This window comes from Melitaea cinxia, chromosome Z (genome assembly GCF_905220565.1).
Source record: "Melitaea cinxia chromosome Z, ilMelCinx1.1, whole genome shotgun sequence".
Classification (NCBI taxonomy): Eukaryota; Metazoa; Arthropoda; class Insecta; order Lepidoptera; family Nymphalidae; genus Melitaea; species Melitaea cinxia.
Window position 1 is genome coordinate 17,932,753 of NC_059424.1, and position 60,948 is coordinate 17,993,700.

General features: G+C 32.6%; 4 protein-coding genes across 4 annotated transcripts; 2 read left to right on the forward strand and 2 right to left on the reverse strand.

Moving 5' to 3' along the window:
* Nucleotides 1-13,739: 13,739 nt before the first annotated feature.
* Nucleotides 13,740-32,181, reverse strand: LOC123669058 (nucleobindin-2). The gene is made up of 10 exons (XM_045602720.1): nt 32,025-32,181; nt 30,839-30,955; nt 26,642-26,749; nt 23,812-23,919; nt 22,299-22,466; nt 20,463-20,585; nt 16,929-17,028; nt 15,764-15,997; nt 14,947-15,050; nt 13,740-14,675 (listed from the first exon to the last, which is right to left on the reverse strand). Exons 2-10 carry the CDS (start codon nt 30,947-30,949, stop codon nt 13,956-13,958), a joined length of 1,776 nt encoding a protein of 591 aa, XP_045458676.1. The 5' UTR covers nt 30,950-30,955; nt 32,025-32,181; the 3' UTR covers nt 13,740-13,955.
* A 4,394-nt stretch (nt 32,182-36,575) lies between these two features.
* LOC123669059 (transcription initiation factor TFIID subunit 7) lies at nt 36,576-38,082 on the forward strand. The gene is made up of 2 exons (XM_045602721.1): nt 36,576-37,398; nt 37,498-38,082. Exons 1-2 carry the CDS (start codon nt 36,766-36,768, stop codon nt 38,080-38,082), a joined length of 1,218 nt encoding a protein of 405 aa, XP_045458677.1. The 5' UTR covers nt 36,576-36,765.
* Nucleotides 38,083-41,717: 3,635 nt separating this feature from the next.
* LOC123668892 (craniofacial development protein 2-like) lies at nt 41,718-43,175 on the reverse strand. Its single transcript, XM_045602583.1, has one exon. The coding sequence runs from the start codon at nt 43,173-43,175 to the stop codon at nt 41,718-41,720; it is 1,458 nt and encodes a 485-aa protein (XP_045458539.1).
* A 3,418-nt stretch (nt 43,176-46,593) lies between these two features.
* LOC123668611 (N(G),N(G)-dimethylarginine dimethylaminohydrolase 1) lies at nt 46,594-55,149 on the forward strand. Its single transcript, XM_045602331.1, has 5 exons — nt 46,594-47,152; nt 51,948-52,050; nt 53,138-53,235; nt 53,548-53,775; nt 54,976-55,149. The coding sequence occupies exons 1-5, from the start codon at nt 46,889-46,891 to the stop codon at nt 55,081-55,083; spliced, it is 801 nt and encodes a 266-aa protein (XP_045458287.1). The 5' UTR covers nt 46,594-46,888; the 3' UTR covers nt 55,084-55,149.
* Nucleotides 55,150-60,948: the final 5,799 nt, after the last annotated feature.

Sequence of the window (60,948 nt, forward strand, 5' to 3'; positions counted from 1 at the left end):
GACTTCTAGTTTAACTCCCACACTACGATGATATCCACACAAAAGTTTCCATTCATCTGTAGTTTTTAACAACACCTATTTATTGATATTGGGCTAACGTTCAAAAACATGTTTTTTGAACGGGTTTCTTAAATTTTTACCGATTTTAAAAAAGGAGGAGTTTACTCAATTCGACCGTATATATATATATATATATTTTATGTATGTTTGGGGATAACTTCGTCATTTATAAACCGATTTTGATAATTCTTCTTTTGTTGAAAAGGTTATACTCCAAGTGTGGTACCACGATAAGGAAACCAGGATCTCATGATAGAATCCCAGAGAAATCGAGGGAAACCCTCGAAAATCGTAGCGACGACAAGTGCGTTTATTAATTTTTTCGTCTACTTCCGTTGTATTACTTATCGATGTAATTGAAGTCGGTTTTTTTTCGTTTGCCAGCAAACACATTTATTTATTTTATTTTTAGTATTTGTTGGTATCCAGGCAGTCTTATCGTTAATAGTGCTTTCTTACAAATAAACACTACCAACAGAGAAAATATTTATTAAATTTACCCGTTATTCAATTACCCGTTAACATAGTTTAATTTTTTGCACTATTCCGTAATTTAACAGTAAGTTTAGGTAAATTATTGTTTATTGTATACGACCTACTTTACAGGTTGTCTCTTTGTGGTTTTTAAATAAATAAATATAAGTTACGTATTATAAATATAAGTTATTATAGTTTTATTTAGCGCTCTCTATACATTATTAAATATATTAAAACTGAAATAATAATTATTTATTTAGTAATTTTAAATGTACACCAAAAAAGATTTACATAGGTAGCTATAAAAATATCAAATGCACAAGACGCCTTATCGCTATAACAGCGATCTAATCCAGGCAACCTTAAATAATAATACATTAGAAATAATTTTGTTTGCAGGAAAACGAAAAAAAAACGACTTCAATTATATCGACAAGTTATACAACGTAGGTAGACAAAAAAAAATAGACAAGTAAATACGCATTATCAATGATTACTCTAAAAGTTGTAATCAGATCTCGATGAAATTTAAATGTGACCACATGATAAACATCGGCTTTCGATTAAATTAAAAATCATCAAAATCTGTACACCCAGTAAAAAGTTATGCGGATTTTCGAGAGTTTCCCTCGATTTCTCTCGGATCCGATCATCAGATCCTGGTTTCCTTATAATGGTACCAAAATAGGGATATCTTCTTTCCTACAAAAAAAGAATTACCAAAATCGGTTAACGTCCTCCTTTTTTGAAGTCGGTTAAAAATAATAAATAAACCTGACTGTATAATCTATGTATAATCAACAATTTGTTATCGCGGAAACAATAATTCTAAGCATACAAAGGCTGAAATGACTCAAGCAGGTGATGCAAGCAAATTGCTATCGCCAGTTTTCTTCAATAGGGAGCCATTGTACTGCTACAATTGTAACCATGACGTCACATACTTATTCTGCCTATTACCTACATTTTGTATTATGATTCATTTTACCGATTTGTGACTATATAACTTAGGGAAATGTACCTATACCTATTTTTAAGAAAAAATTAGAAGCCAAAAATATATATTGCAAATTTTTCTTTCTGTCTGTCAACGTTTTTCTTACGTTAACGTGCATAAAATTGAAAGCTGTTTTTAATAATATTGTGATTCTGGAGGTCTAATTTAATGTTATCACTTTAAGTTTTAATTATATTTCTATTATAAAATTCATGATATGCACCAAGTTTTATTGATTTATTTAATTATACAATAAACGTAGTAGAAAAGGGGAAGTACAAAATTATTAAATATTTAACGCAATCATGTTTATAATATTCGATAAAACTTTCGTTATGAACTGACAGGGTTATGGGTTAGACCGAACTGATAACATTAATAATAACAGAGTAGTAAGATGTATGTACAAAAATTACAAATACATTATACCTATTGTGTGCTGTGTGGTTACGGCACTAAAGAATTTAGCCACCCCCTCTCTTCCCGTGGGTGTCGTAAGAGGCGACTAAGGGATAACAAGGTTCCACAACCACCTTGGAAATTAAGAAGCCGACCGATGGCGGGATAACCATCCAACTGCTGGCTTTGAAATACACAGGCCGAAGACGGGCAGCAGCGTCTTCGGTGCGACAAAGCCAGTACTGCGGTCACCAACCCGCCTGCCCAGCGTGGTGACTATGGGCAAAACACATGAGTTCACGTTATTTTTGGCGTCAACTTGTGGAGGCCTATGTCCAGCAGTGGACTGTATAGGCTGTAATGAATTATACCTATTGTTTAAACTTACAACTACATAGCTGGTATGTTACCTTATGTGCAAATAATTATGTTTGCTCATAAACGAAAAAAAAACGATTTCAATTACATCCACAAAAACTACACATTGGTAGATGAAAAAATAGTCGATTAAATAAACTTTATCAAATATTACGCAAAAACCAGTCATCAGATCTCGATCAAATTTAAATGGAACCACAAAACAAGTATCAACTTTCAATTAAAGCAAGAATCATTAAAATCAGTACACCCGGTAAACAGTTCTGAGGTATAATGCAACGTAGATTGGTGAAAAAGTAATGAAGTAAATACGCATTATTAGATATAACTGGAAAAATATTTGTCAGATCTCGATTAAATTTAACATCAGGTGAGCCGTACGCATTTGCCGACCTAGTTTTATATTAAAAAAATTATAACATACTCCAAGAGATCGATTTAGCTAAAAGGTAAGTATTTAGTTGAAACTTGAAATACCTTTTTACTTACTTTCTCAAATTTTGTTTTGTATAAAGACCACTATCAATAATCAGTCAGTAGAATGTAAGGATGCAAACACCTTAGATAACTAACTAAAAAGAATAATAGTTTAAATACTGTTTTACTGTTTGATACGTATTTTGACATTTCATTAAGCGAGTACCGTAGCCTGTAGACACCTCCAATACCAGAAGCATCGCAAACGCGTAGCCAACCCTATACCTGACCCTCCCAGCAGTTCTGGCCACCTTAGTCACACGGAACACAACACTCTTTGAAAGGAATGTTATTTAGCTGTGATTTTATATAAGCTTGAGATACCCAGATGGGCTGCTCCAGATTTTGAGCAGGATATTTCCTACTGTACTTACTTCAAGTATGACATTCGTAGCATATTTTTTTTATAATACTTATTTTTTATATTTTTAAATTTTTAATGAAAATATTTAAGCACAATAACTTTTTCATTAATACTCTTTGTCTTAAACTACAGTTCACTTGTATTTGTAATAGACTACAACTTCTAGTCTGGGGGTACACAGATCAGAGAAAGTTAGCACCAAGGGATTAATTATGTCGTAGTACTAAATTATTTATGTACAATATTAAATTTTACTTAAACCCATTATTTTATAAAACAACAATACTTTACAAATAAAAGTTTTGTACAGAAGACGCAAACATAGTATTTGTCAATTGTATATTAAACTTTCATAAACGCTTTCGGCATAAATAAGCTATACATATTATATATAAAGCAATATACCGACAACTTGCTTGTGCAGCAGTTCTAGCGCACCCGATACATGAGTATTAATCCTTGTGGGGACCCTGGGCTTATCCAGATATTTGTAAAGAGTGGGACAACGTCAAATAAATTTAAAAAATTAATTAAGTACCAACGTAATATAAAAAAATATATGTTGAAGTAAAACTTCTCTACGCACGCTTGACTTGAGGAGTAAGCTGGTGAATGCGTGATGAGCGTTACGAGAAGTGTGATCGGGCGAGGCGAACGGGGCAAGAGAGAGGTGCGAGCACACATTTTCTTTCTCTCTCTCTCTCTCTCTCTTAGGCAGTTACATTTAGTATACCTAAGACACAGTGCAGGCCTATGGTACATGAGTTTTACTTCAGTCCGTTTAGTTCGTGGCAGTTTAGTATCTTTATTTATTTATTTTATATTATATTATATGTTTTTAATTCAACAGGAATTCCTGGCTAGGGAATTTTTCATTTATCAAATGTCTAATGTCCGAGTATAATGCAAAGGTTAAACCACATTGACTAGGCCGCGGTTAGAAGCAGGTATTTATATAACAATCGATATCGAACTATTCGATATATCTGCATATATATATTAACATAGTGCTATGATCGACCTCGGACTACATTACGTCAATAGTAATGCCATCTGTGTTAAAAGCCAAGTGTGCCGATATTATTGACAAATGAAAACAACCTACCTTCAACTTTACGAGTACTTCAACTCTTTATGCATATACATATTACAAACATATATGAGTACTAGATACTTTTATGTTATAGTTTGACGTGACAACGTCTAATAAATCGATGAACGCCGGCTGCATGCACAAAAAAGGAGGCGTCCGAGGAGATGTTTTTTTTAATGACGTTGTCACGTTAAACTATCGTCCGTACTTTACAGACTGGTTGTCTGTTCGTTTTTTAAAAGCTTAAACTTACTTTTTAAAGTACGCGTACTTAGGATGACACACTAGCGAAAAAGGTCGTCGAATCACAAGTTTGCAAACTTACTCGCACGTCTATCACCCCCTTTAAGTTTATTGGGGTAGAATCTTACAAAATAATTTTGAACCATGTATGATCGATTGAGCTCAAATTTTATGCACTCGTTTAGTTGGATGACAGTGCATGGCAAACTTTGTAACATCATTCTAAATACAACATGACGGATCCAAAATGGCGGAATAGTTATTTTTAATGCATTTCTACAATATGGGTATCAAATGAAAGGGCAATCAAGGATCAATGAAGGATCAATGCTAAGAATAATTCAAAAAAAGTGACGTCAGTCTAAATCCAATATGGCGGACTAACTATTTTATGCCTAACAATTTTAGTTCAGCCATAATACAGTTTTTTATTTAAATAATTAAGTTCGAATATGTGTACAATTGAATAGTGGAAATATTGGTATTATAATATTAATCCATCTTAATTGTTTGATAATTTAGGCTGATTATGTACGTGTAAATTTTACTTTAAATGATTCAGATCAGACTTTTCCGTATAGACATCGGTAAAGACGATGTTCACCTCAAAAAAACCAAGAGTGTGCAATTTCCAGCACAATATAGTCACGGCACTGCAGAACAAAGAATGCTACCAATTATATTATGTTGTACTTTCACAGCACACAAAATGCAGGGTAGTACTATACCGTGGTATTCTTAGGCTCAAAGCTCTTGCTGGTCAAATCATTCATGGCCTTAACTAGAGTAAATCAGTAAAATTATTAGAAGGTCTTCTTATTGAAGAACTAGATTGTTTTAAAGTTACCGGCAACAATAATTCGTTGAATGAGATGAACAGACTGAGAAAAGTATCCAGCTGAGATGTACTGAGAAAAGTATAACTAAAAAAGTCAAAAATAAATTCAAAGTGAAAACCTTTTTAAAAAACAAGCTTTAATTTGAATGCCATAAAACGAAAAAAAAAAATAGTTTAAAACTTACCATCTACTTATAACGTCATTACATAATTTATCTATAATCTATAAAATTAAAAATAAAAATTGGAGTATCCGTTTGGAATATTTAATAACCGCTTTTTACTAAATGCATATGCGTCTGTATACACAGTACATATACCAAAATAACATTTTTTACAATTTTGGTCTGTCTGTCTGTCTGTTTGTTCCAGCTAATCTCTAAAACAGCTGGTCCGATTTTAACGAGACTTGCACTGGCAGATAGCTGATGTAGTAAGGAGTAACTTGGGCTACTTTTATTTTAGAAATTTATAACTCTGCGAACTGAACAATAACTTTTTTGTTAAATTCCACACAGTTGAAGTCGCGGGCACAGCTAGTATAATATAAAAGCTTGTCGTGAGACTTGTCTAGATAAACAATGATGTTTAGTGTATGGTGGTATTGGCAGATCATCATTTGTTATTACCTTTTACTGCCGGGTAAAACCATCGATTCGGATTTCTACTGTCAACAGTTGATGAAACAGAAAGAAATTGAGAATAAGCAGCCAGAATTGATCAACGGAAAATTTTCTGTATGCGACTCCTGCACAATGCGCAAAGCGAACCTACTTTACTGCCCAACGAATGCTTAACAACCATGCCAATACCTACATGTCTACAAATATTTGTAATCGATACTTATAAAAAAATACATAACAGTGCCAATTTTCAGATTGAAGAATGATATATTCTACGGAAGGCCACTTATAATCGAAGTAATCTCAAAACTGTATTTTTTTCTAATTAGGACCAAAGTGACGGGGATAGTTTGTATTAAGCATAATAAAAATTCATAATTGAAAGTAACTGTACACTCCAGAATTATGTAAAAATATATGCAAATTGTAAATATAATAACATATTATTTTTGTATGTACATGTTTCTTTGTTTGATTGATTACGTCTGGGCACTATCCAACGTCTCGGCAAGTAAATAGATATTATTTATCAAATGATATGTTTATGGTATTAGTCAATAGTTTTAAGCTCGTAAATTTTAATAAGACCGTTTGACCTCATGATTAGTACGATGTTTATTCGACTACTATCTTGTGTTGTATCTATTACAAGGTAGCGTCTACTTATTTCTTTATTTTAAATAGGTATATTTAGGTATACCTATTATAAATTTTCAAACTATAAATACCAGATCGTCAAGTTTAGTATTACCTACCTTGATAGATTTGAGGTAAAATCAAGTATATTATTTATTACTCTATAAGACTACTTTTTGTTGTCGGGTTTTTTGTTTATTCAGTTTAAAACAAAGGCAATTAAAATTGAATGTATATATTCTTATCTATGTAGAACATAATAATAATGAATGTGGAATATTCTTTCTTGATAACTTATTGATTTATTTATTCTAAGAACTTAATAAGGAAAATGCTGGGTCGAATAGAGTAATGTTTAATCTATAAACTTCAACTGATCTGAAAAGGTTTTGGAATGTCTTAAGAAATAGATCTTGTAATTAGCGTAAAATATAAACAAGATAGTTGAACCAGCAACTTTTTGGCCCAAATTCATATCTTGTATATCATACAATTTTTAATTATTATTTATAGATACAAATCATTCTTATACCTTTTGCACTAAGCCCGTAACACCCCACTGTTGGGCATAGACCTCTTACTCCATATACGTTTTCAGCCTGTAATATCCCACTATTGGGCATAGGCCTCTTTCCCCATGTAGGAGAAGGATTAGAGCTTAATCCACCACGCTGCTCCAATACGGGTTGGCGGATATATTCCCAACTGTGAGTAACGATCGCTATCAGGTTTACATGATAACAACCGGGACCGACAGCTTAACGTACTCTCCGAGGCACGGTGGGGAGACCCACAAGGACTGCACAAACACCCAGACCACGGCAAACACCTGTATGGCCAATACAAATGTTTGTCATGTGCGGGGATCGAACCCGCAACCACTAGCGCAACAGGTATAATCCATAGCGCAACAGGTATAATCCATACTCCATATAGGAGAAGGATTTGAGCTTAATCAACCACATTGCTCCACTGCGGGTTGGTGTATATATTCCGTATTATGAGCAACAATCACTATTAGCTATCTACACAACAACATAACAGACATGCAAAGCGTAAAGAAATATTTGTACAGTTACAAATATCCATCCCGAGCTGAAATTGAACCCGCAAACCGTCGGTGTTTTGGGCAACTACTCGCACCATTACACCAGAGCGGTTGTTACCTTATATCTTTTAGTTGTGTTTATTTTACACATTAAAAAACTGAATAATAAAAATAATTTATTTCGGCTGACTTGACTCCATGAACAATTGATAGTAGCATAACAAACAATAATTATAAAATGTATATCTGTGTTAGTAATTAGTCCAATTAGTTATTATTTGGCCAAAGTCATGCTGGGATTGGGACAAGAGTGAAGACTGAGCCTCTTAGTTATTAGTCGAGTAAAATAGGTATTAGTGTAATTTGTAAATGAGACTAAGAAACAATATATGTAGGTATTAGAATCACGTTGAGTTAAGTGCCCTGTTCACGGTCAAATTCATTGTCCAAATTTCGTCAAAGGTTTTCGTCGAATTTTTTGAAAGTGTAAAAACTTGTTTGACTTGTTTGTCAAATAATGTAAATGTTTGTCGTGTTTGATGGAAATTTTGATTGACGGTGTTTTCGACAAACCTGTTTGATAGTGTGCAACTGTGTTCGTCAAATAAGAAGATCTCAGTTATCGCCTTGAAAACATGGAGAACACAACTGCAATAGCTGTGTGTTCCTTTATAATTATAATAATAGAAACGGAATGCTCAGGTTTTTAAAAGATGATATGCTTTCCATCTACATCTCCAATGCAGTTATCAAAGTTCGATGTATTTCTAAATTGGCGTGTCAATATTTTCCAACTTGAAAAATATTGACATGTATGACAATGTTTTGGATATCAGAAACATAAAAACACTTATTATTAATATATAATATTTAAATTTATTACATACTAGCTGTGCTTGCGACTTCGTCCGCATGGAATTTAGCAAAAAAGTTATTTTTCAGTTCACAGAGTTAAAAAATAAATAAATTTCTAAGATAAAAGGAGCCTAAGTTTCTCCTTACTACATCAGCTATCTGCCAGCGAAAGTCCCGTCAAAATCGGTCCAGCCGTTTCAGAGATTAGCCGGAACAACAGACAGACAGACAAACGGACAAAAGTGTATAAATCCATATGTATTTAGTAAAAAGCGGTTTTTATTTTTAATATTACAAAAAAACACGCCAATTTTATTTATTTGTATAGATTTGTTGTTTTGGTTTCTAGCATCTGTTTATTTGATCTATTGGTTTGATCGTATACGCCTTTGTTTGATGAAAACATGAACTTTGACAATTAAAATATTGACAAACAAATTTGACCGTGTACAGGGTCCTTTATAACAGACTGCCAACAAATATTAAAGTACCCGTATTTAGGTTCATTTAATTGGTTTTGACGCGTGTTATATGTTATAACATCTTGTTGATGAGGGTCTAATGTTGATCCAAGTTTTTCTTTGTTTATTCCAATATCTTACCAGGAATAAGACCTTTAGAGAGACTCAGATTTTTCGTTCTAATGGTTTTATAGTTTTTAGTACATAAATCATTTAATATGACTTTGTTTAGCTTAAATAAAAACTTTTTTAACCGACTTCAAAATAAGGAGGTTCTCAATTCTATATTTTCTTATGTGTGTTAACACACATGACTTTTTACTAGATGGACTGATTTCGATAATTCTTTTCTTAATCGAAATTTTGTGATTGCCACGTGGTTTCATTTAAATACCTCAATTTTACTATTCATATTGCGCATCACAGCAACTCTATGCATATAATCTATTTATCTATATAGGTATATTAATACGTGAAGCAAAAACTTTATACCCCTTTTTATGGAATTGCTCGAACGGAGAAGTATGAAATTTCGCACACTTATAGTTTATATAGAGAAGGAGTGCAGGATGCTAATATATATTTTTAATTATACATAAAATATACATTAAAATAATAATAAAAAAAACATTACACTAAAATGTATTTGACACACCCACGCATATATATACTCTTTTGTTTATTATTAAAGTCTGACGTCAAATTGAGAATAGATTATAGATTAATATTGTTTGTCTATACTGAATGTCAAACATAACCATAATAAATTCATTAAATAAAACCTTAATAATGTTCACTTTTCATCATCATCATCATCATCATATCAGCTCACGGACGTCCACTGCTGAGCATAAGCCTCCCCTAATGCTTTCCACGACGATCGGTCCTGCGCAGCACGCATCCAGCGGCTTCCCGCAACCCTGACCAAATCGTCAGTCCACCTCGTGGGGGGCCTGCCAACGCTGCGGCGTCCGGTACATGGTCGCCACTCGAGAACCTTTCGGCCCCATCGGCCATCGGTCTTCCGAGCTATTTGCCCTGCCCATTGCCACTTCAGCTGTGCGACCCTTCGAGAAATGACGGTTACCCTGGTTTTCCTACGGATCTCCTCATTTCTTACTCTATCACGCAGGGAAATACCTAGCATTGCCCTCTCCATCGCCCGCTGAGCGACTTTGAGCCTTCTTATTAGGCCCATATTTAACGACCACGTTTCGGATCCATATGTCATCACTGGCAACACACATTGGTTGAAGACTTTCGTCTTCAGACACTGCGGGATATTGGATGCAAAGATTTTCTGTAGTTTCCCGAACGCTGCCCATCCGAGTTGGATTCGGCGAGAGATCTCGTTCTCGAAGTTGGACTTACCTAACTAAATTGACTGTCCTAGGTATATGTAATGGTCAACAACTTCGAGAACAGTGTTCCCAATACGAACTGGAGCGGGTGCGACATGGACATTCGACATAATTTTCGTCTTATCCATGTTCAGTTGTTTGTCTTGTTCACTTTTAATTTAAATTAATTATGGCCGAATTTCGATTACTAGGCCACCTCTAGTTATAGCTTAATGTGCAGTATTCAGTAGCTTTATGTCAAGAGTTCTTTTATTTTAAAATTATTATTCACCTACAATTCTTTTTTTTTTTAATTAGACCGTTTGTAAAACGTATATGGATGTCCGGCAACCATATCATTGACGACTGCGCATTCAAGCTTCATCTTGCAAATACTACTTGTTATATCATTCGATCGAGCGTTCATTGATGACGTCATATCCATTGCAGTCGCTCGCCGTTATGTAGGTAGTCAAAATGTCACAAGAGTGACAGTTAGGCCTTTATATAACAGAGGTATCAACAACTTTTATTTGTGTTTCTACCGCGATATTAAATGATATATCTAATTCTAAGGTCAACGTTCAGAGAACAGAATAAAAGACAGCCTGAAGAGACGAAGTTCAAAGTGTCAAAAACTATAAATTTGTTGGTAGAATTACTAAATAAAACTAAGATGCAATCACATTGATATAATTAAAATCTATAATGGCTATAGTATAGACAAAATGGAGAATAATTTAATAATGTTTTTTACAATGGAAACAATGCAATAGACCATAAATTGGCAACATTTCAAACAGCACAGCACGCAGGAAAAGAATATTGTCTATTTTCATAAATCACTAAACACATAAAACTTCGTATATCTATATTTCAAACGATGGGGGTTTTATTAGTGGTTTATTACATTTGGCGGATTTTGTGGCAGTCCTTGATTTTATTGAATTGGTGGAAATTAACCTTGTATTTGTTGCTGTTGCGGTGGCTGCGGTGGTTGTCGTTGTTTTTGTTGTTGCTGCGTTGGTGTCCACTGTTTTTATTGTTTTTCCGGTTGCTGTTGCTGTTGATAGTGTTGTTCTTGTTACTGGTGTGTATGCTGATGTCGTTGTTGTCGTTACTCCACCTGATTTGGTTGACCTTGATTTAAATTGAAATTTTGTTGTTAAGTTTGTATTGGTTGAACCTGGGGTGGTGCTTGATACTGAGATCATCCTTGGGGTACTTAACCTTGGTATTGTCCTGGAGCTTGTCCGTGATATTGTCTTTCAAGAGTGAAGACTGAGCCTCTTAGTTATTAGTCAAATAAAACAGGTATTAGATTAATTTGTAAATTAAACAAAGAAAAAATATATGTAGGTATTAGAATCACGTTGAGATATAACAGACTGCCAGCAAATATTAAAGTACCCGCATTTATGTTCAATTAATTAGTTTTAACGCGTGCTACATGTTATTACATCTTGTTGAAGAGGGTCTAATGTTGCTTCAACTTTTTCTTTTATTTATTCCAATATCTTAACCAGGCACCTTTAGAAAGTCAGATTTTTCGTTCTGATGGTTTTATATATGTACACTAATTATTTAGTATGACTTTTTTTACTTAAATAAATACTTTTTTTCAACCGACTTCAAAATAAGGAGGTTCTCACTTCTATATTTTCTTATGTGTTAACACACATGGTTTTTTACTGGATGGGCCGATTTCGATAATTCTTTTCTTAATCGAAATTTTGTGATTGCCACGTGGTTTTATTTAAATACTTACTTCAATTTTACTATTCATATTGCGCATCACAGCAACTCTATGCATATAATCTATCTATCTTAATATATAAAATTCTCGTGTCGCGGTGTTTGTAGTTAAACTCCTACGAAACGGCTTGATCGATTCTTATGAAATTTTGTGTGCATATTGGGCAGATTTGAGTATCGAACAACATCTATTTTTCATCCCCTTAAATGTTAAGTGTAGTCAACCCCTAAATTTTTTTTAATTTTTAGATAATAATTAATTTTTTATTTTATTATGATTTGGCGTTGAAAAATACATACAACCCTTAATTTTCACCCTTCTACCACCAACCCCTATTTTTAAATAGCGTTTAACGTTGATATATACATACATATATATATATATATATATATATATATATATATATATATATATGTGTGTGTGTATATATATATGTGTGTATATATATATATGTATATATATTAATATGTGAAGCAAAAACTTTATACCCCTTTTTACGGAAATTACACGAACGGAGAAGTATGAAATTTCACACACTTATAGTTTATACAGAGAAGGAGTGTAGAATGCTAATATATATATTTTTTATTATACATAAAATATACATTAATTTAAAAAAAAAACATTACACTAAAATGTATTTGACACACCCACGCATATATATACTCTTTTGTTTATTGTTAAAGTCTGACGTCAAATTGAGAATAGATTATAGATTAATATTGTTTGTCTATACTGAATGTCAAACATAACTATAATAAATTCATTTAATAAAACCACAATAATGTTCACTTTTAATTTAAATTAATCATGGCCGAATTTCGATTACTAGGCGACCTCTAGTTAAAGTTTAATGTGCAGTATTCAGTAGCTTTATTTCAAGAGTTCTTTTATTTTAAAATTATTGTTCACCTACAATTCTTATTAATTTTTTTTAATTAGACCGTTTGTAAAACGTGTATGGATGTCAGGCAACCATATTATTGACGACTGCGCATTCAAGCCTCATCTTGCAAATACTACTTTTTATATTATTCGATGGAATGAACTCTTCATTGATGGCGTCATATCTATCGCAGACGCCGTCATGTAGGTCATCATTGGCCTTAATCCGTCTATTGCAGACGATTTAGACAGTGTCAGAAAGACACTGTGTTGCCTAGGACACTCTTTAGGAAAACGCCGAGTTGCATAAGCTCTGCGCCACCCTCTCGACCTCACTGGCTAGGCCCACAGGAACGACGAGTGGACGTGTGGAGCCAGTTCGGTTGCAGGAGTCTTTCACATTTTAGAGCTATGCCACGAATACTTGACGGAGACCTCATTCCGGATTTCAAATGACCTTGTTGGATGTTTGCCTTCTCCAGAACCCTGATCATTTTGAGCCAGGTTTATCCCTCGGTCGCCCTTTACGACCCGCACGGGATGAAAGGGGGTGATGCTATTCTACTCGGCCGACACCACACGGCAATCATGTAGGTGGTCAATGTCAAAATGTCAAGAGTGTCAGATACGCCTTTATATAACAGAGGTATCAACAACATTTATTAGATTTTCTACTGCGATATTAAAAAATATACCTAATTCTATGGTCAACGTTCAGTGAACAGAATAAAAGACAACCTGAAGAGACGAAGTTCAAAGTGTTAAAAACAATGAGTTTGTTGGTAGAGTTACTAAATAAAACTATAAGATGCAATCACATTGATATAATTAAAATCTATAATCCCAATAGTATAGACAAAATGGAGAACAGTTTAATAATGTTTATTACAGTGGAAACAATGCAATAGACTAAATTGGCACCATTTCAAACAGCACAACACATAGGAAAATAATATTGTCTATTTTCTTAAATAACTAAACATATAAAACATCGTATATCTATATTTCAAGCGATGGGAGTTTTATTAATGGTTTATTACATTTGGAGGATTTTGTGGCTGTCCTTGATTTTGTTGAATTGGTGGCAATTGACCTTGTTGTTGTTGCTGCTGCGGTGGCTGCAGTGGTTGCTGTTGTTGTTGCTGCTGCTGCGGTGGTTGCTGTTGTTGTTGTTGCTGCTGCGGTGGTTGCTGTTGCTGTTGTTGTTGTTGTTGCTGCTGCTGTCGTTGTTGCACCTGATTTGGTTGACCTTGATTTAAATTGGCATTTTGTTGTTGAGTTTGTATTGGTTGAACTTGAGGTGATGCCTGGTACTGAGGTTGTCCTTGGGGTACTTGACCTTGGTATTGTCCTTGAGGGTGTCCTTGGGGAACCTGGCCTTGGTACTGTCCCTGAGGTACTTCCTTTCCCTGGAGTTGTCCTTGTCCTTGATATTGTTGTGGAGGTTGCCCTTGGGGTATTTGACCTTGGAACTGTGATTGAGGTGCCTGTCCTTGATACTGAGGTTGACCTTGAGGTACCTGACCTTGGTATTGTCCTGGAGCTTGTCCTTGATATTGTCCTTGTTGTTGCCCTGGATACTGTTGGTATTGAGGTTGACTAGGAGCATGCTGAGGTTGTCCTTGCGGGTAGTACTGTCCTTGGCCATGGTGCTGTTGATAAATCTCTTGCTGTTGTCTAAATTCTTTAATCGCTTGATGTATCTGATGCTCAGCGCCAGGTATTGGGCGACCATGTACGTCAACCTGTAATATTGTAATAGAATAAATCGAACTTTTGTTTAAATTTAATGTACTTACTTTGAATTTTCGAAAAATACTTTACCAAATAAATTAAATAAACTTAAATTTCTGTATATGTATAAAAAATAAACCAATGATCCAAATTAACCATGATTTTAAAAAAAAGTACAAATGCAAGTAATCATACACATTAAGAAACTTTTCATTATTAAAACATCTACAAGCACACACAATCACGAGTTAAGATTAGTTTTGATTTGATATGTTTGCTTACCAAACCGCGTTGTTGGAGATAGTGGAGTGTTTCAAGTCTCCTACGTTCGTACGCTTGATATTCATCTTGGGTGTAGATTTGGTTTTCTTCAATTGGTTGCCAACCTAAGAAGAAATATAAAGGTATAAAAAATAAAACACTACGAAAAAGACAGGAGAACTAAATAAAGTATTTTTGAGAGACACAAAGTATGATTTATACAAAATTGCATCAAATTTAAAAACTTAAATGGTATTATTAATTTTAAAAAAAAGTATAATTATAAGTAAGTTCTATTACTAAGGAGAGTAAATTACGATACCAGGGTTGTCATTGTTCTTGTATTTTGATTTTCTTTATTAAATAAATGAACAGTTAAAAATACACCTTTTTAAAAGTACAAAATATATATCATGATTGCGAATACAAACTCTGGACTATGAAGTAGGTACTCGGTAAATAAACTTAATAAACTGTGTAAATAGCGGAATGTTATATGTTATTGAAAGTGTCTTTAAAAATAAGTTTTAAAGTTAGTTCAGTGCAAAATTTTACTGTCTTTTGTGTTAAAATAAAGACCAAATTCAAACAAAACACAAATAAGTGTGTACAAAAAAAAAAATATTTAAGTAATTAGACTATTAGCAACAATTTTAACTCTCCGTTACATATCGAGGGCGCTAGAGAGTGCTACATTTACCATAAAAACATGGAAGAAATAAACTAATTTTAATTTTTTTTTTTCTTGTATTTCCAAACTTATTATATAGTTTTATCCCGATAAGACCATCTCTATATTTACGCTAATAAGTCCACCAGAAATATATTGTATACAAACCTTCATCTTGATTGAACTCAGCCCTTTGCGTTTCCATCATAAACTCATTATAATCGATCAGACCGTCATGGTTGCGGTCATTTTCTTTGAAGAAGTGTTCCCTCATACGTTCCATTTCTTCAGCACGCTCATGTAAATCCTTATTGGGACCACCTGGACCATACATTTTGTCTAATTCCTTGATAAATAGTGCTTTTACTTCATCTGCATCCCATACTCCATTGCCGTCGACATCTAATTCAGATTAAAATTTATTATATAATTTGTTAACTTTTTTATTATTATTTAGTGATCTATGACAAATGGTAGTTGGAAAAACAATGATCAAAAATGCAATATCAATGAACAATAATATTAATTCTACTAATACGATAATGTTATGCCTATAGATCAATTGAGATAAACACAATATGAAGAAAATGCTAGCATTAACATAATATATAACAGCAAAAACAAGCACATAAGGTAAGTAATTTGAAACAACTACGAGTAGTCGAAATGCATGCAAGATGTAATTGAAAATACGAAAATATATTTCAGCAACAAATATCTAATTTAACGACATACATACGCTGTTAAAAAGATAACGATTCGGTTATGTAAAAAAAATCTAACAACATTTTGAATTAAGTAAAAGACTAAAAGATTCTCTAGAAACACCGAATTCAATAAATTACGAAAAGTAGCACACTGACACCTAAAATTACATCGCCTCAGCCTGTAATATCCCACAGCTGGGCATAGGCCTCTTTCCCCATGTAGGAGAAGGATAACAGCTTAATCCACCACGCTGCTCCAACGCGGGTTGGTGGATAAAAAAAAATTACATCGATTCTGTTTAAATTAAAATTGTGCTCGTATCACGTGATAAGCAAAGCTAAATAAACAAAAGAAATGACCAACAACAATAATCAAGCCACGAATAAAACAACTATAACTAAACAACAAGGACAACACAATAACGAAATATACAAAAAAAAAAAAACATCAAACGAACAACCTACACATACATACGCTTACCATGCAGCGCGAAAAAGACTTTCGGGTTGAAATCGTTTGGGTCCATTTTGTCGGCGATATTCCATACCTCTAAAAGTTGTTTCTTTGAAGCAGGATGATGGAGCTGTCACAAACAACACAATAGTTAATATTGCCACGGACTCACCATGCATCATGAAGAAGGCTTTCGCGTTAAATTGTTGGTCCATGTGGTCCTGTTTCTCCCATACTTCCTCTAATTGTTGCTTAGAGCCCGGGTGATGGAGCTGTTACACATATTTCACAAACATTTACTACAATTATACAATCTTACCATTTCACAATAACTTATTGCGTACGAAAAAAAAGCATATCATACGTATACATACAAACAAGATCATCAATTAAGACAAGATTAAATTCATTGATCACAAAAGTCTTATAATTCAAAGATAACGACGACTGACAGATAAAGCTGTATTGCTTTGTAAGCTGAGTAAAAAACTTAAACAATAGGTTTTGTATAATTAGTATTACTTTCCAAGACATCGAGAATCTTGATACAGGCCAAAACATTCAAGTTACATTAATAAGGATATTCATTGATGTTAATATATTAATTCGCTCTAAAAATACTTTTATCACATTTCAAACTATAAAAACATTGATAAGCTTGAAACAGAAAAAAAAAAGTTGCCAAGTAAAATATACGATGCGATGTTGTTTTTATATTTAAAACCTTGTTTATATTTCGATAACATAAACACTAACAAAGTTCTTCGAATTTTATGTTTATTTGTTATATGTTATCTATGACCTATGTCCTTGTCATAACATATGACGTAATATTTTCAATGAAAATAGCCAGTAACTGACCAGATAAAACCGCTAATTTTAAGGGAACACTTACATCTCTAGAGGAACTAACATTCAATTACAAGGTAAAAGTCTAGACTCCAGGCTATTGCTAGTTCTCAAAAAATATATTAATTTTTATTTAAAAAAAAAATGAAGTTGTAGTTAATTATTTCTTTATACTTGTAGTGGATATATTTAAAAAAAGGTATTGACTATAATAATTATTTTTTAAATGGAAATCAAAACATTCAAACAATCAAATTTTAAAATTGCACTAAACTCAACAAAGGGTAATACTAACTAACGTACATAAAACATTCATATAAACAAATTTGAAATGCATATAGCAACTGCATATACTGGATATATGTAATAAGTTACATATATCGACCATTCTGATAGTATGACTCTAGCTTTATATCTGTCCAAGCTGCCCGTCTATGGAATTCTTCATTCATGAACATAAGGCGTGCACATTAGGGTCATTTAACAGTTCTTTGAAAGATCATTATTAAGTCGGAGTTTACAAATACGGTTACTGTAAATATATAATATTGCTACAGATTCCATGATTTTATATTTCTCTTGCACTATGTAGTATATATTCATAATGTCTATTAGATTTTTATTTGTATGTATTGGTATATATATATATATATATATATATATATATATATATATATATATATATATATATATATATATATATATATATGTGTGTTTAGTTATGTATGATATATTTAATTTATTGATATATTCGCTATGAATTCGTCTTCATTTGTGAAATCTTGCTTTGAGTATTTAGAATTATGTTAATGTGTACACTCGTATTATAAGATAAATTGTTATTTTTTTAGTGTATTTGTTGTAGTGTTATTAATTTATGCTTGTTTATTGTACGTCTTGGTTGTATACTGTAAGTGCAATAAATGTAAACTGTAATAAATAAATAAATAAGATTATATTTGGACTAGGAAAATATGATCATATTTCCGTATATCGCAGGAATACTCATATCCTTAACCTTTACTCTATTTTATTGAACCCTGTTATACCATCCTATCTGAAGGAACGATTCAAATTCCTTGGTGATTCCCATGAACGCTGTCTTCGTTCCGACAATAGTTTACTTCTTGAAATTCCTTCTCACTCCTCTTAGTTTAAATACTTTAAAAAGACTGCTAGGAAGCATTTTCTTGAAACTCGACAATAAACAATTAATTTATAAGTATTTATGTATTTATTTGTATGTGTGCATGTGTTTCATTATTTGAATATTTATCATAAATTTATTGTAACTTGTACACCAATGCTCACGCTAGACCATTTGCTTTGTCCTAAGGTTGCCTCGAAGAAATCGCTCTTTAGCGACAAGACCGCTTTCTGTACATATTTTTCATATTTTTTTAACCGACTTCCAAAAAAGGAGGAGGTTCTCAATTCGACTGTATTTTTGTTTTTTTTTTTATGTATGTTACATCAGAACTTTTGACTCGGTGGAGCGATTTCGACAAATTTTCTTTTAATCGAAAGGTGGTGTGTGCCAATTGGTCCCATTTAAATTTATTTGAGATCTAACAACTACTTTTCGAGCTATATCTAATAATGCGTTTTTACTTGACGCTTTTTTCGTCGACCTACGTTATATTATACCGCATAACTTTCTACTGGATATACGGATTTTGATAATTCTTTTTTTGTTGGAAAGGAGATATCCCAAGTTTAGTACCATGATAAGGAGACCAGGATCTGATGATGGGATCCTAGAGAAATCGAGGGAACTTCTTGAAAATCCGCAATAACTTTTTATTAGGTTTACAGATTTTAATGATTTTTAATTTAATCGAAAGCCGAAGTTTATCATGTGGTCACATTTAAATTTCATCGAGATCGGATAACTACTTTTTGAGTAATCTTTGATAATGCGTTGTTTGATAACGTGTTGTTGTTGCGTGTTTTGATAATGTTGTTGTTGCTTGACTATTTTTTCGTCGATCTACGTTGTATTACTTGTCGATGTAATTGAAGTCGGTTTTTTTTTCGTTTGCGAGCAAACACAATTATTGTTTCTAATTATACAATAAAGTATTTTTATTTGTGTCGTATTGTATTAAATAGTACGTACATTTTTATAAAAACGAAATTTATTGGCGTCAAAATTTAATAAAAGTTAATAAAAAAATAGGAAAAATAGGATAAAAATAGGATTTCTCCTTTTCGCACTGCAGTATTGTCGTTAGCGCTCATTGTCTACAAACAAACTTGTAAGATAAAAAATTTAATAGTACCATGTCCGCTTATTATACAATAAAGTTATATATATGACGATCTGCTATGATTTATCTATTACGAGCTACATTTTAAAACAACATTGAATTAAATAAAAAGTACTTGTATATCATTCCCACTAAGTAACTTTCAAATTTATGTTATTATTTTGCATCAATTGGTCAGGATGTGATGTATTATAAGCCAACTTACTGCATCACTTGAATTTTACCGTGTATTACTCAACCTCGAGAGAATTATGGAATATAATATAGCCTAGGTATATATTAATGTGGATTTCCAACTATTTGCACATTGAGTTCCATTGGAAAGAGCTGATTAATTTTTGTGTGAGACTAACAAACAAAATAAATTTTATCCCTCCACCATCCTTCCAAAAATTTCTCTTCCTAAGCTCAGATGGAAATATGAATAATTTTCTTTGAAAAACTGCCCTACTAATGCAAAATGAAATTAAATTTAGCTGCACAATTTTTCTTTAGTTTAGTCAAGAAAAACTTCAGTAAATCACATACAAAAAAGCGCATTTTAAAAATTTAGCTATTTTTTAATATAATAAAACATAATATATTACCGGCTGGTGATGTTTCTTGGCCTCTTCTTCTTTTTTCATAGCCTCCATATACTCTTTCTTATGAGCCTCGTCCATGGCTTCGAGTTTTTGATGCTTTTCGAACTCCTTTTGCATTTCATATTCCTAAAAGAAATTTATTATTATTTTGTTTGGAGTGGTTTCTGGCATAATATTGATAGTTGTTCATGGACTTTTGTTATGTAATTATGATAACTATATACATAGTCTTACCATAAATATTGTTACAAAGAAAAATACCATTTTTTCTATTGCACGTAACATTTATTAATATTACAGTGTGTTAATTTACTACATTAATATTTCATATAAAACCATTAAAAATATATAAAGCTTATTCGAAGTAGTCTCCATTGGCCGCAATACAGTCCGTTAAACGTTGAGGCCAGTTATCAATAGAAGCACGCACCTTTTCCATGGGAAAATTCTTTACTAGCAATCGTTTGGATTGTTTTAGGGTATCCAAATTATCATGGCATTTAGACCAAGCCATACGCTCTAAAATTGACCATAAATCATAATCCAGCGTATTAAGATCGAGACTAGTTGATATCCAGTCTTCTGAGTCTCTTCAGCTCCGGTTAAGTCCGGAACGTTGGTTTCTAACCAAGATTGGGTGGATTGAGCTTTATGACCTGGCACCGAGTCTTGCTGACAGGACCATTCTTAGTTATTAAACAAAGCGTTGTTAAGGGGCTTTACTACCTTCTAAAGAATGTTATCTTGATACATTTGTGCCGCTGTTTTGATACCTTTTTAACAAAAATATGGCTGTCACTTCTTCATAGTTAACACCCCCACCAAACCATGAAGTCGGATAATTTCCACGTAGTACTCTATTGACTAATTGGGAAACTTTCTTAGAGTTTCTTAACTTTCTTAAAATATTGCTCAATTGTAAAAATTATCTCATCCGCAAACAAAATTTTTCTGCGACCTCCCTTTGCGTACCGTTTATGTAGTTGTTTTGATTTTACCACCATATTCTTTTTTAAATTATCAGTTAAGAAATGACTACTGCATCTCTTATAGGCTGCAAGTCCTAAGTCGTCTTTTAAAATACGCGACATGATTCTAGGTGCTATCTTCATGTCCCGAGACAAAATCTTTTGCTTTCGGATAGGATTTCTGCGAATTCTTTCCCAGAAAGAATTGGTCGCCATGTTTTGGTCGCCTTTTTAGTACGACAACTACGTGGACGGCCAGATCTTTTTCTGTCAAAAACAGAGGTTACGTTTTACCTATCTATAGCCCGGTACACAAACATTTGAATAATACCAAGCGTAAGGAGTTTTTAAAATTGTATTTGGCTCCATACCTAATGCTAGTGTAATGCAATCACAGTGATTCATTTGTCTTTGTCACCCATTTTAATATCACAAAATATTTTACAATGTATTGGCGCGAAAATGAGAAAAGACTGAACAATCATATAAAAATGACAGATTCCAAATTCAAATGTAATATTTTGTTTATTTTTAACTGTAACAGTATTTATGGCCAGACTATGTATAATAATTATTACAATATTGATGCTTGAACAAAATGACAATCTTGATCATAACCACGACAATTTACACAAAAAAAAAAAACATAATTATGATTATGTAAAAAATATATGAAATAATAATACTTATGTTTCAATACTTTTTACTTATTATTATACTGCTTATAAAGCCTAAAAAATTAATCACAGTTTTACTTTTGTTTCTACTAGACTAGAGGTCGATTTTAGTGTGTAAATACTCTACATAATTAATAAATAATAATTAATATAATTTGAACAAGTCATTGTAAGATTTAAGATTATATTATTACCTTAAATTCTTCTTTCCTTTTCTTATCAGCGGCTTCTAAATCAGCTGTGGTTTTCTGTATAAGTTTCTTTAAGTCCTCAATTTCGAATGTGTGAGGGTTCGAATGGTCCAAATGTTCATTTGAAGGTACTTTGCCATGAACGTCGAGATCGTTCGTTAGCTCATATTGCTGTTAAAAAATGAGGCAACACTTGAAAACTTTTAATTACATTATTTTGAAATTTGTATACGGAAATACACTAAATGAAATTTTAATATTTAATTATATAGTAATAGACCAACATAACACGACCGAAAAAAAAAGAACTTTTAGAACATTTATTGAGTATAAAAAACCTACATTGGCAAGACATAATTGAATTTAAAACACAAATAAAGTTTCTAAAAAATAGTTTTTATAGTTATTTTTTTTTTTTTATATATAGACCGAAAAATTACTTAATAAAACAATTATTTTCATAATATTAACGAGCAAGTTACGAATGTTTAAGTCAATTTCATTTTTATAGAAAATAAAATTGATTTGGCCTATTGAATGAATTATTAATCCGCATCAAATATTTTATGCGTCACAAATACGATACATCCTTATCAAATGATACTGATTGCTTTTCAATCAACAATTTAAAAATTCCACTACTAATTTTATGCATATTAAAGCATGCTCTTAGTTACTTTGTACATTCATAAAATATAAATTTAAACTAAGTAACGAAACTATATGATGCTATAAGATTCGTATAAATAAGTTCATCTAATTGAATATTATCATAAAAGTCGTTCACGATGACTCTTCTATGTCGTCTTGCTACTATGCTATCGCGCACAGCTAAAGGCAGTAAACGACATATACTGCTATTTTACGACATATACTATATTAAAATACTAATATTAAAAAGCTAAAGAGATTGTTTGTCTGTTTACTTGAACGCGGTAATCTCAGGAACTACTGGTCCAATTTGAAAAATTTCTTTCAGAGTTGGATAGCCCTTTTATCGAGGAAGGCTATAGGCTATATATCATCACGCTAAGATCAATAGAAGCGGAGCACCAATGAAGAAAGTCTCAAAATCGAGTGAGTAGTAGTCCCTTTTGGGAGCTTCCGCTGCTTACGCTGCGTAAACAGTTAAAGTTTCGCAAAAATCATGTATGACAGAATTGTTCCCTTTTAAAGATTGTTAAAAAAAATCCGTGACAGCATGTCTATCTATTAGGTGGGCTCAATGTAACCTTTTTTATGTTAACCAAATTTGTTCTTAAATTAAAGTTAAGTCCACGCGAACGAAGTCGCAGGCAGAAGGTAGTTGTAAAATATATCATTAAATCTATTTTAGAAAAACTTTCGAAATTTGAACTAAATTTTTATGATTTTACTGCCTTTACCTTACAGTATCGGTAGGAATGATGCAAACCTTTTTTTAATTCTTGACAATTATCAAACCGGTTTCATTTCAAAACTTTGTAATTTTATTTTTTCTTTTTAACTTTAGTACTTATGTAGTAAATACTTTTACCTTTGTCGCAAGATGCCGAAGCCTCTCAAGCTCTTGACGTTTAATCTCATCAAGTTTGCTTCTGACATTATGGTTGACGAAGTCTAGTTGCTCCGCTATTCTACCGGACTGGAATATAATTTAAAAAATTAAAAAAAAAAAAAACTATATTACGACAGACAGAAATTTTTCAACCTGTTACATGTATAGTGGCAACACTATTAATAATTAAACTCACACGGTAGTTACCTCGATTGTTATTTTGTGATCGCCTTTATTTTGTGATCGCCTTTATTTTGACGGCAGTGGAAAATCCATAGTCACAGAATATCAAAAATCTCAAAATCAATAAACAGTTATAACTCAAAATGCAGGATAGAACTGAGAAACAAAGCCATGCTATCGCATGGAAAATCTTGATGCCCGATTGTACGTATGCAATTTTCTTGTTTGTGAATTTGGCGCTACAGTTCTCGTGCAAATAATAATTTTCATCAACAACGTGTTATTAATATAAACTCTATTTAAATGCGATATCGCGATCGATATTACTTTAACCTAAATATTCAACTTACTTGCCCTAACGCTTTATTAAAATTAATATAATTAATAATTAAATAATTCTTATTTATGAAATTACCGTCGTGTGTACACTAGTGTCGTGTCAATGACCGTGTCTTCACCTGAGTTGTACTTTTTTTTCTTCTTCAAATTTTATCAATATTTAAGTTACGTAGTAATGCGCTGTACTTAATACTGCTTAATTTTTTTTCCACTTTTTATAATTTCGGCTATGGTATGCGTTATAGTATGGTATGGTATGGTATGGTATGCTAAACGGATGGACGCCAGATTAATAACATGTATGTTTTGCTTGACTCCTAAAGAGACGATATAACTCCCGTGATATGAAAAAATATTGGGAATGAGATCGCAAAAAACAGTACCGTTTGTTGTACCGTTGAGTTACATTTTACAGCGCAACGACTCTAGCGTACTACATTTTGGAATCATATACCAAAAAAATATAAGATTAATTTATATACAAAGTGTCTTCATTTACTCCATTTGCGTATTAAATACATTTTAAATATTACTGTAATCATTCTTAATGAGTAAAATCCAGTAGAGTGTCGGACCCGACACACATACACACACATGTTTAACCCTTCTTCGAAGTGTATGAATGTAAGGCAAATAGTATGAATGTGATTTAAATGTGAAACATACATACATGTAAAACTATATAAATCATTTTGTTTGGTACAAAGATAAGATACGGCAAATCGATTCAGCGATAAAAACAGTGGTAGACACAACAGGTAACAAGTATTTGTTTTAACTATGAAAATTGTTGACTTGATATTTTTATATTTATCTAACGGTTCAGAATGTTTATTTTAAATGTTATACTGCTTTAAAAACTCATACAATTGCCTAGTATTATTATAATAGAATGCGATAGGGGTTAACATCAACTATAAGATGTCAGGCAGTTTAACTCGCATTCACTTTAAAATTTTACGTATCTAATTAAATAATATCTAACTAAATAATATCTTATTAAATAATATCTAATTAAATAATTAGTACTATTTTACAGCAACTAAATTTTTTTTTATTTCATTTGGATAACTTTATCGCGAGATTAAAATTGAGGGACAATAAAATATTATCTTCAGCTTTTCTACTATGCATTCATTGCGATTACACCCGTGTTTCCTATAATCATCTATTTATTTAACTACGAAACGTAAAGCTATGTCATATTATAACCTCGTTATTTCGGGATATTTCCTTACCGTGAAAATGTAAGTGAAAATCTATTAAGTAAATAGTTTATCATTACCGCAAACGATTTTTTCCTTTTAATAATCATAATGAACAAAAAATTAAAAATAAATGTTTAATCAAGATACATTTTTTCATCATTATAATTTTCGGTTAATTGTAGTAACATTTATTCATGTAGAAAGTACCTCGCTAAGTTCGCTAACGCGTACATTCAATCTTTTTTTTTTGTTCATATTTTCCTCTCTAACGAAGCGTTTTAAGCTTTTTGTAAAAAGTTCTTTAAACAATAGGCTAAAGAAATGATACTTTCACATCACTAATATACGAGTATATTTGTTTTTCGACTGTATTTTTTGTTTGTTTTTTTTTTATGTATGTTACTTCAGTACTTTTGACTGGCTGCACTGATTTCGACATTTTTTTTTTAATCAAAAGGTCGTGTGTCATTTGGTCGCACTTAAATTTTTTTGAGATCTAACAACTACTTTTCGAACTATATCTAATAAGGCGTTTTTACTTTACTATTTTTTCGTCGACCTACGTTGTATATACCGCATAACTTTTTTACTGGGTGTACCGATTTTGATGATTTTTAATTTAATCGAAAGCTGATGTTTATCATATCATTTTTCAAATTTCATTGAGATCTGATAACAACTTTTTGAGTAATCTTTGATAACGCGTATTTACTTGACTATTTTTCTACCTACGTTGTATTACTTGTCGCTGTAATTGAAGTCGGTTTTTTTCGTTTGCGAGCAAATACAATTCTTACTTTTCTGTTATTGACTTTATGATATTGACTAATCTGACAGGGTATTATTAACCTGCTTTCATGCAAAAATTACTTATCAGATTTAATGACATATTGTATTTTAATAGAGATCTAGAATGAAACGTAGCAACCTTTTAGCCCGATATTCCTTCCGGCACGGAAATTACGGGGGTGAAATTATAATGTACTGTTAGTATTTAATATTTTTATATACATAATAATACTATTTATATTTTAAATTAATTTATCAAAACCAAAATAAAGTTCGTTATATATACTTACGCGAACATCGTCTTCATCGGCTTTCTCCAATCGTTCTCTGAAGTCTGGATCGCTTTCTAACGCCTGTACAACTTCTTGAAGGTACCTGTGGTACTCTGTGTACTCGACCTGTAAGAAGAAAAACAATTTATTTAGACTGCTCTGCTTGCTATTTCATATTATCACGTTTTTACATTTTTCATTGATGTTTCCTTTATATTGGTATCGTATTATAGAGCTTTTAGCCTTTCTTTGTAACGAGGCTATCAAACATCAAAACAATTTTTCAATTCGTATCTCGGAGATAAACGCGATCAACCAAATTCTTCAGTTTTATGTTATATTATAGAATTATAGATTAAAATGGGCAAAACACATGAGTTCACGCCATTTTTGGCGCGAACTTGTGAAAGCTTATGTTCAGCAGTGGACTGTATTAGGCTGAAATGAATGAGATTAAAATGTGTAGTACTGACTGACAAATAGACGCTATGCATTCACAATAATAAGTTGTTCGCTCGAAAAGTATGAATTGTGCTGACGTCATTAAATAAATGTTATTTATATATTTCATTTAGAATATTTAAAAAAACAAACAACAACTGATATTTACTAATTTTTTTTTTTTTTTTTTATAATAAATATCTACACAATACACACACGGTCGTCTGTTCCTAAAGTAAGCAACTTAATGCTTGTGTTATAGGTAACAGCCGACTGGTATATAGCTACATATATTTTTTTTTTTTAGGAACAGACGACCGTGTGTGTATTGTGTAGATATTTATTTATTTATTTACTAATAAACTCTAAATTTCTAATAAAATATTCTTTACTTTTTTTTTGTTATTTATACGTTCGCTAGCAGCATACAATTGTAACAATGGTTATCAAATATTCACGTAGCACAGGTTTACAACAATCGCATTAATCCACATTGAAACATTCAATATGATTAGCGTGTACTTTACAGATTTCAGATTTTCTTTATCAATATAACTGCTACCGTGATAACAATAAACAAATTTATCATAATTAAGCTATTATTGATTTTCAATATTACTGAGAATTCTTTGCTACATGACGATAATACTTTTATTAAAAACGAATACTGTGAAAAATGATATTTAGTTGGTAACTTATAATGCGTAAACTATTTTGTTTTAATTTATATTTTAGTTATCATTTCAGCCTAATTCAGTCCACTGCTGGGCATAGGTCTCCACAAGTTGGCGTCAAAAATGGCGTGAACTAATGTGTTCTATTTTAGTTAGGTGTTTGTATTAGGTGTATAAATAATAATTATTAAAAAAAATAAGGCATTTAAAAGGGCAGAACATAGCTGTCGAATTTTTTTTTTTTTAATTAATTGGAGTTACTTATAAAGCACGTGGTATGAAAAAAGAGTATGTCCTGATAGTGTCCTTTTAAAATGCAACGTCCCTACACAAAGAGACATTTTTAAATATTACGGTAAAAAGTTTAAGAGATATAATAATATTTCGACTTTGTTCATACAGTAAGGTAACATTCATTGTTCAGATCTACTGATTAAATATTGGTATTTTTTATTAATAAAAAAAAAAAATGTTTGGATTCCGTCATTTGAGATTCTGAAAACTAAACTGTATCTTGAATATTCTACTAAATACCAATGTTCGCATAGATTTTAGTCGATAATAGTTTACCAAAACAAAAAGTGACTGATATCAGTGAATCAGCTCTTTTGTAGAAACATTTCAGCCACGCTAATATAAATCGATTGACGCACTTCGTATGTGGAATGATGCAACAATACATGGATGTTGGAGAGCTAATCTTTACTTTTTTTTAAATATTTGTAACACAACAAGCCTTTTTATTTTTATTTTTTTTTTTTAGTAAAAGACATCCACCCAGTTTTACTCACGTTTATGTTCACTTCTTGACTTGATGTGAATTAGCCTATAATCTAACTCAATTAACATAAAAATAATTTAAAATATGAAGCGATTTACATGTTCATATAAAATAAAATAAAACTATTATGTATATCGCAACATAATGCCATCTTCTACTCGTTCTATTAGTATTTGTTCTTGAACAGTAGCAGTAGGTACACATGTGCGTCACTTTTTAAAGGTTTGCTTAATTTAGATTGACGTAGAATTAATATAATTAGGATAAAAAGGTACTAAAAACGAATATTAAAAAAACTATATTCAAGAAAAATTCGCTGTCTGTAAAGTCGGTTTACAGACGATAGTTTTACGTGATAACGTCATAAAGAAACATTGATGAAAAATTGGATGAATTGAAATTAATTACTCCATCGCTTGTTCCGCGCTCTCGCTTGCACGCTCAGGCGCAGGCGGAACGTAATACTTCGTGCGTGCAGCCGGTATTCATCGATTCTTAAGACATTATCACGTTAAAAAAAAAGAAGTATTTTTGATTTACTGATAACTATTAAGGAAGCCTATAAATGTACATCTTCAAACATAATCATTTGATCGTCTCATAAATAAAAACAAACAAAATAGGAATATATAGGTACCTATATAGGCTACATATACACATACCATACACAAAAGCCCAACCAAAAACAAATAATTTTTTAAATGTACCTATTTGGTTAAATGTGTTGAATGTGGTAGTACAAAAAAACTGTAATAGGTAATAACACATCGCGTATGCAGCATTGTTTAATATTCATTTCATAAACTGCGCATTTTGCGCATGACTTTATGTTAATTTTCTAAATAATTAGTTGATTGCTACTTGCAAAATTCACACTAATCCATGTTGTGTCAATAAAAAAATAAATACCAATGCATTATAAAATTACCATAACACTAGACAACAGACAAACTCATCTATTTCATTCCAGCTCTAGGTCATTCTTTACCAATTTTGTCCTACTTTGCTATAATAATCTGTACCAAACAAGTCTGAAGCACAGCATTTACCCTATCCTTCAACTGTAGCAAAAAACCAGTTTTAAAATATTATCTGTATAATTTTAAGAGAAGGGCTACACTTTACGCGCATTTAAGACTCATATACAAGGTCAATTTATATGATTCGCCGAAATGTATGCGTATAACTTTTGAATACCAAATTGGATAATTCTTTTTTTGTGTTCGTTATTGAAAATACAAGGTTCGCATATAAAAATATTTAAATAAAAAACGGTATATTGATATATAAAAATAGGGTAGTACGAAAATTGCTAGGTCAGTAACTTAATAATAATTACTAGTGGTCGCCCAGTGGTTGAAATTCGACCATAATTAAAATTTTAAATTAAAAAAAATAATGAAAATGGATATTTAAAAAAAAATCAATTTGACAACAGACTGACAATCAACAAAAGAATATAATATGCATTTGTGTGTCAAAAACATGGTAGTGTGTGTTTTCTTTGTTGATTTAATGTATTTTTTATTCATAATTTAAAAAAAAATATGAGTATTCTGCACTCCTTCTCTATATAAACTATAAAAGGAGTACAAAGTTTTTGCTTCAAGTATTCATAATTATATAGATAATAAAGCTTGAATACGAAGTAAAATATGCAGCTTGAGATAACATACAAATTCGCTTTGCAAAGATGATTACATTATTTAGCTTTGTTAGATGAATACAGAATTTAAATAAATATATACTGCACTCCCACAAAGCCTCACACAAAGCAAAGTTTTCTGTTCTAACTTAACAATTCTTATAATGTAAACTAAGCTTCACTCAGATATTGGCAAAGCCTTCAGAGAGCCAAAGTAAAAGAAGAAGAAGAAATATATGATTGCAAGTTTATACGTTATTAATACTATTAACAATTTCTAAAGGAAGGAGCTTACTCATATTAATACTATTTGCATTTTACACATCAAAAAATTTAGATTAAAAATACTCTCCGAGTCACTACCTTATACTGTATTAGAATTTCATAGTAATATAATTTGTTATATAAATATTATTGAGTGTATGTTTAATTTTTAATGTGAAAAATGTTGAACGAAACTTGGTATGAAACAATTGAAAACTCAAACTTATTCTTAACCTTTACATTCATTTGTTATTAAGGTCTTAACATCTGTTTTAGGCAAGAACTAGCTGATAGCACTGACTCATATGAGAAGTACAGAAAAACTCAGGGGTGAATTAAGCCCCCAAGGGTAGAAAGCAGAGTCACCGCGAACTATGCTAATGGGCTAGTCAATATTTTTCATTACTTACGAGATCATCAACAGCTTCATTCTCGTGTTCTTTCTTATCGGGCGTTACAGGAGGTGCATAGGAACAATGGAGTATTGCCACTAATAAAAATATAAGAAAGTATAACCTCATTGTGACCTGAAAAAAAATCATTCATTCTTTATTTAATGAGGTATTAATTAAGTCATTCTTTACATAATGAGCTCAAAATCTAGAGTGGTCCGTCTGGGTTCAACCTTACATAAAATCATAGCTAAATAACACTGCTTTCAAGTTGTGTATTCCTGTGGAGAGTAAGGAAGAGAGGTCCTGGAGAGAATCTGCAATGCCTTTGTGATGCATCTGCTGTTCCGGGTGTTTATAAATAATTACTGTAGGTAATTGCTTCACAACAGGTATAACGTAAGCTGTATGCTTTTTGCCAACATTGTCATATAAAAAAAGGAAAAAAATATATACATATACCTTTTGGTTTACATACTATGTAGTGTTAGTTTACTAACGCTTACTTTTAATAAACAACACTTGATATGAATTACTTATCATCTATTGTAAAATCCACTAAGGGCTTTCCCCTTTGGCTGTAAAATGGGAATTCCTAGTGGTAATGAATTTCCATGTACCAAAAGATTAAATTAAAATCCTTTTACATAATGGTATTTAGTAATTTGAGTTATTGAAACTAGAGAATTAATATTTTAATATAATTGGTGACTGATTTTGACCATTTTTTTTAATTACAGCTAAACTTTAATTAAGAAAAACAGTCTACTGTGATACCCAATAATGACTTCTAAAATAAATATTTTAATTGATTCAATTATATAATAAAAATATTACTACTAATAGTTTATTTACTTATTGTTTGGAAGTAAGGTGTTTATGTCATTTAGTGGAATAGTAAAATAAAATAAATGTAAATTGAAATTATTAAAAACGATGTTTCAAAATATTATTTTGAAACAAAAGGCAGTAAAAAAATAAACAATACTTATATTAGAATTAATTATTATTATTACTACACTTGATAGAATTCATTTTTGATAAATGAAAATATTAGTACGTATTACGTATATTTAATTCTGTTTCTGAATTAATTTCGTTTTTTTCCTTAAAATTTTTGAAAGTATCGCAATAATCACATATTTACTATAATTTTCATTTTATATTGTCGTCTTATTTATAAAGGTTTAAACGTTAATCTTACCTTTAATTGTAGAAGTTGAAAAGAATTTGTTCACTGGAAGATTTACTATTGAGAATTGTATATAAGTAATTTCTAAAATATTAATTTTATTTTCAACACCATGACGTGTCGTGTTCCAATACGAAAGCAACACAACAATGCTTTAAACTATAATCATTCAAATATTAGGTGTACCAACTTCACAAATACTATGACCAATATCAAAATATTTTAGATCTTCCTTAAAAATAATTATAAATGGAAATTTTAAATATAAAGACGTAAAGAGTATTCATAAAAATTAATAAGTGTTAATAAGTTTTAACTTTAAATTAAAAAAAAAAAACGCTGAGGATAAAACAATGAGGTATTAATCCCATTTATCATCGTTGAATGGTAGACTCAGCTCAGCAGCATTCGCAGTTAGAAAAGTACGACATGTGACCGACGTTGCTACAGCACATTTAATATATTTTAGCTATTTCCATAGTGTTTTATGATCTGTTACTGTGGGGTAATACTACAGATATCGAGACAATTTATTTTGCAAAAAAGGGCTATTCGCGGCATTTATGACGGCATTTATGACTACGGCATGTTTTCAAAAGGTAGACATATTAACAATTGCTTCGCAATATATTTGTAACAATATTATGTATATTCATCAGAATATTCATTTTTTTTTAAAGTAATAATCGCAGTGTAAACTAGAGAAGGAATACCTAACAAAATTGTAACTCCAACTTTCCGACTGTACAAAAGTAAACGTTTCATTTCTGGGTTCTGGTATTCGCATGTATAAGAAAATCACACAAACATTTTTCGAATTGTCTCAACAAAAATTTAAAGTTTATATTTAAAAATATTTTTTAGATAAAGCCTATTATTCAGTGCAGGACTACGTAGTTGATAGAGATGTGTTGATTTAATGCCGCTGTATTTCATGCGGGATATTACTAATTTTGTAATAAAACACAGTTTATAATTAAATATTATTTTAAAAAAAGTAACTGCGGAGTTTTTGCCAATTCTTATCTGCAGAATCTACATACCGAATTGGTGCTAGTTTTACTTTTACAAAAATAATAATAATTTTAAAATTTTAATTTGTAAAATGACGATTTGAAGGTGCTCTTGGGGCCTATTTGAATAAAGTTGTTTTTCAATTTGAGTTTGAATCTCTAATAGATCTAGGCATAAGAAAATAGGGTAAATTAAAAAAAATTAGTTGTCTGTAAAGTCAGTTTAAAGACGATAGTTTTACGTACTAAGTATGTATACGTAATGTACGTATGTACTTGTAAGTAATAATTTCCTTTCCCCACGCCCCAGTTGAGATTTCCCCTTCCCAGAGTTTTTTTTTATTTTGATTAAAAATATATTAAAACAGAAAAACGTAATAAGCTCGATAATTAAAAACTTAAAAAGTTGTATCAATCTTGGCGTAAAATCTGGCTTGCAAAGAACGTGAACAATCTTTGTACAACTAATGAAAAATCAGTTTGAAATACCACGCCTAAAGTTTGTAAAGTCCAATGCAACTAAAAAATTAGACTAAGCTTGAATAAAGCATGAAAGTATAATTCAACATTTTGACCAAAAATATATAAAACCTGCAAGTGTCGCTACTGTTTCTTTTATACGGTAACACTACGCTCGTTATTGTTCGAATGTTTACATTCGAACAATAACGAGCTGTTTGTTCGTTTTTTATTTATTTATTATTAATTAAATAAATGTCCATCCTTAAGATGGCCCCCTAACTAGATAACGTGATTTTTATAACTTATATTAATAAATTTTGATTAATTACCATTATTTGTTCGAGCATAGCGCCTCTCTTTCGCTTGTTTCACGCTCTCGCTTGCACGTTCACGCTCATGCGGAACCTATAACCTAACACTTTTTCGTGGGTGCAGCCGGTGTTCATCAATTAAATAAATTAATTAAATATTTTATAACATTTTTTTGTTTTGACAATGTTATAATAAAATGGGTGTGCGGAGGAACATGGTGTGATCACGTCGGGGTCACCAGTTTGGGGGTACGAAGAATAGGCTGTGATCACGTCGAAGACACCAGTTTGGGGATGCGGAGGAACAAGGTGTTGAGTTCCTCGTCCCCCATTGAAAAGAGAGGATCCTCCAGCCAGACGGAAGTTGTGTCTGGCGGGCTAACGCCCCGACGGCTGTTGTCGGGTTCTTGTATATCTCAATACTGAATCACTCTGATAAATTTCATAGCGCCATGTAGGATACATCAGTTTTCTCTAGTTTATATGTCGCGATCGTGTTATTAGGTTTTGAAATAATTTTAGCAATATGTTAGTGTTAAATATTTGAACATAAAATGAATTTTATATTCGTCTATGGCTTATTAATATTCGTACTTTATTCATTTGCTCTTTGTGTCACTTTACTATACTGAGCATACTTGATCCTAGACCAGGGCTGCCAGGTGCACAAAAAGTGTGATCGTACGTCAACTACAAAAAATATCATATGCCAAGGAAATTTTGAAATAAAAAGATCGTACAGCCCTTTAAGAGCCATTTCACAAAAATCGGTAACAATCCGCGAAATTGTAATATTTTGACGTCGCTAATCTCAGTGTTGGATGCAATAATGTAATTTATATTCTTAAAATATAATAGAGCAACCTTTGTTGTAGTCCATAGTCAGATCAGAATTTTGATTTATATTATGTGTATAAAATTATTAACCTTTTCATCAGCCTCCTCCCTGGGTAAACGGTCGCAATGTATACTTTGAAGTCCTACTTTTCAATAACCTCTACGTTGAAACCATTTTAAAAAAATATCATAATATGTGGAATATAATTTTGTTGTCCACTATCATAGATTTTTATTCCATTTGTATCTCTATTAAACGATAAAAAAAATTTAAAGTTACGAATATTTTCCAAATAAGTACAATTTTAAAAGCGATATTTCTCTTAGAAAACTAAGAAATTTTAACGAACTATCTTCATCAAAGTAAACTTACATCATTAAGGAATACAAAAAAAATAATTAAAAGATGTAATTATTTTTAATACATTTTATATTAAATAATAAAAAGATAGTATATATTGCCACGCATCAAGCCCGGTAAATCAGTCGAGCGCTAGCGCTCTTAGAGGTAAGGTCCACGCCAAATTCTGCGCAGCCGTCTCTTTCGCTCACACGCGCCAAGCGCCTGTTGTTATAGCGGATAAAACGCATTTGATACTTTCATAATAAAATATAAATAAAATAAACATATTACGAAAATGACTGTAAAATAATATAATGATAATTTCTGTAAACAAATGTATAATTTAATTTTCTTTTCTCACACTATCAATACAAATAGGCATTTCAATCTGTTTGTCTTGTTATTTGTTAATTAATATGTTTGTCGGTGTCGATGTCATAAAATGCTATTTTATTAATATCGTAAATATTAGATTCATTCGTAAACTGAAAAAACTAAATCAATTAAAAAAAATTGTTTCATAAAATTGATTTTTTTAATTTTATTTTAAATTTATTGACTGTTGTTATATAACATACTTGAAATTTTTTACAAATTAATTACGTAAAAAACATATTATACCATAGTTATATTTTTTATTATACATCAGAAAATGATCACGATGGTCTTTTGGTTGTCACACTATACGTACTAGCACAAAGATCGCGCGGCTCGTACGACTCGCGCGATGCGACCAAATTTACCTAAACTTGCAGAGCGTAAAATTGTGAAATGGCTCTTAAAACTAAGTACTAATTTTTTATTATAAATTATCAAAATTCGTTTAGTTTTAGAAAATAAATGTAATAAAACTATTTGTTACACTCATACAAAATTTTCTGTGGTCATATTTTTTAATAAAAGAATTTGTTGGGTTAAACTTCGTAAAAAATTCGTTTTGTTTTCTAAGTTTTGTTTTGATTAAATAAACTTCGCTGAATGCTCGTTCACAATCTGCACTGTAGTGGGGAAAACATAACAAATTTAAAGCAAATTGAGCCAGTGTTTTATAATTTTCAAATTGTTTTTTATTTCAAGTCGCAATTAATACCGAAACAGAAAATGTCTATATTATATATATTAGTTTTGTTAGAAAGCAAACAAATACAGCTCTGATATGATTATTCAAAGAGACTTCATTCAAGTAAAGATCTAGGCACGCGTTAGGTAGTTGGGGTAGTTCTCCTAAATTCATGCTTGCCGGTGGATGACGTTTTTTTAATTATGAAATGCTTCCAGGTAAAAGGAATATAAAAATCGTACATTTTGTGTACGATCTTGGTCTAGCGATCGTACATGAGTAAAAATGCAAAAAATCGTATGAGTACGATTTAAATCGTACATCTGGCAGCCCTGTCCTAGACTTACAATATTACTCTATTGTCTATAGTCGGAAGTATGCCATATTTGTTTACTATTTAAGACCATTCCAAAAAAAAGAATATAAGGCTATAATTGGGCTTTAACATGGGGCTATAAGCACAAGCAGTAAGCACAATACCAAAGAGTAAAATAATTTACATAAACAGAGGAGCACAATACTCTTTGCTACCTACTTTATATACTCTTTGCTCTTTGCGCATGTCACTATCGAAACACTGTCTCGAAATATTTACTGCTACCGTGCTACTTGACTGCTAGGTACGTTTCTATTCTGTTATTGATTTTTCCTATATCAAAGCAAAGGAAACAATTTATTTGCTCAGTGTGTATTTTTTTAATTTTTGATGATAATATAATTCATCAAAATGAATAGAGATAAGAGAAAAGTCGAGTTTGTGGCGGAGTTGGAATCGCAGTTTATACTTCGACTGCCAGAAGAACCAGCAAAAGTTTTAAGAGAACTTCTAAAAACAGGTGATAATATTAAAAACCGCTTAACTATACAAATTGATAATGATATGAGACATGGTGAAGTACGTTTCGATCATTGGCTTATGCACGCTAAGATTGTTGATTTACCCACCATAACCGAGTCCCTGAAAACGATTGACAATAAAAGTTTTTATAAAACTGCGGACATATGTCAGATGATGATATGTAAAGAAGAACCTGATCAAACACCATCGGAGGAGGAGTCACCCGCTAAAAATAAGAAAAAAGATCCGTACAAGGTAGACAAAAAGTTTTTATGGCCACATGGTATTACACCACCAACAAAAAACGTTAGAAAGAGGCGATTCAGAAAGACATTGAAGAAAAAATATGTGGAAGCTCCCGAAATTGAAAAAGAAGTAAAGAGGTTGCTACGTACTGATAATGAAGCTGTAAGCGTAACTTGGGAGGTGATTAAAGAAGACGATGATCAACTTCTGAAACAAGATTCAACCACACCGGCCCCAGTACAAAAACCAGAGAAGAAGACTAAAATGTCTAAAAAGGCAGAAAAAGAGGCAGCTGCAGCAGCTGCAGCCGCTGCTAAGAAAGCAGCAGTAACATCTACAGTGACATCTACAGTCACATCAACTACAATTGCTGAGTCTGCAAAATCAACAGCCCCAAGTACAGCTAATATTTCTAATACTGAATCCTCTAATGTGGTCGACATATTTGGTGGTGCCGTCAGTGACAGTGATATTGAGGATGAAAACATCAATGTTGAATTGGAAGATAGCCGTCTCTCTCCTTATGACAGTCGACTATCTGACAACAGTTCAATGGCTGGAGTAGGTGACCTTCACAATAAAAGAGATTCCTATCCCATTGAATTTGAATCACAAATGTTCCAGTCCTCTCATAACAAGAGGTCAAATAGAAGTCGTGCTACAACACCCGCTACGTCGACAGTCACTAGAAGTGGGGGTCTGTCATCGGAAGAAGATGGAGATTATTCATCACGAGATATGTCAAAAGATAACATGTCATTAAGGATTGAGCAATTAAGAGAAGAGTTGGAAGAGTTAAAGCAACGTAGACAGAGAACTCAGAATGAAATTGCTGGTATGGAAAATTTGGCTCTAAGACAACGCTTCCAAGATATTTTACATACATTGAATCAGGATGTTATGTATAAAGAAATGGAATATCAAGGACTTATTACATTACAGAACTCTGAAGATATATGAGGAACATATTTTATCTAAATTTAAAGACTGTTTCTCTTTAAATTTAGATAAATAAATTTACAAATGTTACTCACTATTCGTTTTTGTTTTACTTTTTAGTTTTTACACTATATTTTTTGTAAATTATATTACGGTTTAAGTAAGTAAAAAAAATTATATGTGGTAGAAGTAGGAGCGTGAGGGATACCAGCAAAATCTCTCTATAATCTTCTGAAAGACCTTGGCCTGTCAAGAACTGCATTAAAGTTCTATTTTACAACGACGGCTGGGCGGGAAATTCGAGCAGTGAAGATGAGCGTTGATGCGCATCTCAAAGGGGGCTTCCTTAAACCTACCCTAGGTCGCAAGTCCTGGGAACTGCTCTGAGTTTCTCCTTCTGCCACACGATGGACCCAGCACTTGCATGGTGAATCCATGGAATGCTAAGAAGTTTTTACTATAAAAAAAATTAAATAGTTACATATAAGTTTAAAATGTAAATATCTTAGGTTTTAGTGTAACACATCTAAATCAATTTAAACTATTGCCTTTTGCAATAATATTTTCATTAAATAAGGATGTAAAACTACAGATTATAAAAATATACATAGTTTTGGATACTTCAAAATTTTTTACTAAGGACTATTCTTTGGTTTTAAATTATTCAAATTATACACTCTAAATAATTTGTACGGAACTAGTTATATTGAATTATTCTATTTCTACACCTAATTTAAACTTTTATATTGAATAAAAATGTTATAATGTACTTGAAAGGAAGCTTTTGCTGCGAAACTACACCTTAATACTGTCAATACTTCCATGCTATTGCTCTTTCAGCATTTTTGCAATGAAGTTGAGTGCAAAGGCTAAGACTAGGCTAAGGCTAGACTTATTAAAAATTTGTCCCAAATGAAAACAAATGCATTTAAGATTTATTGTTTTAATTAGATGTTTTTAAATAAACTATTTCATGACAGAATTTTTGACTAATAAATTTTGTCATCAAAGATTTTTATCTCTAAATAGACTAAATGAAATATTATTAGCTGTAACTTACAAGTTTTTGTACAATAGCCGTATGTTTGTATGTATAATTATACAATTAGATATAATTTAGAATGTAAGGCATCTATTAAAAATTATATTTTCATGAATAGTAATAATTTTTCTACTAATATCTAAAATAATTAGCATTGTAGACTAAAATGTTGACTATATTTGTAATTATCCTTTGCTTAGTATACTGTAACCTGTTGTCTTTCTTAATTCTTAGGCAAGTTGTCAGAGCTTGTAACTAAAAAATTGTATATTTAGAATGTATTAAATTGTTTCTAGTTGTTTATAATCATATACAGATTCTCATCATAGCAGCAATTCTATATTTTTATTGGCCACTGAAAAGCTATGTAAGATAATAAGCATTTTGATGTGTAAAAATCACTTAAAATACATCTTCCTAAGAACATATTTGGTAGTAGGTGTAATATGTTTATCTTTTTGTAATCTTTTATCATCTCGTATATTCTCCATAATATTAAGTATGTAATCGTAATTACTATTTTATATTCTTTAATGTATTTTTAAACTAAATATTTTATAGTATCGTTTACATATTCAAATACGTATATTCATATTGTACTGAGAATAAATGACTTGATCGGTGTACATATATGTTTATTATTATTTATTTTAACCTTATAAATAATCTAACTATGAATTGTGGAATCGTGGAAAATGTATCTTCATACAAGAAATACTTTGTCTTTATTGTGATTAAATAGTATCCGATTTATGCATTTTCACCTACTTTGAATTTTAATAGTTATTAGGAACACGGTATCGAATACAAAGTATCGATATTGTACTCATGAAGTCATGAGTATTTAGTAGTATCGAAAGAAAAGTATCGTACTCGTAAAGGTATCGAAACAAAAGTATCGATACTTCTAGGTATCGAGTACAAACACAAAAGTACTCGATACCTAGTCAACCAAAACAAGGTAATAGTACTCATTTATATCATTATTACGAGATGGTTGAACTAACTAACTAACTCAACTGGCTCAGTGACCCGAAGTGAGTCTTGGCCTCCGAAACAAGATTTCTCCACTTTGCACGATCTTGCGCGATTTCCCGCCAATTATTGGCTTGGATCTCACTCAAGTCTGCTTCAACCATGTCCCTCCAGCGGTACCTGGGGCGACCCACCGGTCTACGTCCAGTTGGTCGACCCAGATACGCTCTCTTAACTGCTCGATCCTCCCCCATGCGTTCGACATGACCGAGCCACCGCAACCGATGGGATTTGGTAACTCCAATGATGTTTGGCTCTGACACCAGGTTTGCAATTTCAGCATTGGTTTTTATTCGCCAGCTGCCATCTTGCCCTTTAGATGGTCCTAGGATCTTACGGTAAATTTTCCTTTCCGTAACCAGAAGCCTGTTCTCCTCTCTGAGCGTAAGTGTCCAAGCCTCACAACCGTACATTAGGATTGGACGAATGATGGTTTTGTAAATTGTGATCTTTGTCTTCCTACTAAGAAGCTTGGACACCAAGACCTTGTGCAGGGCTGCATTGCACCTCAAGGTGTTTTGTATACGGATCTGTATTTCTTCGTCACGTGTATTCGTATCGGTTACAGTGCAGCCAAGATACTTAAATTTCGACACTCCCTTGTATGTGGTACTTCCAACATGGAGGTCTTGTCTTGTGGTGGTCGCTTCATGTGGAAGTACTCGGTCTTGTCATGGTTGATCAAGAGACCAACCTTTTTTGCCTGCTCTTCGAGTGTCATAGCGGCTAAAGCAACATCGTTAATGTGCTCCCCCAACAGGGCCAAATCGTCAGCGTAGCCTATCACCATATGCCTTCCATTCAGGTCAAGCCCCAGATCGAGTGTCATTAATCCTCTAATTACATGCTCTAAGACAATATTGAAGAGCACTGGTGACAGGGCGTCGCCCTGTTTTAGACCGGTAATAACAGGAAATTCGTCGCTCAGCTCGCCGCCAACCTTTACACACATCCTGCTCACTCCGGTAGCCGCCACCACTAGGTCCACTAGCTTCCTTGGAATATTAAAATTCCTTAAAATGGCATACAAGGAAATTCGATCCACGCTGTCATATGCTTTCCTGAAGTCCACGAACAATGAGTGAATGCTCTGAGCGTATTCCCATTTCTTTTCCATGAGTTGTTTAAGAAGAAAAATCTGGTCAACCGTACTACGATTGCATCTGAACCCACACTGATAGTCCCCTAAGACTTTTTCCGCATATGGTTCTAGCCTTTCCAGCAGTATGTATGACCAGACCTTATAAGCAGTCGGGAGCATAGCAATACCCCGGTAGTTCGTGCACTTCTTTTTGGAGCCCGTTTTATGAATTGGGCAAATAATACCCAAATTCCATTCCTGGGGCTGTACTCCAAGGTCCCACACTTTTTCCAGGAGTTCGAACATTTTGGACTGTACAGCGCTTCCACCATATTTCCATAATTCAGCTGGTATTCCATCCACACCTGGGGCCTTGTTGTTTTTAAGCCTCATTATCGCCCTACGAACTTCAAAGAAGGTGAGCGGTCCCAGTTCCTCCTGATTGTCATCGGCTAGTTGGATAATCGGCTCTGTCGGTGGGGGGCAATTGAGCAGCTGTTAGAAGTAATCTCGCCACATGCACTTAACGACATCTTTGTCTGTGACTAAGTTACCATGATCGTCTTCTAGCATTTGTGTATCCGGCTGATATCCCCTCCTCACTTCTCTAATCTCCTGATAGAACTTTCTGGTCTCGCCTGCCTTTATAAGTCGCTCCATGTCATGAACGATGTCGTTAAGATGTTGTCTTTTAGCCCTTTTTATTTGTCTTTTGGCCTCTATCCTCAGTTCGTCATATTTGGTCTGCCATCTGTCTTCCTGGTTTGCTAAGATTTTATATTTTCTTCTTTGTTCCACCACTTTTTCACATTGTTGATTCCACCATTTCTTTCTTCTCTTCCTCTTCTTTGTACCAATTACCGTTGTTGCAACTTCTTTTACCGTGTTCTTTATTCTATCCCACCCCGTCTCTATGTCCTCAATCATCAAGTCTTTAAATCTATTGCTTAGTTCTATGTGGAATTTCTCTCTGTGTCGTTTATCTTTTAAATTGTCTATGTTTAATAATGGTGTGTGTACTTTTGTAGTTATCTTATTTGATTTTATTTTACATTTTAATTTAATACCAATCATGTAGTGGTCGCTATCACAGTCGGCGCCTCTGTACGACCTAACATCTTGGATTGTATTTTTGTGCCTATCATCGATTGCAACATGGTCTATTTGATTAACGGTATGGCCATCAGGAGATCGCCAGGTACCTTTGTATATATCTTTATGGAGAAACATTGTGCTTTTTATAACCATTGATTTTGCTGTAGCAAAACTGATTAGTCTCAGACCATTATCGTTAGACTGGTCGTGTTTGCTGTGTCGCCCGATGGTAGGCACAAAAATTTCTTCCCGGCCAATTTTTGCGTTAAAGTCACCGAGGACTATCTTAATATCATAATTGGGTAGCTGGTCGTAAACCGCTTCGAGATGTTCATAAAAGCTGTCTTTAAATTCATCTTCAGCAAGTTCAGTGAGCGCGTATGCATTCAATATTGAAATATTTGAGAATTTGCCTTTTACTCGTAGTATTGATATTCTATCGGATATTGCATCAAACCGAAGCACACTACCCATGAATTTCTTAGCGACCATGAAGCCCGTACCGTATTTATGTTCTCCTTCTTCCCCACCACTGTAAAAGAGCACTGATTGGTTGTCAACATTGCATTCTCCTCGGCCCGGCCATCTTACCTCTTGGAGAGCTACTATTCCGATATTATATCGATACAGCTCTTTATTAACTTGGTAGATAGCCCCGAGTCTATACAAGGAACGCACCTTCCACGAAGCAATTCGGAAGTCCTTTAATTCGTGCCATTGGTCGTCGTTTTTGGGATCGGATCGTTTCTTTCTTGGTTTCGGTTTCGTAACTTGGTCTTTTTTGCGTGGGAGGGGCGTTAACCCGCCGCACAACCCCCATATTGCTGGAGGACCACACCCGTCAGAAGACAGCGAGTCCATCGGACTTAGCCGGAAGCGTAGCTAAGCTGTACTACCGACTTTTTCCTCCGTCCGTCACCCGGAGGACGCTTACGCTAGCGCATTACACCGTGAGGGCCGATGCGGCGCGTCACTGCGTTTAATGGGCAAGGAGATGATCATCGTGATGCATCTTCTTCATGCCGTGGTGTAGGGATTAGCCAGTCAACATGATGGATTTAAAGTTGACTGCCCAGGGTGCGCCGAACGATCAGTAATGTATCGTCACTCGAGGAGGCTCTCTACTCACACCACGAGATGGTTGAAAGTAGAAGAAAATATAAATCACAATGGAAATAGTTTCAAGATCGCTAGGAGCAATTAAAAATGGACGTTCTTGTTAAGAAACACTAATGGCGATTTCTGTGGATTCTGGCGCGAGATAAGTAAAACGAATTTACGGCCTTGCCTACCGGTGAGCGTTGATGGTTCAAGCGCTCCCAAGGGTATAGCTAATATCTTGAGGGCAAATTTTTGTGTTAAGTCACATCTGGGTCCTATGATGGAAGTGCAATATGGTGACAATATAAAAACAAAATTAAAATGACTTGGAATTAGATATTATAAATGCCGAAACTGGAAAATCAAAAGAATTTAATGGTGTCAGTGAACTAATCATTGACAATCACTCTATTAAAGTAGTTAATCAGATGGCACACGCTTTAGAAAAACACTTTGCTGACATTCAACTTTCGACAACTAAGGCGCTTATATCATCGCCCGAAGTCGCTGTATCGTTGCTTAAACAAAATGTAAATGCGTGCAAAGGTGATTTTATTTTTAAATCTTAAATATTTCATACTTAAAACTTTAGAAATTAAAAACACCGCTGACCTCTGGGGTATATCTGTTAAAATTATTGGTACAATTGTTGATATCATAGCACCCCACTTAGCGATTATATTTAATGAATGTATTATAAGTGGTGAGTTTCCTGATCTTATGAAGCATCGTATAGTTTTGTTTGAGTCCGGTTGTCATACAGTTCCAACAAATTAAAGGCCCATTTCTATTCTACCTGCCTGTAGTAAAATATTTGAAAAAGTAATTCTCAGCCAGCTTTTAAACCATTTCACAAGAAATAATCTTTTACACAACAAGCAGTTCGGTTTCACTAAAGGACGCTCAACAACTGATGCCGGTGTCGAGCTTTTTACTTTGGTAGTCAATGCTTGGGAAGAGTCGCGTAATGCTTTAGGTGTATTTTGTGTTTTATCTAAGGCATTTGACTGTGTTCATCATAACACATTAATCAGGAAACTCAGTCACTATGGCATTAAAAATACCGCACTAAAACTTCTGAGTTCTTATCTTAGTGATAGAACTCAGATAGAAGGGTTGAAGGGTTTTGTTCAGGGTTGAAGTAAATGGTACTAAGTCGTCTGGGTCTCATATACAGATGGTCCACACACATGGTACAGGGGGTCCCACAAGGCTCAATTCTTGGTTCATTCTTGTTTTTAATAAACATAAACGATCTACCGTATTTAGTAGAGAAGAAGCATGAGATTGTATTGTTTGCTGATGATACTTCATTAATATTTAAATTACGTAGACAAGAAACCAACTATGACGATGTAAACAATACTCTCTCTGAACTGGTGCACTGGTTTAGTGTGAATAACTTACTTCTGAATAGTAAAAAAAATAATTGTATCAAATTTTCTGATAATTTGAACTTCGTTAACTCAACCGTTTTTCCAGGAATCACCATTGGTTCAAAGTTGCAGTGGGGTCCCCATATCTGTCAATTAACGGATAGACTGAGTTCTGCAGAGTATGCGGTTAAAAGAATAAGGTTATTAACAGATGTCGATACAGCTAGATTAGTTTACTTCAGCTACTTCCATTGTATAATGTTCTATGGCATTTTGCTATAGAGCAATGCGGCTGATATTAATGTCATTTTTATTCTGCAGAAAAGGGCTATCCGTTATATTTACAAAATGGGATGAAAGAATCTTTGAAAGAGAAATTTAAAGAGATCAACATCCTGGCCTTTGCATCGCAGTATATTTATGAAAATATAACGTACATACGGAAAAATAGGCATTTATTTGTTTGCCGTAGTGATCGACATGCCTCACATGATGTAACACTTGGGAACGACCACAAATTAATATTTCCTAAATGCTGGCTCAGGAAAAAAGGAGTTCCTTTAAAGGAATGTCTATCTTATTATACAATAAGATTGAACACCATTACAGGAGAATTTCTATGTTAGATAAAAAAATATTTACCTGTAACGGTTCAAAACAGTACAATACAGTCCTGTAACAGACACACAAACTGTGGAGGTACGTTGATATGGTCCCGTCGAGGACCTTTTGCGTACGGAATCCCAATTAAGCAGAAACTTTTAAACCAATAACACCACTTTCTTGACCGACTAAACGTTTTGTGATGACTTCGGTTAAATTTAAACTTGATACGACTTTGTTTTCAATATAGAGCTTGCATCATTAGGATTACAAGGGCGTTGCCGGCCTTATTCACCACATGAACTCATAACAAACACTACTTGAGGTTAATTTATTTCTTTTTTTCATCTACAGATATACAGACTAGACCGTTGGCGGAGTTTGTAGTGACCCTGCTCTCTGCTCTGAGGATTGTGGGTTCGATTCCCACCCCGAGTCTGTGTGTAATCTAAATATTTATTTGTATATTTATGTATGTATTATTTATAAGTATGTTTATCGAAAAAAAAATGTAGCTATATACCAGTAGCTGTTACCTATTAACAAAAGCATTGGGTTGCTTACTTTAGGAATAGACAATCGTGTGTGTATTGTGCAGATATTTATTTATTATTATTATTATTTATTTAATATTTATTTAAAAAAAAAGGTATTCAAAATTCTCGACAACAAACTCATCAAACCAAATACTACCGAGGCTGGTTATACTCAAAGCATTCGAAACATTTACAAGAATTAGAAATAATAATGCCAGTAAAAAAAAAACGACTTCATATACAATACAGATACAACAACCGGTCGGGTGCAAAAAGAATATAAGTTATTTACTTTAGCGGACTCGTTTGAAGACATAAAGAAAGCAGAGAGAGGGTTTAAGGCTCTGCCGACTGAACTCAATCATTGGTTCAATAATTCTGTTTTGTAAATAAATTTTTGATAAACTGAGAAAGTGGATACAAGGAATACTATTTCGCGAGTTTTATAACCCTTGTGAGTAATTAACCCTTTAACCGGCAACACTGTAATATCAGCAAATTGTAAATAATTTATTGTTTTTACCAAAACATAAAAAAACGAATGTCGATTTTTAAGGCTGAAATATCGATTTATACAATCGATTCAGTACAACATATCGATTTAAAATTTGTCCAGGAATCGATTATTCGATTAATCGATTTCAGATCGCTATGCCTAGTACTGGGTATACTGGTAACTTGGTAAGTGGAAGTGGTATTAATAGGCAGTTAGGCGATAGACTTAGGCGCTGTTAGAGTTTGAAAAAATGGTATTGGAATAGAGAATTCCGAAATTGTGCAAAATTATACTAAAAAATAGTTAGTTCAACAATCTAATTGGCGACATTGTTTCAAACGTAATTACAATAATTTATGTTTTTCTGATTGTGATATAGTTTAAGTATTGACTTATTCTCCTAGTCGGATTGTGTATGTAAATTTGTTGCGGGTTAACTGAAATTAAAGCTGAAATAAAAAAATGGATTTTAAAATGCATGAATACACTCATGCAGTAGTCGGAAAAGTTGTTCCTGCTCTTCGCATCACTGATCGAGCAGATCTGAATGATGCGAGGCGTCAATACGATTATTATTTGAGATTACTTAAGGAGTTGAACCTAGAACTGATCGAAATAGAGACTGATGCTTTTTTCCCTGAAAACATCGTAATAGAAGATTTAGCTATCGTCTGCCATGGCATCGTGCTGATACCGAGGCCTATATCAAGCACTGAAGAAATTATTGTGAGTAAGAAACTCTTTATATATTTTTACCAAATCAATTACTACTATTCGCTAGTTATACTGGTAATTTCAGAGCCAATCTGAGGCTCTAAATTCCTTTTACAAAGGATTTTACAACATCTTTTTTATTCTAATAAATAATATAAATTAAAGTTACCAATGAGATACAGTCTTTCTAATTTTGTATTTTTGAATATTATTCATTTTAAAATTTATCTTGTTAAGAAGTGCACAACAGGAAATTAGGAGGGTTAGGAATGTGCTTCTATTGCTTGTGGCTTTGCCGGCGTCTATATGTTATTTGTTTCATTGTAATATTTTAACTGTGTATTCAACTAATTTTAATAATTATACATTAGAAAGCCACATAATTTAAAAGCGATGTAAGTTGATTAAAATCATGATGCAACCCATAATTTCAGAACAATTACATAGGTCATTGAGATATTAAGTTCAAAGTGGATGAAACTGTAAGGGACATCTAGTGCTATTAACATAATAAGCTCTTTAAGTGGGTACACCCACATTTATTCCGGGAGTAGTCTAAACTCAGTCTATGATCAGATCGAAATATAATTATATTCCGAACTAATACTAGCTGCCCCGGTGAACTTCGAAATAAAATCTAGCCTATCTTTCAAGTTGAATCCAACTGCACACGGTGTCCAAATAGATTAAAATCAGTTAATTGGTTTAGGAGTCCATTGCGAGGCGTAATTCATTTATATTAAGATTTGTATTATATATCTTATTGTCTTGGGAAGTATCTTACAGACGAATTAAGCTAACTAAAACTGTTCTCAAGTATTGTAATATTCCAATGATTACCTGCTAACCTTTGGAAGGTGTGGCATAAAAAAATGTGACATTACATAGAATCATCCTTTAATAACCAATTGCATATGACACACACATAATATTTTTATTAGACAATTCTTTTTAAATCTTATTTCTTCAAAATATTTCTAAAGCTTTTTGGGCAAACATTATTATTATTATTATAGTTATTATTAAACAACCTTTATTGCTGACAGAGTTAACAATGTTTCATATAATTCATGTTGATCGACAATATTACAAAAAATACATGTTAACGTTTATCCGCGTATCTTTGGGACACAAGTCTCCTCTGATTCCTTCCACTTCTCCCGGGACAATGCAGCCCTTTGCCATAATGGACCTGTAGTCCTTCTTATCTCGTCTGCCCATCACTTCTTTTGTCTTTCTCTCTTTCTTTTAGTATGAAATCTAGGGGTCCACAGGGCCAAATCCCTCGTCCATTTACTTCCAGTATCTCTGAGCATGTGGCAAATATACTTTAGCCCAAATATGTTTAGAAATATTTTGAGGGTATATTTGATTTCATACTTTTTTTGGATGTTATGTAGTTGTTCTTGGGCTGTAATAATTTTTACCTGTAAAAGACGATACAATCTGGAACAGGTTTTAAGTTTTTAGATAATTCATTAAAAATACAAAATCAAATATCTAAATTGAGGTATATTTGTGTTAAATAAATTAAAAAACAACTTACTCGTTTTGTTATCTCAAGAAGTTGTAGCTTCAGAAAGTCAGTTTTTTTTTGTTATATTTTCGTTTTCAATCCCAATCAAGAAAACCTTATTTTAACACTTTAAACTTCGCCTTGATTATAAGTTTCTCTGCTTGGGTTATTGGGAACACCATGTAGTCGACACACAATTGTTCCATTGGTTCCGCAGGTACACCACGTAGCAGCTAGAGTCAACTTAAAAAACATGACTTAGAAAAATATGTCAGATAGTATAGCAAAAAATAAGTAAGTTGTTTAAGAATGGGTATGGTAGTGCAAATAAAACCTTATCACTAAAATGTTGTAATTAAGCACTTTTAAGCTGGCTCCATCGACTAAATAAGTGAGGCCCAACTGGTGCCCCCCATGGCCTTCAACATGTTAATTATTTATTGAAGTATGAATTACAGGCATATGGCCAGTACAGGTCTCCTAAATTTAGAATATGCTTTACAATTTTTATGCAATATGCTCAAAATCTGGAACAGCCCGACTGAGAAAGTATATCTACTTAACAAAATATCACGGCTAAATAACACTGCACTCAAGCAGTGTTATGTCCTAATCCTGTTGTGAGTAAGGAAGCCAGAGCTCCTGGAAGGTTTGATGGTAGGATCTGTAATATATTTGCAATGCTTTTGATGTTGCAGGCAACTATGGGTTATAGTAATCACCTACCATTAGTTGAGCTGTCTGCTAAAATTGTATCAATAAAAATAATATTCCAATGTCATAACTCGTTTTTTACTGAATTTATACTTCATATAGTAGAAGGTTAGACTGCTAAATGTGGATTTCTTGAGCGTACTGGACCTATTGGATTTTGATTTTAGACACTAATAATTGTGTTTGCAGGCAAACGAAGAAAAACCGACTTCAATTATATCAACAAGTAGTAAAACGTAGGTAGACGAAAAAATAGTTAAGTAAATACGCATTATCAAAGATTACTCCAAAAGTAATCAGATCTCGATGAAATTTAAATGTGACCACATGATAAACAACGGCTTTCGATTAAATTAAACAACACATGTACATCTAGTAAAAACTTATGCGGATTTTCAAGAGTTTCCCTCGATTTCTCTGGGTCCCATCATCAGATCCTGGTTTCCTTATCATGGTACCAAACTAGGGATATCTCCTTTCCAACAAAAAAAGAATTAAAAAATCAAAATCGGTTCAGAAACGACGAAGTAAAACCCAACATACATTAAAAAAAATAATATATATATATATATATATATATATATATATATATATATATATATATATATATATATATATATATATATATATGGTCGAATTGAGTAACCTCCTCCCTTTTTGAAGTCGGTTAAAAAGATTTTTTTAAAAATTATAATGAAAGAAGTAATAGTATTTGCGCCCTTCGTGTTTTATCAGATAAACAGTACCTACTCTGTTGCGTGGTGGGTGTGTGCGTATGAACGTATAGTTTTTTAAACCATTAGATTAAAGAATTTCTTCCACATAATTATCAGCTTTTGGATCAGAACATCAAGATAAAGTATCTGCATGGCATAATAATCTGACGCGCTTGAGTTTTTAATAATAATATATTCTTTATTGTACACCAAAATATAAACAAACAGTAGTAACAAAAAAAAAGATGTACAAAGGCGATCGTAAGGGTAAAGAGCGATTTATTCCAGATAACCTTTGGGCACAGAACACAATATATCAGTGACGGATAGGAAGTGTAAGTCAGTTAGTCAGTCAGTCAGTCAGTCAGTCAGTCAGTCAGTCAGTCAGTCAGTCAGTCAGTCAGTCAGTCATTTAGCCAATTGCAATCCACTGCTGGAAATAGGCCTCCCTAAGTTCGCGCCAGATATCCCGGTTTTCCGCAATCCTTATCCAGCCTACAACAGCAATCTTAAGTTGATCGTCGGCCAACGGGCCGGAGAACGTCCCACACTGTGTTTGCCAAAAGGCGATCTCCACATATAAGAAGTCTCCATAGGAAGTATTCATAGGAAGTGTAGAATATTCTTAAGGATGAATAAGTTTTTCTAATAATCGAATATTTTTTTTACTAATTTGATCGGCTACCTTAGACATTCCCTATATAAAGGGCTCAAGTATGATTGGAATACTTCACAAGGTGCAATTTTATGTTATTCTGACACATTTATGTCACTCTCTAAATCTCCGGGAGAGCAAACTTACAATTATATACATATAATAAACATTTTATATATTATCCAAAATATGTAAAGATGCTCTAAAACAATTTAAAGAGATTTATGTTATAACTCTAATTAACCTTTCAATAATAAAAATAACAAAGGCTTATACAATTACAAAACTAATTAGGTTACAATTATTCATAAACGGGATATTTGACATGTTTTTTATTTTCATTTTACGGAGCTCTATATTTCGCCATTAACTGCGAATGTCTTGTTCACGAAACAGTTTTAGTAATAGAAGTGACCATGTTAATGTAAAATCTTATATAGGTTACAATTGTCATATTATTAAATAGCTCTAACATTTATGACCTAATTACGTCCTAATGACATAATACAACTTTGACCTGGCATTGTTGCCATGTACTTCATTTATTAGTTTCAAGGCCTGAATTCCTTGGAGAGTGGTTAAATTTAATAAAGGAATAATAGAGGTTCATCAACTACGTAAATTAGTGTCAGTGTGTCATTATAAATTGTATTACTCTAATAAGCAAACCATGCAAAAACTTTTCACTAAAACATACACTACTACTGTAGTGACAAAGAGATTTTTTTTAAATGAATTTTAAATTAATTTATTTAATGAAGGTTCTTTTATCTCTGACTATTCAAGCACTGAATTAATTTACAATTAATTGTTTTTTTGAAATTTTGAAAATTTACATACCTATGTTTTTTAAATCTTTTATCGAGTCAGGATGCAGTAGAAAATGTCTTGGTTAAAATTGGGGATTAGCCCAGCTACGGAAATTTCCCAATCTAACAGAAGATCACATCCTCAGTTCCTATAATGAGTAAAGTAGCCAGGGCTCCTGACAAGGGTTAGAGTAAGGGTCGGCAACGCTCTCACAATGCTCCAATAGAGGCATCCCGTAGGTTACGGTAACCACTTATTGTTAGGCGATTCATATATTCATACATATCTTGTTTGTCACTGTAATATAAAAAAGTATACTTAGTTGAGTGTCTCTATCCTTAATAAAGTAATATATATAATTTCAAAGAGCTGTACAAAATATTTAATTTTTTCTAGATGGCAGCCTTAAAAGAAGTGTTGCAGAAGGATCTTGGACACGACATTATTGAAGTTACTGATCCCGAAGCGAAACTTGCTGGTTCCGATGTTTTGTTCACAGGTAAATTATTAAAATATTTTTCTTTATATTTCTTTCTTTTTTTATTATTCTAATTTACCGTGCACCGCGGTGTCACGCGTTAATTTGAGGGTAAAAATTGCTTATAGCCTTTCTCAGTAAATGGGCTATCCAAAACAAAAAAAAAAAAAAAAAAAAAAAAAAAAACAATTAAAACCAGTAGTTTTAAATAAATAAACGTTTTAACTTGTTAAAACGAACTTGGGGAGGCCTATACCCAGCAGTGGACTGCAATAGGCTGAACTGACTGAGTAATAAGGAAAAAGATAATATAAATATTTGGTCTATCATAAAATTGATAGTGTAGTATTGACTTTCGATTATCATTCACTGAATAGAGTGACGCCGCGTTGGCGCAACGGTTACAGCCATGGATTGTACCTGTTGCGTTGGCGGTTGCGGGTTCGATCCCCGCTCATGACAAACATTTGTATTGTCCATACAGGTGTTTGCCGTGGTCTGGGTGTTTGTGCAGTCCTTGTGGGTCTCCCCACCGTGCCTCGGAGAGCACGTTAAGCCGTCGGTCCCGGTTGTTATCACGTACACCTGATAGCGATCGTTACTCATAGTAGGGAATATATCCGCCGACCCGCATTGGAGCAGCGTGGTGGATTAAGCTCTGATTCTTCTCCTACATGGGGAAAGAGGCCTATGCCCAGTAGTGGGATATTACAGGCTGAAGCGAATAGAATGCTAACTACATTTCATTAGATGTGAAATTAGTATGTGACCATTACTAATTTCACACTGTTTTCTAATTGAGAATTGAATTTAAGATTTTAAATTAACATGGTTATTTTTATTACTAAAACTATTCGAAAATGGGATATTTACCATATTTTTTAATTTTAATTTTGCGGAGCTCGATATTTGGACATTAACTGCGAATGTATATATCAATTGAAACAACTGTAGCTTATAGTGTAATAAGAAATATGTAAATATTTGAATGACAATAGTTTTAGAGATTAGTTCTTCATACCTTGAATATTGATATAAAATTGAATAGCATAGTCGAGTTACTTGCTTTATATCCTAATTTGAGCAATTATGTGAATATTCTTTTTAGGAAGAGAATTCTTTGTGGGTATATCAGATACCAGTAATGAGGCAGGCGCTAGTGCAGTTGCGGAAGCCTTCCCTGAATTTCCTTGCACACCTATTAAGGTAATATCGTTATATGTATATGGCCTAAGATCTCTTTAAGTTTTTGTACTTATTTTAAACTACCTTTATAACCTTCTAGACCTGTTTTCTTATACATCCTAAGAGCTAAGACAGGTTAAGAGAGATTAACACCAAGCTGAATTTGTTTTCACAACAAGATCTATACAATGTTTATTTATTGGAAATATGAAGGTTATCCAGAATATCTTATTTTAATTAATATGAAGTTAACTTCAAATAATTTATACAATATCTTTAACCTAATTTTATTATAAGATTTTAGATTTAGAAACTTCTTACAAAAACTTTCAGGTCGCTAAAGGTGTGAGACATATAAAGAGATACTTCAGTATGGCTGGTCCGGACATCCTCTGTGTGGCTTCAAGTAAGGAAGCACAAGAAATGCTAAAGAGGATCGAAAGAGAGGCGACATTCACTTATCAGACCCTTACGGTACCAGAGAATGGTGCAGCCAACTGCTTATATGTTAATGGTACTCTTATTCACCGTGCTATAGAAGAAATACCGGAGTCTTTCAAGGTAAATACGCTTCAGCCTGTAATGGCATAGGTCTCTTTCCCCATGGAAGAGGAGGATCAGAGCTTAATCCACTATGCTGCTCCAATGCGGATTGGCGGATACATTCCCTACAATGAGTAACGATCGCTATCAGGTGTATATGATAACAACCGAGACCGACGGCTTAACGTGCTCTCCGAGGGACGGGAGGAGACGCACAAGGATCATAAATACATCTGTATGGCCAATACAACTGTTTGTCATGTGTGGGGATCGAACCCGCAACCGCCAGCACCACAACCACAAACCTGCGCTGTGACCGTTGTGCCAACGCCAGGTATGCAAATATTTACCTGCCTGTGTTCAAGCTAAAGTACTAAACCTTTATTAAGTATATACATGACAAACTGTTAGTCAGACATTGACTAGTAAGATACATTTGCGTAATTGTTTTTTAAATAACCAAATCTAGACTTGACATTTTTGCCTTTTTTGACCAACCTATGTGTGTTGTCGAAAAATGAAAAATTGTAGGTGTACGAAGATACAAACGACAGAAATATATCTATTATTATATAAATAAAAATGATTCGCTAAATGTAAGTAAAAAATGCGAGACTGACCAATTTGAACTTTTTTTTTTTAATTTTTAACACTAGAGACAGTTTTTATGGAATGTAAACTTTAATAAATTCTATAAAAGAAATTCAGTAAACGTAATATAAAATATAAAAGAAGAACAAATACTTTTTAAGTTAAATAAACTTGTCTAGGCCTCTTTGTATTTGTACTAGCGATACCGTGGCATCCCACTATGTTGATGAGGGCTCTGCTGGGTTTTAGTGGGAAAAATGTCTCTTTGTATTAATATAATTTCGTTTTTCTCGCATACGAAAAAAACCCGACTTCAATTGACATCAAGTAATACAACGTAGGTGGTCGAAGAAATTATTAGCTAACAGGTATTGTTAGAGATAACAAAAAAGTACTTGTACCAAAAAAGTACTAGTACCAAAAAAAAAGTACAAGTACTTATCTCGTTCAAATTTTAATGTGACCAAATGACAATCACCGGTTTTCGAATAGAGTATGAATCATTAAAAGTGGTACACACAGTAAAAGATATGAGGTAACACACATAAAAAAAATACGGTCGAATTGAGAACATCCTCCTTTTATTTGAACTCGCTTAATAAATAAGTATAATTTTAATAATTTCAGGTATTTTGTGAGAGAATAGACTTTGCGAGGCGATCCATATGTTTCTCTGAACTGGCTAAAGTCTCAACTGGTTTGACTGCTTGCTGTCTTCTGGTGAGGAAACCCTAAATATTAACCAAATCTTAATTTTGAAGATATGTTCTTGATGGGATACAAAACTGTATTAAAAATAATAATAATAATGAAGTGACCAGATCTTATGGCGATTAAAGGTAAAATTCAAATTTTAATAATATAAATGTTCTAAAATAATATGCGCCATATTACTTATTCGTAAAAAATAAGATATTTAAAGATAAAATAATTTTTAAATGTGTACTAAGCATTTTTATCGCAGTTATACACTCGCGTGCAACTGAATCGACTCAAGCTCTATATTGGTATAAAAGTTCGATTTTTAGAAAAATGGCTTATCCGACTTTCTTGTTTTTTTTTTGTTTGAAAGCCTAATCTTTTCTCTTGAAAAATGCTATCCTAATGAGGCAAATCCGTTGAGTATTTATTGATAAAATTTAATTTGACAGAAAGGCATAAAAAATGAAGAAATATGAAAACAACAACTTAATGAATAAAAAAATTATTTTTGATAAAAGTAAAGAAAATTTAAATTTTCAATACTTTGTATTGCCTCCCCTAGCTTTTATAACGGCTTGCATGCGATTTTTCATTGATTTTATCAGTTTTTGATAAAATCTTGAGGTATCGTATTCCATTCTTCCTCTAGCGCAGTTTTGAGCTCGACGATGCTTGATGGAGCCGTATCTCTAGCTCGCACCCTCCGTTTGAGCTCGTCCCATAAATGCTCAATGCAATCCAGATCAGGACTGAGGGCTAGCCACATCATCGTCTCAATTGGTGCAAATTGAAGAAACTGGCGAGTAACACTTGCTGTATGGCACCGAGCATTATCATGCATTAATAGAAAATCTTCTCCTATGTACCCTGCATAAGGTACAACATGATCGAGGAGAATGATTTCCACGTACTTTTGAGCTGTTAGACCACCACCAGGCACGAAAACAAGCTCGGTCTTCCCTTCATATGATATTCTAGCCCACATCATGACTGAACCACCGCCATATGATACTGTTTCAGCGAAACAGCATTGCGAGAACCGTTCCCCTGGATGAATGTATACTCGGTCTTTTCTGTCGTTGCCATGGAGACATATTCTGCTCTCATCAGTGAACAGAATGGAGCTTTATTGCTCAATAGTCCAATTGAGGTGTTCACGAACAAATTTAAGTCAGGCTTGACGGTGAGCTGTGGTCAGTTTTGGGCCTCTGGCTGGCCGTTTAGGAGTTAAATTGGCTTTCTTTAGGCGTCTTCTAATTGTCCACTGACTGACAGCCACTCCTCGAACCCTCCTGAGCTCCTGTTGCACATCAACGCCCGTGAGATGACGATTTCTCAACGAAGTTAAGACAATGAAGCGCTCGTCCGTCTCAGAGGTGTTCCGGAGTCTATTGGGTTGTGGTCTCCGAACGAAGCCACTAGTCTCTTGAAACTTTCTGTATACTCGTGAAACAGCTGATTGGCTCATGTTAAGTTCACGAGCGATTTGCCGTTGATTATGGTCCGCTTGCAACAAAGCTACAACTTGGGCCGCTGCTTCTGAGGTAGTGTCCATTGGATTGCGATTAAAATACTGGGAGCTTAAGGAGATGTGTACCTGCCAACATCTGATAAGTGACTGATAAGAAATATGGGTCACGTGAGCTCTTATACATGATATAGTCTCGCAACTCGTGGGTACCGCAACGAGTAATTTCTGTAACGCTCATGTTTGACCGTATTTATTTAAAAAGTTTTGTCATTTTTTATTTGAAAATTGTTATGTTTATGAAAAAATATATATGTCTTTCGAATAAAAAAACTTTTACAAAAATCGGATAAGCCATTTTCCGAAAAATCAAACTTGTATACCAATATACGGCTTGAGTCGATTCAGTTGCACGCGAGTGTACATATAAACAAAATTTAAACATTACTTAATTGAAAATTATACTATTTCATATAATTGTTACATATGTTATATTTGCCATGACGAAAATAATTAACAAAAGGGTGAAATTTTGGCCAATTTTAATCGAAATATATAATTTAATTGGAGATGTCACGAATCTTCGGCAACTATTCGGTATTCGGCTATTCCGCCACTTTTTACGCTATTCAGTATTCGGCCGAATATGGTTAACCATTTGGCCGAATACCGAATAGATATTTATTTATTATTTTTTCATTATTAACTGTTTTCCCGCGAGTTCGTCCGCGTAAATCATAGCCCATATCCTTTCTAAGGCTCTATAGTATCTGTGTACCAAATTTCATATAAATCAGTTCAGCAGTTCTGGCGTAAAATCGTGATGAACAGATTTACTTAATTTTATAGAGAGTAGTTTTTATCGCAGTGGAATTATCTTTATACAATCCTTTTTTTTAAATAAGCGTAGTTTGATTTATTTCAATTAAAGTACAAGAAAAGTTTCAAGAAGAAGAAGAAGTTTCAAGAAAAGTACTAAGTGTGGTCGAATATTAGGCAGCCGAATGTTCGGTGCTTCGGCTAAGAACCTCGCCGAACATTCGCTATTCGGCCAAATTACTATTCGTGGCATCTCTAAATTTAATGCATGGATTATGCAAATTTATAATTTAATGCATAATCCTTAAATTTAATTAAATTATAATATAGTTGAGCTTATTGGCTCTAACTTAAATTATAATAGAGATTGACAACATTTTTGGTCCATTTACCGAGCAGTGTAACTTAAGATAAAGAACATTGCAAACACCTAGATTTTTGTTTAGTTATCTAATTAGATATATTAAATAGTTTTAAACATACTTGTTTAACATGTACATGTTACAGCTAAGTATTAAAATTTTTGAAAGAATAATATTAAAAACAAAATCTTGTCTATATTTTGATCTGGTCTGTGTCCCATCATTATATTATAAAAAGGAGATAATAATGAAAAGGCTAATCGTAAACTGTGTTCAAATAACTGCAACTTTTCACTTGTGAAAACAAATTTAAAAAAGACGACAATTGTTCAAAATATTAAGCCTAGCTATGCTTGTGTTTTAATAATTGAAAGGCGAATAAAGAATCCTTCAAAGGTCATGGTAGTCGACAGTTTTAGTTGTATTTTTTGTATCGGATATAACTAATGTCAATGAGGTAGAAAACGATATATGTTAAAAAAAAATGTTTAATAGTTTTATACTTTATTTTATCTAGCTATCATGAGCAAAATAGTTGTTTTTTTTTTCATAAATACCAGTTTTTTTATGTCCAAACAAGTAACCATTTTAAAAATATCAAACTAAAGGTTGTTTATACATTAAGTGTGTACCTTATATCAACGCGCAATACGAAAGAAAATATTTACCTCATGTTAAGGTAGAAACACATTCGTCGTGTACATCATCAGTGAGTGTTAATTTAAGAAATTTGCGATAGCAATATTACTTAAATGTCACGTAATGTGTATCCACCCTTATTTTTAGTATATAGCATCCATTCCCTAATTTTCAAGACTGAACCAGAAATATTAAACTCGTATAAATTATAGTAGTATTTTAACAATGTTTCCTTAACTTTCATTCCAAGAAAAAAACTATTTTTTTTTTATAACATTCGAATTAGTTTTAGTATTATACTTATCCTATATTGTATGTAACAAATATGTACAAAACACATTTTATCCATGTACCTGTTCCATGTACTTTACATTTCAAAGTAGTTGGTATTTTTTTAAATATTGAATGTTTACACTAAGGCGCACAACGATATTATATATATATATTTTGTTATATACAAATTTTTGTTAGTAAAATTTTGTAGATGTAACACTAATGACTAATAGCGTCAGCAGCTACAAAAAAGGAAAAAAAACTGAATTGTTATTTCAAAAGGTATAATATAATATGATTTTTTAAACCTCAATGATGTAACTCTTACATTATGGGTTCGTCTGAAGGAAAAACGATTGTTAAAAAAAAAAAACTTGTCAAAATTAACAAAACTATGTCTACTTTGTAGTCTGATGCTAATATGTAATAAGCATAATAGAATGCTATTTTATTTTATTCTATTTATCTGAGTAATTTAGTTTTGAAATTTAAACTAAATTCAGATTTATTTTTTAAAATGTATAGTGCGCCTCCGTGTAAATATTTTGAGAGTAAAATATCAAGTAATAAAAATAAACATAATTATAGTTAAAATGTTAATAGTTTTCCCTTTTTAGCATTTAGCATTAAACTTTTACAATTGATTAAAAATTTTAAACTGAACTAAATTATTTATTATTTGATATGATTTATAAAGACTTTAAAAGTTTCCATTAAATATCGATATTTGGATGCTTAAATGATAATTTTAAGATTTTACTTGTTAAAATATTATGTGATCAAAAATTAATATATTAAAAATTATTTATTGATATTATTTTAAGTATGATTAATATTAGTTTTTCTCAAAAAAGCTTTTACAAATAGCTTTGTGTTTTCTTTCTCAATAACAGTTCAAATGTTATTTCTTTATTTATTCATGACACTACTATATGGTATTTATAGGAATTACAAAGGACATTAAATTTCCTTTAAACTCGAATTTTAAAAGTTCTCAAAGTTGCTTAAATCTGATTAGCTGTAATTTTAATTTTTATATATTTAAGTCGTAATGTTTTTAAACAAGGAATCTCTAGAAAACGTCAAAATATCATATTGCTTTAAAGAAATGTAGGAAAAGCAATTTTGGTATCATTTGCTATGATAATAATCATTGATTATTATGTCTTAGAATTGTGATTTGAATTTACACAAATTGAGATTGTCACAGATAACAATGTCCTTTGATAATAATTATTCATTATGTCTAAGAATTTTGAATTGAATTTACACAAATTAAGATTGTCACACATAACGATGTCCTTGTGAAAAATGTTCTGTTTCCATGTATCTTTTTTTTATAAATTCTTAGCTTATATAAAGTAACTGTATTAGCAACAGTAAATAATTATATAAAAGAAGTGAAAGAAAAGAGGTTTGTCATTTTAATTCATTATACATATATTTAAAATATTGTAAATGTTTCAAATTTATCTTATTAAGAATTTCGATGTTCATTAAAATTTCAATTTTAATTAATGTTTACATTCGAAGATTATTTGTTTAACAATAATCTTAAACCAATATGTTTGATGGATATGTTCTTAATAAAAATGTTTAATAATTACATTGCTTACTCTTAGTGGTGATATATTCCTTTTTAAATGCGTATTGTAACGAGTTATACTATTAAATAAAACAGACTTTATACAATAGAATTTAGATGACAGTTTAGTGTCCCCGTAGTTGAACTACGTTAACGTTATGACGACATAAGTATTAAAATATTTTTAATGGGATATTCTTCTGAGTATTTACTAATGGCGCCACATGTAAAACCAGTATTATAGTCTATTCGCGTTGAGAAAATAGTTACCAATGAGTGAGACAATGAAATCGTAGTAAATTAGAACGCCTGGCTGAAGGGCTTAGAGCCAATTAGAGCACGACGTTCTAATTAATATGAGTTTAGTGGTCGATGGGCGTGGCTATGTTAAGTGACAGAGATTATAAACTAGTTTCTGAACGCGAAGACTAATTTATTAATTCATTTTTATTTGTGAAGTTACAACACTTTATAAATTGTGATGCCGATGTCAACTTATTCTACATTTTATCATAGATTTTTCTTTAAAGCAGTTTAGCTACAATCCGTTCTTAGAGGGCAGTATGTACTACGTTTCGTATTAAATCATCAATCATTGTCACAATACGTCAGAATTTTTGTTATAACTTGCACAAATAGAGCTATCACATATTAATTACGCACTTCTAATATTAGTAGCATTCCTTTATTTATTATTGTGTTCATTATGTGTATTTCTTAGAACGAGCATATAATGTGTTGTTTTGAATGTT

Excerpts from the sequence above, each read along its gene's own strand:
- LOC123669058 (XM_045602720.1), bottom strand. The coding sequence starts at position 30,949 with ATGAGGTTATACTTTCTTATATTTTTATTAGTGGCAATACTCCATTGT. Across the intron at positions 22,467-23,811 it reads TTCGGCATCTTGCGACAAAG|CAATATGAGCTAACGAACGA; the intron begins GTAAAAGTATTT and ends ATTTTTTAACAG. Across the intron at positions 17,029-20,462 it reads CCAAGAAACATCACCAGCCG|CTCCATCACCCGGGCTCTAA; the intron begins GTAATATATTAT and ends TATGTGTAACAG.
- LOC123669059 (XM_045602721.1), top strand. The coding sequence starts at position 36,766 with ATGAATAGAGATAAGAGAAAAGTCGAGTTTGTGGCGGAGTTGGAATCG. Across the intron at positions 37,399-37,497 it reads AGACTAAAATGTCTAAAAAG|TCTGCAAAATCAACAGCCCC; the intron begins GCAGAAAAAGAG and ends ACAATTGCTGAG.
- LOC123668892 (XM_045602583.1), bottom strand. The coding sequence starts at position 43,175 with ATGGACTCGCTGTCTTCTGACGGGTGTGGTCCTCCAGCAATATGGGGG.
- LOC123668611 (XM_045602331.1), top strand. The coding sequence starts at position 46,889 with ATGGATTTTAAAATGCATGAATACACTCATGCAGTAGTCGGAAAAGTT. Across the intron at positions 52,051-53,137 it reads TTCCGATGTTTTGTTCACAG|GAAGAGAATTCTTTGTGGGT; the intron begins GTAAATTATTAA and ends TATTCTTTTTAG. Across the intron at positions 53,236-53,547 it reads TTCCTTGCACACCTATTAAG|GTCGCTAAAGGTGTGAGACA; the intron begins GTAATATCGTTA and ends AAAAACTTTCAG.